This window comes from the organism of the source record quoted next, unplaced genomic scaffold (genome assembly GCF_019419815.1).
Source record: "Pyrus x bretschneideri cultivar Hongxiangsu unplaced genomic scaffold, Pyrus_bretschneideri_v1 Contig2, whole genome shotgun sequence".
In the NCBI taxonomy this organism is placed as follows: Eukaryota; Viridiplantae; Streptophyta; class Magnoliopsida; order Rosales; family Rosaceae; genus Pyrus; species Pyrus x bretschneideri.
In genome coordinates this window covers 1,414,375-1,466,524 of record NW_025999501.1, presented here as the reverse complement: position 1 = coordinate 1,466,524, position 52,150 = coordinate 1,414,375, and the positions used below count along the sequence as shown (strand labels likewise).

Genomic DNA, 52,150 nt, shown 5'->3' with positions numbered 1-52,150 from the left:
AGCGGGTGCCTAGGCGGTCTAGGCAGCCGTCTTAGTAGGTCTATGAGCCATTTCTTAATTTTCAAACGTTTAGGCATTAATCGGGGCGGCGCTAGGCAAGGGTTTTTAGAACAATGAAGGGAAGAGGGGGTAGAGAGAAAATTGGATGCTTATAGAAAGAGTTACATTATGAATAAAAAGTATAGCATCTAACATCATACCCTTTTTCGTCATTTAACATTGTCACTTCAAGTGTTATATAAAAGTTTACCAAACACTTAAATAGTGTTTTTTTTTTTTTTGTTAAAAGCACTTTTACAAAAAAAGTTACTAAACACTCTACTACTTTTTTTTTTACAGTTGTTAATTTTTACAGCAAAGTAGAAACAGTTTTTTAAAAAAGCACAGTAATACCAAACCAGCCCTAAGTTTGTAGCTTTGTGCTTCTGTGGATGTTTCTGTTTTTGTTGATGTGGTTGTCTCTGTTTTATAACTTGCTCTTTTAATGAAAGCAATTCTGTCTGTGCATAATGGTGCGAGTTCGATTTCTACTAATCTGTTCCCTTTAACAACTAATAATTTAACTTACTAACACATCGGATTGTCAAAATGAAAATACCAAAAGAAATATCCTAGACAACCAAATTACATTCAACCCATTTAAAATAACTACTGTTTGTCGAAAATGCCCATATGAGTTGTTCTCCAATTTTTAATGTCAAACTGCGATATTTTTTTTGCTTCAGGGCTTTTGTGTCCAAGTATATTCGGTAGAGATTGGAAAAATTATTTGTTTCAAACTACAAGTGAGGCTCTACTACATTGGTAGGAAGGAGAGTTACTCTTGCACCATAACGTGAGTTTAAACCCTATTGGCTTTATGATATAACAAGTAATCCAACAAATAAGATAAAATTAAAAATTAAAAAAAAAAACCCTAAGTGAAGATAACCCTGAAACGACAGAGTTTCGTTGGAGAGGTAAAACCCAACCCTCCAACTTAAACTTCAAAAACAGAAAAAGACAAGCCCATTACATTGCTCGGCCTCTTCTTTCTGTATCTTCGCGCGCCGCAGAACTGTGCTGCTGAGTGCTCCTCCTCCTCATCCATTTCCTTTGCTTTCTACTGGGCGGATTGTCATCTCATCATCGATTTCTTTCGTTCTGGAAATGGGAATCCTTCGGACTTCTTTGCTTCCCAGCAATCCCCTACTCGCGGAAGCTTCCCTCTCACAAATACCCAGCAGTTCTCACAAACCCAAGTTCAAATTTCAAGCTTCCACCGCCACTACCGTCGTTTCCGCCACCGCCACACTCTCAAACCTACCAAACCCGAAAGCCCATCTCCCCCTTCCGCCAAAAAGACCGCCAAAGTCAGCCACAACCCAGTAGCTGCTCAACCCAGTTCTGAGATTAGTCGCTGCCTTTCTTTGCTAAAAAGCAACCCCTTGTCCGACTGTAGACAAATTCATGCCCAAGTTCTGAAGTTGGAAGCGTTTGAGGATAATGGTTGGGTAAGAAACAAGCTCGCTATGCTTTACTCTAAGAATAATGAGTTTTTAGACTATGCACGTAAAATGTTCAATGATATTCCCAACAGAACTGTACCCACTTATGCGGCGTTGATAAGCGCGTATTGTCGGTCGGAGCGGTGGGAAGATTTGTTTTTGGTGTTTAAGTTGATGGTTGATGAGGGCGTGATGCCTGATAAATACGTTGTGCCTACGGTTCTGAAAGCGTGTGCTCTGGTGAGGATGTTGAGGATTGGTAAGATGATTCATGGGTTTGTGATAAGGAAGGCTTTGGATTCCGATGTTTACGTGGGGAATGCGCTTATTGATTTTTATGCCAATTGCGGGGACTTCAGATTTGCAATGAGTGTGTTTGATGCAATGAGGGAAAGAGATGTGGTTTCATGGACTGCCCTTGTTTCCGCTTTCATGAATGAAGGCATTTTTGAAGAGGCAATAGAGGTTTTTAAGTCCATGCAGCTGAATGGTGTCAAGCCTGACCTGATCTCTTGGAATGCGCTTGTATCGGGGTTTGCACGGAATGGAGAGACTGATTTAGCTCTTCAGTATTTGGAAGCGATGCAGGAAGAAGGGTTGAGGCCGAGGGTTGGTACTTGGAATGGGATAATTTCCGGTTTTGTTCAGAATAACTTTTTCGAGGATGCCTTGGAAGTGTTCTATAATATGATATGTTTCCCTGAGGATCCAAATTCTGTTACAATTGCAAGCATTTTACCAGCTTGTTCAGGCTTAAAAGATTTAAACTTAGGCAGGGCTGTTCATGGATTTGCTCTAAAGCGTCAGCTTTGTTGGAACATTCATGTGGAGGGTTCGTTAATTGATATGTATTCAAAAAGCAGGATGAAAGATTATGCAGAGAGAATTTTTTCCAAGGCTGAGAGCAAAAGCATTTCTATGTGGAATGAGATGATTGCAGCTTATGTAAATGAAGGAGAAGCAAACAAGGGGTTAGAGCTTCTTAGGGCGATGCATCATCATGGCTTAAAACCTGATGTGGTATCTTATAACACAATTTTGACCGGCCATGCAAGAAGCGGGCAAGTAAATGAGGCATATGAGTTGCTTTATGAGATGGTCCGGATGGATTTGAAGCCAAATATTATTTCTTTCAACATTTTAATTTCTGGTTTTCAACAATTTGGTCTTAGTTTTGAAGCTTTACAACTGTTCCAGACCATGCAATCCTCATCGAAGTGGTTGCTTTGCGAATGATGTGCTCCATGAGTCAATTCAACCGAACTCCATTACTATTACTGGTGCTCTTGCAGCTTGTGCTGATCTCAATGTACTATGCCAAGGGAAGGAAATCCATGGATACTCGTTGAAGACTGGCTTTGAGCATAATATCTATGTTTCAAGCGCATTGATCAACATGTATTCAAAATGTCTTGATATTGTTTCAGCGACTAAAGTATTTAGGAGAACTGAGGATAAAAACACAATCTGTTGGAATGCTTTGATTGCAGGCCATGTCAACAACAAGCAGCTGGACCGAGCTCTTGAGCTTTTCGGTGAAATGCTGGAAGAAGGTCTTGGACCAAGCTCTATTACGCTTATGATACTTCTCCTTACTTGTGGTGATATGGAATCTCTGAGATTTGGAAGAGAACTGCACGGCTATATCATAAAGAGTCATCTTGATCAGTCTAATTATAGCCTTGCAAGTGCCTTGATAGGCATGTATGCTAACTGTGGTAGTATCAAGGACGCCAAATCAGTCTTTGACTATGAAGTTAAAGGGGATGCTTCTGTATTGAACTCCATGCTTTCTGCTAATTCAACTAATGGAACAGCCAAGAAGGCCATTGCCTGGTTTGGGGAGATGCAGTTAGCGGGGGTTGAGCCTGAGTTATAACCTTTACTGTAGGCTTTGAGCTTGTGATCATGATAGCTTAGTGGAAGAAGGATGAAAATGTCACTAATGATTGAAGAACAAACTTCGTGCTGTTTGAGCTTCTCTTTCAGGCATATAGATGGTTAATTATTTCAGTAGCGCCAGTTTTGATTTCCCCATAATCAGGTTTTGGAAAACAAAAATTAGCAGATGGAAAAGTTTTCACATGCTAATCCTCCAATTTATATGTCTAAGAATTTGACATCTATCGACTGCCGCAGATCAGCCAAAGTTATATAAGATTGATGAGAGGGGAGATGATTATACTTCCATCACCATAAGAAGGCAAGATACCCAAGCTATAAGTTTTGGAAGTTACTTCCTGACAATGGTGACATCTGTGCTGGAGTCAAAAGAGCATACGAAAAACATTTGGGGAAGCATCAAAAGTTGGTGTCTTTCCAAATTGAGCTTCGATGTTGTTTGATCAAGGCAGAGTTCTTGTGCACAATTATCACAAGCATACAGAAAAGGCGTAGAAGGTTCCTGCACTGGTCATGCTCTAAGCTTACCGGCTGGAGGCTGCAAAAACAACAGAGTTATCTTCCTTGTTAAAGAGGTTTTGGCTATTTGTATTCCTACATTGCTGCGCATATGTGACCTTCCAAGTTTTCTCTTAAGAAGATATTTGTAAGTTAAGTGCAGATTTCCACTGGAGGAAGCACTCACCGTGACATTCTCCCAGGTGTTCATGTCCCATAAGAAGCAAGAACACAGGGAAGGTAGTATTCGTCTTTCATGTTTATTCGTTCATCTACTTTTATTTTGGGTGTATTTTTGCATATTAATAAACTTAGCCGATTACATTGTTAATATTAATTGTATTCTATAATTTAATTCAAATAGTTACCTTATCCTTTTACCGACTAATGCTTGGATCAATGTTTATGAAACCATGGTCTTAGTGAACTAACTAAACATTTTTGCCTCTCAGATCACATTGAAACTTCACTTACTAATCAGGGTGCACATGAACACAACACAAATCACAAGAATTATATTACTCACTGAGCATAAGTTGCATCCCTGTTCAGGTTGTGCTTCCCAGGACTATATACATTATGTCTTACAGCCAAGTACTATTTGCAGGGTTCAAGTATATTTATGCCCCCTGGCATTGGTACACATTCAGCTGATCAGAAGCTCCGAAGATTATGGCCAAGAACTAGTAATGTCGTGGATGGGTCCGCCAGGGTTCCTTTGCTTGGGATCAAAGTACCTTCCGACCTGTCTTTCAATGCTAGCCTTCAACACTTTTTTAGCACTCTCTATTGTTGTCTGGCTGCCCTTGTTTGACAACGTGCAAGGAGCACGGGCTTCAGTTGCTCAGATTTGAAAGCAAAGCCAGAAATCTGCATAACCCGACTTTCATGCTACCGATTATGAAATTTGAAGTCTCAAAACCACTTTTGGAGGCATAGAGATAGGGGTGTTTGGACATGTATGTATACATTGTCATTCATATCATTATTTGATAATTAAAAGTGAATGGAATCAATGTGGAAGAAGCGTCCTTTCTTTCCACTTGGATGTTTTAAATCAGAACAAAAAAAAAAAAAAAAAAAATGTATAGAATCTACTTAGCCAGTTGGTATCTCCATTCATTGAATCAAAGAATATCCCCAAGAGAATTTTTATGCCAATAGTTTGTATCTCCATGTTTTAAGCCTGGTCCATGGCGTGCCATGCAATAGTTGTTTGGAGTGTAGTAGTTTTGAACTGGATAATTCTCTAAATTCAAGCGAAAGTTGAGGAGAATAATTTTTTTTTATTTTTTGGAGAATATAGTTAAGACATGAAGAAAACTTCTTCCTTTAATTTCATTTTTTTGGGAGACTGAAATGAATAAATTTTCTTCATGATTAATCCACGTTCTGTCTCAAAGTTGGGGATAACTTTTTCGTTTCTTCCTCAAATCCTTTGTACCAATCAAGGCCTTTAGGTAATATCAATGATGAATTAGTCTCGTGACCTTTAGACTCTATTTTGTTGAAGGAGATTATGAATTCAAATCTCATGAATGATGGTCATTGGGTTAAAAACCCTATGACTCTTTCACAATTAAGAACCTCAAAACTCCATTTCATATTCAAAACATATTGTATTTCATTTTTTATTTAACCCTATTCCTTTTAAGTGGGAGATTTGAGCTAAAAAAACAACAAACTAACCATAATAACTAGGTTTCAAACTCGTAATTTTTGTAAGCAGGGCATGAGACTTCTTATTTGCAAATAAAAAGAAATACCAATAAATTGTAGTTCTGATAAACTTATTCAAAAACACCATTTTAAGGCAAAACTAAAAAGTACTTAAAAAAACTAGATGAAAATCATGGATCTAACATCATTGCATCCGACGTGAGACCCTTTTTCTTCCTCTGTAGTTTCATTCTTAAAGTGTTTTCCGGATTCCACAAACAAAACATTAACACTTGTTCTGAAGTCGAATTCAATTTGGATGTTCCCAACTCAAATCGAAATCGGAATTTTGAATCCAACCCTAAATCCTAAGCCCTAAACCCTTAAACCCTAAACCCCTAAATCCTAAACCCTAGACCCTAAAGAGTAATTTACCCTAAAGTTTGAGATTTGTTTAGTATTAATAGGAAAGGGATTAAGAGGGTAAATCCTAGATGGATCGAGATTTGTTTTAAAACAAGGATTAGGATTTATAGGCTAGCATATATAGTTTAAATAGGTTATTCTTTGACTTTGGCGTTTCGTTTTTTTATCAAGGGGTATTTCTCAGTTTTCCCTCTTACTATTTGATTGTAAAATCTTTCATCTAATTTTCCATTCTTTTTGTCTCATACAATTGTCGTGTGTTGTCTACGTGATCAAAATTGATGGAAAATTGGATGAAATTTTTAAAATCCAGCACCAAGGGGAGAATTGACTATTTATAAACGTTCAAGGAGCGTAATCGGCTAAAATTAAAGTTCAAGGGGAACTTGGCTAATTATAAAAGTCTCAGAGATAATCGGCTAAAATTAAAATTCAGGAAAAATTGACAAGTCTATACAAGTTTGGGGCAAATCGACAAATATACCTTTTATCAATATTATTTTAGATTTCAGATTAAGATTGTACAACGAGCCCAGCCTTATGCAATGAGACTAACTTTGTTCTTTATATACACATTACATGCAATATCACATTAACACTGGGTACAGTCAAACAAAACAAGGAGGAGCTGCATCATCAAGTTTCATAAAAATATAAAATTTAAAAGTATTTTTGAACGAAGTGGCTCATTACTAAAACATTTCATTCATATGTTACAGTGAATAAAAATGTAGTGAGAGTAATAAAGATCAAAGAGTAGTATGCATTGGCCGGAGCATTGGTGGACTCGCTCTATCTTTAGGAGTGTAGTTCTTGTGGAGATTTTTCCACAGCTTGTTCTGATTGTTGAAGGAAAGGAGGCCTTTTTCTTTTATCTTCCACTTGTAACGATGCATGCAGCGCCTTCATCCTTCTTGGCCATGTATGTGCTAAATGCAGCCTTGGTCCGTTTTCCGTCACGCTTTTGCCACTGCAAGTAGCAACACTAGAGAGTTATGCCCCATAAATTGTTGTGGAACGTAAAGTTGTAAGTGTCGTCAGGAGAGACTACATTATTGCCCAGGTTGTCGTTCTTGAACTTGCAGCGAAGTTCAAGAATACATGATTGACCAAGTCATCCTTCTTAGACTTGCAGTGAAGTTCGCCATCAACTATTGGCAGCTTGTTCTGTACGTCCACATGGATTCTCCCAATCAAGCTTGCAGAAACATATTAGACTAGGACAAGCACACCAAAAATAATTAATATAGTAGGGCTTCTTCGAGCCATTAGAGTATCTCCAACAGCTTCATTTGGCTATTAGAATGTAAAACACAAACAAATCGTAAGCAAAACAAAGAGCAAGATTGCACAAACTAGTCGTAAAACCAAGACACGAAACCGGACGTAAACCCTCCTCGCTACTTTTGCAAACGAAATCTACCATTGAAATAATTTAAAAATTGCTGACAAACTTGCGGGTGCAAACAGTAATTTACTCTAAAGTTTATGATTTATTAAGTAGTATTAATAGGAAAGAGATTAACTACGTAAATCTTTGTTGGATTGAAATTTCTTTTAAAACAAGGATTAGGATTTCTCGGCTAGCATACTCTTCTATAAATAGGTTATTCTTTTAACTTTGGCGTTTTGTTTTCTTATCAATATTATTTTAGATTCTATAAAATATTCCAGTTATATGTTAATAAAAATGCAATGAAACTAATAAAGATCAATGAGTAGAGGGTTCTGTCCCATAAATTGTTGTGGAACGTAAAGTTGTACGTGCCGCCAGGAGAGAGTACATGATTGCCCAAGTTGTCCTTGCACTTGCAGTGAAGTTCGACATCAACCTTTGGTAAGTTTGTTATGTACGTCCACATGGATTTTGCTAAATAAAATTGCAGAAATAGATTGGCCCAGGACAAACACAACAAAAATAATAAATATAGCAAAGGCCCCTTCTAGTCATTAGAGTATCTCAAACAACTTCGTTTGGCTATTAAAACTTAAAAACAAATAAATCATAAACAAAACAAGGAGCAAGATTGCACAAACTAGTCACAAAACTAAGACACGAAACCAGACAACAACCCTCCCCACTACTCCTACAAACTGAAATCTATTACCATCGGAATAATTAGAAAATTGTTGACAAACTTAAGGGTGCAAACAGTAATTTACCCTAAAGTTGGTGATTTATAAAGTAGTATTAATAGGAAATGGAATAAGTGGGTAAATCCCAGTTGCATTGAGATTTCTTTTAGAACAAGGATTAGGATTTCTAGGCTCACAACAAGCTCATGTGAGCCGACCCATTTATGATGAGCCCAAACTTGTGCAATGAGATTAACTTTTCTGTTTACATATATATTACATGCAATATCTTATTAACAATGAGTACAAATAGCCAAACAAAACAAAATAAATTTTTTTTTTAACTTGTAATATTGAAATTAAATGGATGCACACTATTCTTTCTACCAAATAAGTGAATAACTCCAAATGGCCCTTTCAATGTAATACCATTCAGCATTGGAACTTTTTATTAGAATAATGACCGGCGATTTGCATTTGAGATTTCTTCTATTTGATAATCATTTCGTTTTTAAATTTTATTTTTACTTTTTTTTAAAACAGAGAATTGAAATCATGTTTAGTAACTCTTTTTAGTTTTCAAAAAAATGAAAAGTGAAAACTACCTTCTATCATTTTCAAATTTTGCCATGAATTTTCACTTTTTGAAATTAAGTTTATACGTTTTTGAAAACTGAAAACTAAATGTAGTTACCAAATAAAATTTTAATTAAAAAAAAAATTGAAAAACAAGAACTGAAAGCCAAAGACAACATGAAATGGTTATGAAACGGCCCCGAAGCTTAACGAATGTATATAACATTATGCAGCACAATTTAGCATGTTGGAGATCAATGAGCTGCATTTTCATTCTGCTATCAAGAACCATGTGATTAATACAAAACATTCCCAGAATTACAAATAACGAGTGCTTTCTTATGAAACAAAAGTATAGCACCTGCAAATGTGTCAATTTAAATCGAACTTTCAAAAAATGAGCCTGGCTTCTTGTACATGCCAATTGTGACAATTTAATTTGAACTTTTATACCTCGGAAACTTTCGAAGAACCGTAGCCGTTGACAAAAAACTCCAGATTGGCCGATGAAAGCAGATCTATCCTAACTTCTAATTCAGCTTCCATGAGAAAGCTTATCATTTCTCCACTCCTGCAGTTGTTTTCTCGGTGGCCACAGGGGATTTCTTACTGCCAGGCCCTGATGAGACTTTAACCATTGCTGGTCTCAGAAGCCGACCTCCGAGTAAAAACCCGCGGCGGATTTCTTGAATTATAATCCCTTCCGTGAACTCTTGAGACTCTTCCCGTGCAATAGCTTCATGCAGCTGTAATAGAAAGTTGAAAACTTAGATTTGGCATCGGAAAGCTTATCAAGGTACGGATCAATTGGTGGCAGGGAGTAAAAGATTTTCACCACTCATCACTGAGGTACAAGAGTGAGAAAAATATTATATCTTCTACACATACCAAAGAAAATTTCGACCCATCGGAGCCTAAATCAATAAGAAGCAAAACACATAATAATGGTATGCGAAGTGGGAAATTAACCACTCTGCATAACCCTTAACATCAATAACAAATAGCTTTTAGTGAATTCAATAAAATGCTGTTGGCAGGAACAGGACAATCTCCTAACCAGGCAGATGTAAACAGTACACACACAAACGAGTAATTATCACTCAAGGTTCTGAAAATTTGATTCTTGATAAGCCCCTTGAGCAATAGTGGAGATTGGAAACTGCAAAAATCTTAGAGCATGTACTGGGGCCTTAGTGCACATTAAGGTTGTCCCAATCTTTTCCGGGTAAAAAAATTTGAATGCATAGGTCAAGATTTATACTGAGCCCATATACACAATAATTCCATCATAAGAATGTATCACCCCTAAGTAAGACAAATAATAATCTACGGAAAGCATGTTTGGAAGGGAGAAGGTAGGAAAAAGTACAAGGAAAGATAGCTTTTCCTTCAATTGGTAGAAGGAAGACAGTATAGAAATGCAAGGGACTTAACCAAAAATAATCTTACAAAATTTGCATAGGGAAAATGTTTTCATCCGTTCTTTTCCATATCATTCCCTTATCGACATCCTACCTCAAACACCGTTCCAATGTTCTAAACATGGAGTACTTTTTTTCCATCATTTGGACCCAAGAAAAGATATCATATTAAATCCTTAAAACGGTACACATAGTCAAGATTGAATTCTAAGATCACTTTAACTTTAAATATGGTTGACCAGAAAAACTAAGCAAACAGGCATAAATTAAGTTCACCAAAAAACAAGCATAATTTAATTTTGGTAGTATAAATTGAACTACGTAATTCTCAAAAGCTTTCACTTACTGAAGGATCAAAAGGCATTCCCACAGTTGGAACGACAGCTACACGCAAGCTCCTCATAATCTCAATGAATTGCTTGTAAATACCTTGGTAACTTACATCAATCTTTTCTTCCCTTTCAGTCTCAGGTTTAAGGTACTGTTTGGCTCTCTCAAAATTGTCAACCATGGGCAAAAGACTCTCAATCACTTCTCCTTGGGCGTCGGTCCTTACAGTAAGCCTCTCCTTCTCAAATCTTTTTCTACAATTATCAAAATCTGCTTGCAAGCGGATAAGTTTCTCCTTCCCAGATGTTATCTCTGCTGATGCAGAAGATACTTTCTTGACTAATTCATTCTTCTCGTTTTCTATTACTTCTATAATAGCCTCTACTTCGGAAACAGTTTTTCCATCTCCGTTAAAAATAGCCTCCTTGTAAATTTGAAGGAGGGTTTTCAAAGGGGGAAGATGCTCTTGATCTGCTCCGCTTTCAGAAGATCCTGCATTGCTCTTACTATTTTCCTTTCTGGAATTCAACTAACCATAAAAATATAAAGATAATAAGCAAGAATATAAATTATAAACAAAAAACAAATAGCACAACCATATAAAGTTATAAACAAGGATCAAAGCAAGACAAAAGAAGTACAAATAGTTAAAAGTCTGAAGAGTGTTGATTAATACAAAATGAGCGAATCATGTAAATATAAACATGGAAGATTTCGAAACCCTAACCCTAAGAGAAGTAGGGATTCATCACGAGTGTCTGATTCCATTAAAATGTGCATATCAGAATCTACGAAAAGCGAAATGCTGGATTGTTTTGTTAGACTGGAACCAAAAGTAACTAGAATTGCTGCTTCAGTTTGAACCAAAACATTCCAAAACGATGTTGCGATAATGCTAAGTAATCTCAAATGCTACCAAATCGAGAATTCAACTTATAACAGATAACAATTTAGCCAATTTCCACTAATTAGAGATGAATAACGCAAATAAACAGAAAGAAATTAAAAATTATAGAGAAAGCGAAGTTAGGAATAAGATAATGAAGAAAGCCTACTTACTGGGGTAACCGAGGCTTGAGGGGTGAGACGAGATTTGATGGAAGAGACACGCCTCCTACTGCCGCCACTGCTGCCACTGCTGTGATTAATAACGGAGGAGGAAGAGGTGGTGGTTAGAGAGAACCTGCTAAACCCTAGAAGACGAAGAGAAGGAGGACAAGGAAGAAGAGGTGGTTGGGGTTTGTTGGGTTTCGAGGAGACGGAAGCAGAGAGGGTACGAGGAGGCGGAGCTACCAAGGTGTGATTTGGAAGAAACAACGAATTCGCCATTAAAATTCAGACGGATAGTTGGTGAAGTAGAGATGCGGTGACCAACCGTTCGAGGCCTTTAAGCAGCCGCACGGCAGCTGAGGCAGGTTCAAGTTCTCGAGGCAAAGAGACGACGATGGAATGTGGCAAATGGCAGGTCTGAAATTTGCAGTTTTGGTTTCTTTTGGTTTTGCAGAGAACTGGATGAGATGGGCTTCAGGATCCATCAGTCTTTATCTTTTGGGCTCAAGGACCCACGACCTTTCTAGGCGATTCTATCACCCGGAAAACGATCTTGAGACACCCAGGACTGTTCCATGTCTTTCTTTTTTCTTCAAATGAACAACTTTTACTCTAAGATTAGGGGATGAGTATGTCAGTCCCTAATTAAATATCGAACTCAAAATAAATATTTACATTATCGTTATTTATATGAGTTAAATTTGATATCAACGTCAACAATAGAAATTAAATATGAAACTTCTCACTTATAGGTAAAGAAAAATATTATTATAACATATAAGTAGATTTTTTTAGGATAAAGTACAAAAAACTACCTTAATTATTGGGGTCACGACAGTTTTATACCTCATCTTTTAAAATTGACAATGTTATACCACATCTTACGAATTTGTGACAATGTCATACATCCGTCAATTTTTCTGTTAAATTCTGACGTGGCAAGAGACGGAGACCACTTTCTATTAAAAAATTAATAAAATATTATTAAAAACTAAAAAAATATTTAATATTTTTTAAATATTAAAATAATAAATAAAAGTAAAATTAAAAAAAAAACGGGTAAAGTACAAAAAACTATCTCAACTATTGGGATCACGACAATTTCATACCTCATCTTTTAAAATTGACAATGTCATACCGCATCTTACGAATTTGTGACAATGTCATACCTCCGTCAATTTTTCTGTCAGTTTTTCTGTTAAGTGCTAACGTGGCTTGATTCGGGACCTACTTTCTATTAAAAAATTATTAAAAACTAAAAAATAATTATTTAATATTTTTTAAATATTAAAATAATAATAAAAAGCAGAAGAAAAAAAACCCTCATTTCGCCCCTCCCCTCCCCCCTCCTCCCTCCTCTCTCCTCTCCCCATCTTCATCTTCTTCCCCCACCTGCAAATCCCAACAAAAGAAAAAAAAAAAAAATTCCAATTAGTCTTCCCCCCACGCCCACACTCAATTTCCCCACACCCACACTCTTCTCCCTCTTGCAACCCAAGAAAAAAAAAAAAAAAAAAAAAAACCCAGATCCTGTCGGCGGGAAGATGGGTGAGCAGAGAAGGTGGAGGATGGGTGCGGAAGAGGATGTGGAGAATGGATGAAAGTGGTGGATTTGGGGTTTGATGGGTTTTCAAAAATTTTTTTTTTTTTTCCTTCTTTTTTTTCTCTTCTTCTTCAGGGGAGTTGATGGTTTTAAAAAAAAAATAATAATTTTTTTCCTTCCTCCTTTTTTCTTCTTCTTCTTCTTCCTTCTCCTTCTCCTTCTCCTTCTTCTTCTTCCGCAGGGGGTGTTATGGGTTTTCAAATTTTTTTTTATTTTTTCTTCCTCTTCTTCTTCTTCCTCCTCCTTTTCTTCCTCTTCTTCTTCTTCTCCTTCTCCTTCTCCCTTCTTCTTATTCCGCGCCGACAGGGGGAATTTTTTTTTTTTTTTTTTTTTCCTTCCTCCTTTTTTTCCTCTTCTTCTTCTTCTTCTCCTCCTCCTCCTCCTCCTCCTTCTCCTTCTTGTTCTTCTGCAGGGGGGTTGTTGGGTTTTCAAAATTTTTTTATTTTTTTATTTTTTTGGGTTTGCAGGTGGGGGAAGAAAATGAAGATGGGGAGAAGAGAGAGGAGGGGGGAGGGGGAGGGGAGGGAGGAACTGATGGTTTTTTTTTTTCCTCTGTTTTTTATTATTATTTTAATATTTAAAAAATATTAAATAATTGTTTTTTAGTTTTTAATAATTTTTTAATAGAAAGTATGTCCCGAATCAAGCCACATGAGCACTTAACAGAAAAAATTGACGAAAGTACGACATTGTCACAAATTCGTAAGATGCGGTATGACATTGTCAATTTTAAAAAATGAGGTATGAAACTGTTGTGATCCCAATAGTTGAGGTAGTTTTTTGTACTTTACCCTTTTTTTTTTTAATTTTACTTTTATTTATTATTTTAATATTTAAAAAATATTAAATATTTTTTTTAAGTTTTTAATAATATTTTATTAATTTTTTAATAGAAAGTGGTCCCCGTCTCTTGCCATGTCACCATTTAACAGAAAAACTAACAGAAAAATTGACGGAGGTATGACATTGTCACAAATTCGTAAGATGCGGTATGACATTGTCAATTTTAAAAGATGAGGTATGAAACTGTCATGACCCCAATAGTTGAGGTAGTTTTTTGTACTTTACCCATTTTTTTAATGCAAACTATATTACTATTTTAATTTACACTTGAGGAAGAAAAAAGGGTTTAAACTCAAAATCACCATGACAACAAAGATTAAGGGTCTATTCAAAAAACCAAAAACCGAAAACCAAAAGAAAAAAAAAAGGCCCGAACACCAAACTGAAACCGAAAAAGGAAAAACCAAACCTTTTGGTTCAGTTTTGATTTTGGTGGTTCGGAAACCCAACTGAACCAAACCAAACCGAATCCTTTACACTTTATGGATGTATGCCTATAATGTTTATTTTGTGAAACTTTGTTGCCAAGTTTGAAACTAAGCCTAGGGCTTTTTCAAGGAGTGTACTTGGTTCAATTAGGAAGGATATTCCATTGGTTATAGAAGAAAGTTTTGGAAGGCTTCAGAACTTGAAAAAGCTTTTTTATTTGTTTGCTTTATGAAAGGATACAGTGATCATTTTTCTTTGCAATTGGAGGTTGTTGATAGAGTAAGATTGGTTTATATGATCTTGTATTTGTACAACTACCTTCCCACTTTTCCTATTTTCTTATAATTAGTCTACCGATACAAACCTCTTTTTAAAATTCCATATTGAAAGAAGAGCAAATTTTATAAAATTAAAAAAGAAGGGAAACCGAAAGGAACAAAATCAAACCAAAAAAAAAAAAAAAAACCATACAAAAAAAACACCGAAAGAAAATTGAATTGAACCGAGCCGAACCAAAGTTTTGGTTCGATTTCAATTTTGGTGAAAAACCAAACCGAATGAATCCGAACACATCCCTAACATAGATAACCAAAAAGGAAAATACCTTGCTTAACGGCAATTCGTACTGTGTCCGACAGTTATTGCAGTTAATGGGACAGGATAGGTCAAATTGTAATTTCAACAAACAATTCGTCATAAAGTCACATTGATATGATGACTCCAGCTAAATTCATAACCCTTTTCTGGCTGCTTCTTAATACGAAAACCATAATAGGATCCCATGAAGAACCATCACACTTGCATAACAATAATAAATAGAATTAACTCATCAAAGAAACAATGAACAGCAATGTCTCAACTCTGAAGCAATCAAAGGTCACAATCAAGCATTAACATCAATCTGGTTGGAACATGGAAAACCAAGTCCACAGAACGTTTTAACCGTCCAACACCACATACTAAACAAACCCCCCACACTACACACTTCACTACTTCAACGGTCAGACTAGTAGTCAGCTTCCTGCCGGCCTTGAGCACCTGCAAACAGATGCAGCAGAACGTGCATTAGGCAAAGCTCGGTTGTAAACAAATTCAGGTTGCACATACCATAACCACTAGAAACCGTTGGTTTTCAACAAATCATAACTATAGTCCCCACAGTATTTGGTCTTTTTCGATTTTATGTTTAATTACGAGTAATAAGCTCAAGCAAGCTATTTCTTGAAATCCCCAATTAACAAGATGTTCAAGTCAGTTCAGTTGGATAATATTTTGTTCCTTCAGAGAAGCTTAACTGACAGTTGCGGCTGGAGAATCAAATGCCAAAGGATACAAATGATGCACATAATGCTTAATTTACAGGCTCTACAAACTGTTGTGTTGTGTTGTGATACTCCGGTTGTGAAGGAGTATTTCCAATCTCGTATACTGTAATAAAAAATCTAACAAACCAGCAAAATCACTGAATAATAAAATAGCAAAGAACTTGATGATGAAAACGATTTCATCGTCGTAAACCCAAGAAAATGCAATTGAAGTATGGAAAGAGCACTGTTCGGTATGGTGGTGTTATATTTTAATAGCTTTAAGGTTACACAAAGAATGTATTATGTACATGAGGATGTGGTTGTTGAAGGGAGTGGCAAAACAGGATTTATGCATGCAAAGTCCAATAGAAGGAATAAAGATTCAAAACTCATGACTGTACGATTGAAGCATGCCAGATCCAAATCCAATCATAACTTACGTGTAGATTAGACATTTCAATGTGATTTAGTGAGAAGAGATTTTACCTGCACAGCAATTTATGGCACAGCAGCCACCAGCACAGTTCACAAACTACAAGAATCAACAGCTGAGGTTTTTTGACATTTAATATCAATCCTATCAAGAAGTTCGGTAAAATTAAGATCCAGTTGGTTGTGCCCTCCTTCTGCTACATTGTACTCTTTGTTGCCACTGTCCTCGGTGCAACCAACATCATCAGAACCACCTTCAGCAGACTGGTTTGTATGGATGATCTTACCAAACAGCTGAAAGGAACTTGTGCCAACCTTTGTCTGCAACCGGTTTCCATCAAGTTCCATCCCAAAGGATGGCACACTACTCTGGCTATCTGGTGACAATTCATCAGACTGTGAACTACCAATGTTCAACTCAGTACACACCCTCTTCAGCTTTGGCACCTCATTGTTGCCAAAGGAATTGTAAGTGCACGCCTGAGGAGTGTTTTCACTTAACAAGTGGGATAGATTAGATACAGAGAATGTATCTTGCCTGGCTCCCTGCATGCCCGCGGGAAAATTGTAGTTCAACAAGGATGCACTAAATGGCCCCATTGCTGAATTAGCTGCTCCTGCCATAGGAAAGAAGAATTCTTCCTCTGCATTGATCAACAGCCCATGACTCAAAGGAGCTCTGAATCTCTTTGTGGGGCAAAACGTTGTCTGAATTGTAGGTGTTGATCCAACAAATTCGACTTGCCACGGGCTCACCCTCTTAGCATTGTGCAGAGCTTCAGGTTCGTCCCATGTAACCTACAATACAGAGGTTATTAATTATTTTAATAGCTTGGCAAGAATTATAAAACTTAACATCAGTCAATAATGAAGAGAAAGAACAATAGTATCAGAATGTAACAAAATGTAGAAAATTGCAATATTGTGTGTATGTATTTTGGCTTAAAATTTAACCGTAAATAATAAACACCCCTCTCTCCGTGCGCATGTATGTACATGTGTATTAAATTTCATTTCTTGGGTTTGTATGTGAAACATTATACTTTGCTAAACTGCAAACTTAAACGGACCAGTGCCTCAACACAATAGATAACAGCCCACAACTCGAATCAGATTATCCTGACATGGAATTTCTTTTCTTAACGGTAAGTTTGGCAGCAACCTTTTCTCGGCAGCAAGAGAAATGTAAGTTTAGGAATTTTAACATAATTGATATCAAGTATTTGAACCAAAACCTACAGAAAAGTCAGTGTCATGCGATGCAATACCGAACTATCAACTGCTCTTTCTTGTCAACTTCTACTCCAAAATTAAAGCGCAACAAGAAGTGGGCTATTTGTTATAAGCCATTAACAAATGCCAGTAATTGAACAGGACTATAATCCAACAGCAAAATCAGCCAAACCGAGCCATAGTAGAATGCCGCCGTGGTAGCATCGACTGTTTCCTTTAAATTTAAATCCCATATCTGCTTCCTGATAGATATAAACTAGTACCATGATATGTTCCCTAATGGAAAGAGGGTGGATAACACTACTTACTAATACCCAATTCTTCCGTTCAAAATACAAAATGCGTTTCTTAATTTTGCATCAATTGAGAGATAATAACAGCTTAAAATCAACTAAGACTAAAAGCTGAAGAACCAATACCTGAAGCATGCGCCAGGGTGAGCCCTGCCAAGGTCCATTGTCCGGTACCGAAGCCGTCGACAGAGTGCCCTGAAACCAAGTCATCCGGGACGAGTCCTCCGTCTCCATAGCCAACTTCACTCTCATCCCAGCCGTCCAAAACACCTTCAATGCCTTCTCCACCACCTCAGACTTCACCACAAAGTCCCACCACCCCGCTTTTGGATAATACACCACCTCAAACGGCTTCCCCTCCGCCGCCATCTCCGCCACTTCGGCCACGGCCTCCGCGGACATTACCTTCCTTCCAGAACAGTCCTGATCCTCTGTCTTCAGCCTCATCGAGTTCGTCGGTCCGCCTCCAATGTGATAGTTCCACCTGGCGCAGTCAGAGCTGGCGCTGGGCCTGACTGCGCGACGGACGCCGATGAACATCTCTCCCCTCCCGTTCCTCATGAAGACGACGGAGTCACCGGCGACGAGCATCTTGTGGTTGACGAACTTGCTCCAGCCAGTGGTGAGCAAGTGCCGTCTCGGAGTACCCCTGTATATGTGCCGGAATTCCCAAACGACGCCGTGGAGGTCGGTGAGGAAGAGCGCCTGGACCGGCGGCTCGGCCTGGTAGTTAAGCGGAGGAAAGATGGAGTCCGCGCAGAACTTCGGAACAGAGAATCCACCGCCATTGTGAGCATCCGAAGGCGTCAGTATCTTCGCGAACGAAAAGACTCTGTCATCCTGTCGTTCCAAGCCCCCATTATCGTCGGCGTTGAGTTCGTCGCCATTGGGCGGCTTGACGTTGGGGAACTCATTTGGGATTGGGACGAGAAGCAGCTTGGCGAAGACCTCGTCGGTGGTGGGGTCAGGGAGGAAGTGGAGGTCGGAGATCCGGCAGAGAATGAGAGGCTTGGAGAGGAGGAGAGGGGAGAGGAGGATAGGCGCAGCGGAGGAGGGGGAGGATTGCTCGAGGTGGCCCTGAGGGAAGTAGTAAACCCTAGAGTTGAGGGTGGGGATTTGGACGGAGTTTCCGGCGCAGGCGCGCCAGATTTTGGGGTCGATCGAACGACGGTGAGGCGGAGGCATGTTGGATTATTTCGGCTAGGGATTTGGGAAGAGGAGAGAGAGAGAGAGAGAGAGAGGGAGTGTGTCTGATTTGGTGGTGGTTGCCTCAGAGTATGTGACAGGAGGAGAGAGGGAGAGAAATAGAGAGAGAGAGAAAGAGAGTGCCGTCTTCGTGTTGGGGTCGGAGAACGGGCACGCAACCAATACCCAAGGGCAATAGAATACTGGCGATATAAATTGTTTCGGGGCGAAATGGTCCTCACCATATTACAGTGTTGCCCTGCCCACAGAAATGCAACCGCCTCCTATTCCAACCAACTGCCATGTACTCTCTCTTTCTCTCTCCTCACTGTTTGTTACATCGTTTTTACCATTGCCCAATGAGCTCATTTTCTTAATTTACTGTCCCAATAATCGTAAAAGTTTGTTCTTATTTCGGTTACAGGGATTAATACCCGACTCCGAGTCATAAGCCAATAAAGGAATATGCCTTAAACATGCTATATTGTCAAATCGCTTTCATAAAATAAAAAATACATAATTTATTATGCGTATTGATTTATTTACACGTATGCGACACATTCAAACGTTACGTGTTGATATTAATGATTCTAACGTAAGTCTATGTTGCCAATGCAGTGAAAAAAAGAATAAAACTCCCAAATTTAGTGCTTCCGTGTCAAAATCGTATCATGTAAATTTACGAGACAGTTTTATGTTTAAATAGCACCATATCTGCATAGTCACGTGATGCAACAAACCAATTAGCGGGAGCGGACAAAAGTAAATCCAGTAGAGAATAGAGCATGCCATTGCAGTCTGCGCGAGATGATTGTTATTGTACTTGAAAATCCCAGAGGCAGCAGCATTTGGTGTGCCCTCACTCTCAGTCAATGAATGCCACACTGACACTGCCTCATTAAAGTCAACATATCAGGTTGTTACGATTTTATTCTCAATTTTTTTAGGATTCTTTTTTCAATTAAATTATGTTTTAACTGTCCTTATCACAAATAAAATTTATACAATTTCAGAAATATAATAAAAATGAAGGATTAGCTTCCACAGTTTAATCGCTTCTGGTGTTTGTCATGTTTTATGAAATGTTAAAATATTGGCGCATAAATTAGCATTAATTCTATTTTTTTTTGTTGATTCGAAGAGCTTCATAATTTTTTTTTTTGTCAAACAAAATATTTGTTAGATTAGATGTTATAATAAAAAGTTGATGGGATTATAATTCATGTCGTAATATAAGAATAATATTCTTTTGCACTACTATGGTAGAAGGCCTTGCAGCCACATAATACTATACGGGTAACAGGACGCCCTCTTAAACACGACGTCGTTTCTTTTCTTTAAAAAATGATAAGCTGACGTTAGGGTAGCGATGGCACGGACCGGGTTTTAATCGTAGCTGTTGTGTTGCCTGTAGACAAGGGACTCTCGGCATCATCAAAATTCCATAATTATAAACGCAGTTAAGTTTTAATTAATTATTACTTCTATTTATTTTGTTATTTAAACGTTTTCAATTTTCTACGTTTATGAGCTAATTTTCTGTCGTAATAAGATAAGCATGGCAATCAGATAAGTTAAGGTTTTGAATTCTGTTTTTACACGTTTTGTAATGATAAGGTACAAAAATATTTCTTCAATACTAATATTTGAGTCCATCTTAAACTTTTATTTGCAGTAATTTCAATATTTTCATGATATTCAAATTTGAAGTTTATTCATGATAGACAATGATTTTCAAAACAATTATCATGCTCTCTCGACTTATGTTTATTATATTATTTTCATAAAGAAGGTTTTACTAAATCACCTTTTTCAAAATTTCAAAAATTAAGTACATAAAAACTTCCAACCTTTTATTGTCATTCCGGGTTAGTTTTAACATTTTCAAATACTTCAAAAAAGTATCCAATTTACTAGAAAAGTCAAATTCGTTAAGTCTTAGTTAAAAAATTTAAGTGAAATTGTACGTGTGGTGACGATGGTCCCAACTTATAAGCTTATGTGGACAACAAAATTATAAAATAAAACAGGTTATAAAAGGAAGATTAAAATAATCCAAATAAACCAAATAAATAAATAAAACAGGTTAAAAAAGGAAGATTCTGCTCAAGCGAATTCTGTATTTGTCGATTCTCAGCTAGTAGAGCCTTTAGATTTTCATCAAACATTAAGCACTTGGTTCCCCCATGCTCATAATAATTATGGTTGCACTGTTGCAGTGCATGGTTGATACCATGTCCAAGACCTTCTTCTCAATGTTGATAGCTTGAGTTGTAGGGTGGAGACGATGGTGGTGCGTTGGGTTTAGAAGTGATGTGGGTGTTGGTGACTGTTGATGGGTGGACAGCGGCAAGAAGAGGTTGTGGGGTTGAGTGGGTTTTTTCTTTCATTCTAATTTTTACAAAAGAATACCTTAATTGAAAATTTTGATTATTTTGGGGAAAATTAAGCCCAAACGTGGGAGCATCATTGCCGTCACTTAACCAAAAAATTTAACTAGCGTAACAAATTTGACTTTTTAAAAGATTGAATATCTATTTTGAACGTTTGAAAAGATTACGATCAATTTATAATGATACTAAAATGTTAGGAAGATTTACGTACGTAAAACAAATTTTAATATACATCAATTCTTTTCGTAAAAGAAGGACTTTATCAATTTTTTTATGAAATCAAAACCAACGATATTCTAATATGAGATGAGAAAAATTAAAACTAGGTCATACAATAAATCAATCATAATAATTAAAAATTAAACTCGTTATTTATACGAATTAAACTTAAAAATTCGTACTAAAAAAGAAACCATGATGAAAAAAAGTAGGATGCTCTTCCTTTTTATTCCTATCTCCTTTCGTCCCTCATTTCACACTTTATTTTTTATCTTATTATCTATATAAAAAATATATATATATATATATATAATTTTTTACGTGATTTTACTGTAACTCTTCAAATAAAAACAAAATTAGAATGAGAGAATACTTCCCTGACGAAATGTGAGAACAAAATACCTTGTCTATGACGTGGACACGATTTTTATCTATTTGGTAATAGAATAAAAATAAATTGTTTAAAAATGGGCACATAAAACCTGAATCCGGGGTTGGTCAGTTTAATAATTACTAAGCTTGAATATATATTATTTTTCTGACTTGGGACACGCGTGTCACGTGTCATATCAGACCGACAAGACTGCCATTTTGTTGTCCTTGTTTTGTCATGTACAATGACATAGACGTGACTCGTGTCATTGTTGTCATCTTGTACTTGAAGTCAAAAGTTTTGGAAAAAAAATGTGAAGTGGATTAAGTTTAAAAAGCACATTCATTAAACTTTGTTTTGAAAAATTTGGGTGTAGAATGAGAGAATTTTGAGTGTTAATAATAATTCCCATAAAAATATATGTAAAGAATTTTTGCCAAAATGAACTTATATCATCTCAAAATACGTTAATTTTCGAGCACGGGGATATTCAATCCTAACATTGTATTAAAGGATATAATTGAATTGAACATAACTGCTCTTCTAAGGTTCTTATTTTGAGAATATTTGAGGTTCGTTTTCATATGACTCATCAGATTAATCTTATGATAGATTAAACTATCAACATAAATAATAATTGTTACATCGAAACACAATAATTCTACAAAGTGAATAAATTAAAAAAACAATCTCACATAAAATCTTAAGTCTTCTTCCCCTACTGTCTCTCTCCATCTTTATCTCTCTCCATCGTTTATTCCCCTTCTCTTATCCTAAGTTATTTTTAATATCCTTTTCGCGTATGAAAAAGGAAGAGGATTATGTTTCATATTTTTCATCGGCGGGTGCAATCAAGAAGAAGGAGATCTCAATTTTTGAAGCCACACAATCTCAAGTTTTTTTGTGCTATGTAACTAACTGGGTTTGAATATTATTTGATAAAAGACTAGATGAAATTGGATGTGTAAAATTATTAGGGTTTTATGCAATTGGATTTGCTGGATTTAATTATTCGGTGACGAGACTAGGTTTTACAGATGAATGTGGTTCGACATGACATGAAATCTTCTTTTTTATTGACGGGGTTTGAACACACGCTGTCATGCGTGAAATCTTCTTTTATCTTCTTATTTTTTGTTTTATCAATTAGTATTTTATTTTCTTGTAACAAGAATTAATTAGGTTAGCATAATCTAAAGTAAGAGTAATTTGAAGGTTTATGTAAAAAAATGACCCCACAGATCCTAAAATAAGGACCATAGAAGAGCAGCTCTCTTGAATTGAATGCCAATCACGACAGAAGGGAAGAGTTTGGTTAGAATTGATCAAAGATGATTTTGTCATGAGAACAGTAAACGAATCCAATAGCAAATGGAAGAAAATAAATCATTCAAAGGTATTATTTTCGTTTTGTCAATTAAACTCCTTGTTATGTAATTACATTGTTAATCTGGAATACTTAGTTTTAGGCAGTTTTAAGCGTTCTTTATCGCTTTTAATACAGTTTTGGACTGTCTTTGGTACGATCTTACGGTATTTTGAATAAAACATCTTATTCCAACACAAAAAATTTTGGAAAGTAATTACCGCATGCTCATCATCTTCCTCAGCACACCCTTTTTATTGTCTTCCCCAAATTTTTCTGGACCCAATTATTATCGGCCCATGGGCTAGCGGTTATTATTGGCCCATGGGCTCAGCAATTCATGAAACGTATGATTGTGTGGGATACAAGAAGCCTTCGATGAAATTATATTACAGTAAAAGTTGTCTTACGTCAGACAGTTAGAACAAATTAATCAGTGTTACCTTCTACAACCTTAAGGTCTCTTTTGGTGTCTACAGAACTCTTTTCCGTGTCATAACTGAAAGTAGAAGATAGATTAACCAAGAAAAAAACTTATCCCTCTGATCCTTTTTAAATTGTGGTGATTGGAAGGTATAGGTTTCTTGGTTAATATTCATCTTCTATTTTCAACCATGACAAATTCAAAAATACATCGGATCTAGAGCGTTATCAAATCCACTCAAATCTCAAATCCTTAACACCAAACGAGGCCCAAGTGAAAGCCAGAATAACCGCGTGTGTTTTGCAAGCGTCAATATAACATTTCTCTAAACATGATCTCTACACGTACGTTGTATCATTGGCACAGGAAGTAGTAGTGTACAAGTCCCGCGAAAATCATCAAATCAAGAGAAAAACAAAGTAAAATGAAATCAAAACCCAAAAGGTCAACATGAAAAGACATAATTAGGGCAAATGCATAACAAAACCAATGTCACTTACAATAGTTGGTCAAACAGACACCACCACCACCAAATGACTCGCACTCGACGTTAAAACCAAAGACAACAACAGCGCAGCCGAGGGGTGAACAGAAGGCCTGAAAAGCCAGAAGAGCCATCCACCATTATTTCCAGATACAATGACAAGCATAAGCAAACAAAGAAACAGCACAATGACGTTTAAAATAACGATCGAGAAATGCCCGTCACTCTTGCTCTGACTCCGACTCGGCGCTCTGGAGCCATTCGATAAACGGCTTGGAGTTCTTCCAAATAGGGGAGCTCTTCTTGTTCCCAGCTAAGCCCTGTTGGTACCACTTCATAATGTATTCCTCCTCCAGAATGTCAACATCATACAATGATTTCAGAACCAGAGCCACTTCCTTTGCGGCATCAGGGTTTGCCTTCCCACTGAAGGACTCGATAGCTTGCAATAGAACCGTCTGAGATCCCTCTGTCTGGGTGGCTGCAGCGAGGTAGTTTTTCTTCTTGGAAACCTCTTTAGAGAACCCCTTTCCAACACCTTCAAAGAGAGCCTCGAGTAGGGCGTCCATAACTTCTTGGGGTGTGCCAGAAAGAGTCCCCAAATAGGATTTAAGCCGAGCTGCAGAAGTCCCCTTTTGCAAGGATTGTTTGATCTCACTAACAAGTCTTTCATGGGTATTATTATCAGCACCGTTCTGATGACTCTTCGTCTCAGGCTTCTTCACTTCATGATCGGGAGACTTCTTTGGTGACCTTTTCTCCTCTTCAACAGTAGAAAGCATCACCATATCAGCAGTAACAGCACTCAACTGCTCCTGGATTCGCTTCTTAGCTGCCTCCAAGGAAGTGTCCGTCTGCCACTGGACATCGTCATCATCGTCCTCCTCAGCAGCTTGGTCATTCTCATCTCCCTGGCTGTGAGTAGGGGAGCGATCCTCATCGGAACCAGTGTTTTTCTTCTTGCTTGATACTTTTGAACCAGAAGTTCCTTTCTTCTTTGCTGCCTCCTTCTTAAGCTTCTTTTGCTCCTCGTCAGCGGCCTCCCCTTCCTTAAGTTGTTCTTTGTCAGCCCTCCTCAAGGCTTTCTTTTCTTTAGCTGTCTTCTTCTGCTCTGGAGGATTCTTGAGGATAAAAGTCGTAAGCTTGTCCCTCATATCAACATCAGATACAAACCCACATGCAGCACATTTCAGATTTAGCATCTGCGTCTTGGTTATAATAATTTCAGTTTCTGGATTCCCGCAACCATAGCACTGCACATATTTCTTAATGAAGTTCTCCAGAAGTCCAGCAAGCTTTGCAGTGTCATGAGCACCATTCACATGGGAAGTTCCAGTCTTCTCATCAAATTTTGATTGGGCTCCAAGCTCACAGCCAAAATACTTCGTGGTGTATGAAGCAGGTCTAGCCAAGGCCTTTGCAATATCGACCATATTAACCACATTAGTCTTGATGCCATTTCCTCTGCCTTCAATCTTCGTTATCATCCTTGGCATCTTATACCTGTAGAAGGCATCATCACGGTTCGAAGCACCAATGTTTTGTAGAGCCATGGTGTGAGAGATGATAGATTATATCAGAAGGGTGTTGCCTCTTGACACTAGAAATCCTCCTTTACCACAGGGTTGCATAAATTGGCAACCAAGAAACTCTGTGTTATTCCCCTCTAATAAACCAAGATGTATGCATTCAACTTCAACAGAAGCAGCTCTGCTCTTTTTTCTAGATGTAGGACTATATTCACCGAGTAATCCAATTGACGATAAAAAAAGAGTGGCCCGTTCAGACATAAAATAAGTTCTAGACGTCACACGCTCCACTTTGACAAATTGCAGATACAGCAGACTGAACTGACAATTTCCTACAATAACATAATATAGCTGTTTAGAAAACTAGTTAGAGTAAGATAATAATATAAAATCAAGAAAAACAGACCAAAACAAAATTATTCATACTCCCAACTCATACTTTTCTTCTAACAGCAGCAGGAAAACGAAAAGATAATCCCGATACCAGACCTAACAAAAGAATCGTTCATGCAGGCAAGTTCCTTGGAACAATTCCAAAATAGTCCCCATGAGCCTAGAAATGTACTACATCCCAGATAAAATACAACTTAATTTTACCTTCATGTCCAGCAATTATTAACTTTCCAGCACAAAAAATAAGCGCAGTGATTACATTGTTATGAGCTAACCTGAAGTAAAACGACACATATATGTTCAACCTATGCTAGTACAACAAAATCGCAATCCACAAATTTCGAAGTCCAAACAATCAAGCAAAATTGTGATCCGAGAAGAAACCTGGACAAGGTTTACAACACAAGCACGAACACGAATCTAAACATATTATTCTTTTGTAACTAAGCAATTCAAAAAATATAAGAGGCAAGGAATTATATATCCATAGACACAGTTTTAGCAGCATATATAAACACACAATACGACTTTCCCTATCAAGGAAATCAAACATATTATAAGAACCAAACGTATTCACTTGTTTAGGCAATATACTAAGCATATACATACATACATACATACATACATTATACATATATATCGTAACGATTCAGAGGAATAGGTCAATAACAATTAAATATATCACAAAAGTGGAAGAAAAATCCAAATCCAAGCAGCACGGAATAAATCCATCATATATCCTACTCAAATTAAACAAATTAATACAAAAAATAAACCCTAAAATCCACAGATCTGTACAGATTTACAAACACAAAACTCGATCAAGAAACGTAAAAACTTCAGCTCGGGTCGAACAACACAAACTCTCACGCAATCAAAAACAATAATCACAGATAAAATAGTTCACGAAATCGAAAATCAAAGAGCAGAGAGATTGTGGGGGAGATATTATACCTTGTTCTCCTGGATGGGAAACGAAGAGAGATGAAAGAAGAACCTAGAGAGAGAAAAAAAGAGGGTATGCGGCGATGCCTTTGCGTCTGATGGGTGAGGGGAATGGACAAAGAGGGGAATTTATATGCGGTGTGCTGGGGGCGAGAAGGCACGCGTAGGGCAACTCACCACCTTTGATTTATTATTTTGTTATTATCATTATTATTATTGATTTCTCGCTACCAACCGGGTGGTGTTTTTGGGTCACAATAATGATAGGTACCGTTACTCTGTTTATTTAGCTTTGTAACTAAGTTTATTGGTTCATGACAGGATTTTTGAGGTATGCGTATTACTCCGGTTCTGAAAAATTATATTCTCACATCATACTACAACCCCATTTGGAAATGCTTTGAGGTTGTCCGGGTGCATATAATAACATCCCATTTTGAGAGTGATAAAAGTAGAAAAGTTCAAATGGAAAAGTTACTAGCATTCCTTAGATTAAACGTGGATAGATATTAGAAACTATTTTTTTATTTTGTTTTGCTATGTTTTTGTTTTGAAGAGAATTTGATAAATTTATATTACAAATTAAACTAACAAACATAGAGATATTAGCAACAACCAAACTGCTAAGTGAAAATATAAATTGGATAGATGATCACGTGAATAATTCGCCTATTAAAGGAGTGCAGGTTGGACTGGTCGGTTCAACCCCAATCTGCCCAAAAACTTTAATCTAAAATTATTGGACCGGATTAGAGGAAACATGTGTTCAGTTGGGCTGGCAAACGGAACACAATTAGGTTGAACTAAGTTAGGGCAATATCTTTAAAACATTTCAATTTCATACATTTACTTATCATTTTATTTCAATTTCATACATCCATTAAGTAATGACGTGTCAAATATAAGATCTACATTAATGCTGACATGGTTGCTAAATTTATGCCATATAGCAAAAAAATAAATTTTTATGCATTTAAAAGATAATAATTTACCCTATTTAAAAATTAAAAAAATAAAACCTTAAAACCCATCTCCTCCAACCCACCTTCTCCCTCTCCTCCACTCTCTTCACCTACCCTCCCATCATCATTGTCATCCTCATAGCCACACTCGTGGCCTCAATTTGCCTCTGTCTCATCCTCCGCCACCACAACCGTCAATGCATTCGTCGCCTTGTGCCCTCCCTCGCCGTCTCATCCTCCGATTCTCGCCGTCAATCTGGTGACCTTGCCCACCCTCCCTCTCTTCACCTTCTCCTCCATCACTCGCCGATCATCCACCACCATATCCGCCGACAGCGTTGTTTGCCTGTTGAAATTCGAGCCGAGTGATAAGCTCTGTCTCCTCTCGCTCTACTGCCACGCCTTCCACACCATCTGAATTGACACGTGGCTCTAGTCGTAGCAGACTTGCCTGTTAAAACTAAAGGGAATGGCAGTAAGCTTTGCAAAGTTTGAGTGCACGAAAGCTGGGAGAATGTTATTTAGCTAAACAACAATTGTGGCTATTAAATAGCCTTACACCAAGATAAGAATGAAGATAACTACACACGACTTTACAGGTCTTATAATCATGGGCATGACTACGTTGAACAGAAAAGAAACAAACTGGTTCCTCAAGTTAAGGAGGAATTATTCAACATAACAGAAGTAAACCCTAAAGACAAGGAACCCTAACCCTAACGGCTAGGAAGCTCCAACAATTTCATCATCCTCCCTTAAACTGGATGCCATTGTCATTCAGTTTATACTTGGGTATTCACACACACCCAATAAGCTCCGCATCTTCAGAAACATATCAAGCTTTAAAGGCTTTGTTAGAACATCTGCAATTTGTTCTTGTGTAGAGCAATGAGTTAACTCCAGAATTCCATCCTTGACAAGATCGCGAAGGAAATGAAATCTTATATCTACGTGTTTGCTGCGACCATGCATCACAGGGTTCCTTGAGAACTTTATTGCTGAGATGTTATCACAAAACACCACGGTTGAACAACTTTGCTCTTGATTTAGAACTTTCAAAATTCTTCTAATCCACACGACCTGGCATGCACTAGATGCTGCTGCTATGAACTCAGCTTCGATGGTAGAGAGAGTGACCACGAGTTGCTTCTTTGAGGACCAGGAGATGGCTCCCGAGCTTAGTAGAAAAGCATAGTCTGAAGTGCTTTTCCTGTCATCTTGATCGCCAGCATAATCACTGTCTGTGCCTTTCACATACCTCAAGACCCTTTTTGCTGCTAGTAGGTGAGACTCAGTAGGACGCTCCATGTACCTACTGATCAGGCTGACGATAAACATCAAATCGGGGCGTCTGGCAGTTAAGTACATGAGGCTTCCCACCATCTGCTTGTAGACCGTGCTGTCAACTTCAGTTTCTCCTTCATCTTTTGTGAGTTTAAAGCCAGGAACCACTGGATTATGTACTGAGTTGCACTGATCCATATTGAACCTTTCCAGAACCTTTTGAGCGTACTTCCATTGACTGATAAAGATACCATCTGTCCTTTGTAATACTTCAATACCAAGAAAATACCTCATTCTTCCAAGATCAGTCATGTCAAACTCGATCATCATTGATTTTTTAAATTTTTCGAACATCAATTCATCATTCCGAGTAAATATAAGGTCATCGACATACAAACACACAATTAAAATATTACCTCCACCAGTAGTTTTAGTGAATAGAGTGTGTTCATAAGGACATTTGATGAAACCTTCTCTGATGAAATATGCCTCAATGCGACTGTACCAGGCTCGGGGAGCCTGTTTGAGTCCATACAAGGCCTTCTTGAGTCGATAAACCTTAGATTTATGCCCCTTCTGTTCATAACCTGGAGGCTGATCGACGTAGACTTCTTCATTAATTTCGCCATGCAGAAAGGCCGACTTAACGTCAAGTTGATAGACTGCCCAAGTTTTCTGAGCAGCAAGGGCTAAGACAATTCGAATGGTGTCCATGCGAGCCACAGGTGTGAATACTTCAGCGTAATCAATTCCATACTGCTGACAATATCCCTTGGCAACTAGTCGATCCTTGTATTTGTCTACTTCTTCGTTTTCGTTGAACTTAGTCTTAAAGACCCACTTAACTCCTATGGTTTTCCCTCCTGATGGCAGCACTGTTAATTCCCATATGTCGTTTTTCTCAATAGCTTGTATTTCTTGATCCATGGCTGTCCTCCATTTATCGGACTTCACGGCTTCTTCGAATGTGAGGGGATCCCCATCAGTGAACAAGGCTAGATGTGCCAAGTTTACATTTTCTTCATCAGAGAGACCTTGTCCAGTTTCATAATCTCTCATCCATACTGGTGGTATTCGGGCACGCATTTCTCGAGACGAGGTTTCATCATTTGAAGTATTACCTTCGACAGTCTCAGTTTCTCTACTCGATTCTTCATTGGCTTCAGACTCTTCTTCATCCTCCTCTTCCGCCACTTCTGCTTCTCTTTCAGTCTCCCACTCGAGATCAGCTTGCTTTTGACCTTCATCCCAATTCCAATGTTGATCTTCTTCGAATACCACATCTCGACTAACAATTATCTTATTTGAAAGAGGATCAAATAATCTGTAGGCCTTAGATTCCTCACTTACCCCAAGTAATATGCATTTGAAACTCTTGGCATCGAGCTTTACTCGTCTGTTGTCAGGTACATGCACATGAGAAATGCATCCAAAAACACGAAAGTGGTCCACTGATGGTTTGTGTCCACTCCATGCCTCCTCAGGTGTTTTGTTCTTCACAGCAAGAGTTGGACACCGATTTAGAAAATGCACCGTCCAATTCACTGCTTCAGGCCAGAAGGTCTTGGGAATTTGCTTTGCTAACAACATGTTTCGCACCGTATTCATAATAGTGCGATTTTTCCTTTCCGCGACACCATTTTGTTGAGGTGTATAACCAGCCGTCAACTGTCTATGAATTCCATTCTCATTGCAGAAGTTGATGAAATCATGTGATGTGAATTCTCCCCCACGATCTGTTCTCAGGCTCAGTACGTATGTCCCAGTTTCCTTCTCAACTTTTGCTTTGTAGGTTTTGAACGTGGCAAATGCTTCTGACTTCTCTGCCAAGAAATAAACCCATGTTTTTCTACTGAAATCATCAATGAAAGTGATGAGATACCTCTTTTTGCTATTTGAAACCGGGTTGATTGGTCCATAAATATTTGCATGCACCAATTGAAGAATATTGGTGGCTCTCCACATGCTCTCCTTTGGAAAAGGGTCACGGTGCTGCTTTCCCACCAGGCAGTCTTCACACACCTTTGGAGAAGTTTAAAACCGAGGCAACCTTGTCACCATGTTCTTTTGTTGAAGCACTTTGAGTCCATTCTAGTTAAGATGTCCATATCGATGGTGCCAAAGATCTGCTTGATTTGTGGTCAGTGTGGAGAAGCATTGTTGTTTCTTTGGTGCGAAGCGAGCACGTACTGCAAACATCCTGTTATGTGTCATCCCAGTTTCCATGATTAAACCTTTCTCACAGTGAAAGATTTTACATTTCCCATGTTTGATAAGTACTGCCAGCCCCTTTTCTTGCAACTGACCGATACTCAACAGGTTGTTTTTCAGGTCTGGCACGTAGAAGACTTCTGTGATTGCATGCACAAGTCCAGTAACCTCTATGCGAATCTTACCCTTCCCTTGTACAGTAAGACTTGAGTTGTTCCCAAGCTTCACTGATTCTCAAAAGCTGCTGTCGAGATCACAAAACATGTCTTTGTTCCCACACATGTGGTTGCTACACCCAGAGTCAAGATACCAAATGTGCTCCACTGTATCCTCTTTGGAGTTCACAAGAGCCATCAATAGTATCTCCTCCTTTGTATCTGCATAATTTGCTTTTTGTTCCGTGGCTCGCTTAGGGCATTCCCATTGAAAGTGCCCTAGTTCATGACAATGGTAACACTCCAGGGTGGATTTGTCGAACCCAAACCTACCCCTTCCTCTTCCTCTTCCTCGATAGGTACCTCGTCCTCCACCTTTTCCTCCTTGCTGGGGTCCATGAGTGATTTGTAGTGCTTGTTCTTCGTCCACATGTCGGCTGATACGTTGTTCATGTACCAAGAGGCTGCTTTGTAGCTCGTCTATGGACATCATATCCAGATCGTTGGATTCTTTAATGGAGCAAACAACATAATCATATTTTCTAGTCATAGATCTGAGAATCTTTTCAATAATTACCACATCATGCATTTTCTCCCCATGCGTTCTCATCTTACTAGCTATGGTGAGAGTTCTGCCAAAGTAGAGTCATTAACAGACTCACCAGACTTCATGTGTAGCACTTCAAACTCCCTGCGAAGGGCCTGTAATTAAGCTCGCTTGACACACGCTGTTCCCTGATATTTCTGCTTCAAGGAATCCTAGATATCTTTTGCCGTATCTTTCTTCAACATGGTCTCTAATGTCGAACGATCTATGGCTTGGAGCAGGTAGTTCTTAGCCTTGAGATCCTTCAACCTCTGATCCTCATAGGTCTTCTTCTGTGTCTCACTCAGATCCGATCCTTCTGCTGCTGCAGTGATCCCCGTCTCTACCAAGTTCCAATACTCCTTGGAACGCAGAAAGTTCTTCATCAGCATACTCCAATGGTCATAGTGACCATCAAACTTTGGAATGGCAGGTTGCACAAAACTACTCTCGGATGCCATATCTTTGTTTCTTCACTCTAGTACCGGACTTACAAGTCTTTTGATCAGGCCCCGTGATGGGGCTCTGATACCAGACGTTAAAACTAAAGAGAATGGCAGTAAGCTCTGCAAAGTTTGAGTGCACGAAAGCTGGGAGAATGTTATTTAGCTAAACAACAATTGTGGCTATTAAATAGCCTTACACCAAGATAAGAATGAAGATAACTACCCACGACTTTACAGGTCCTATAATCATGGGCATGACTACGTTGAACAGAAAAGAAACAAACTGGTTCCTCAAGTTAAGGAGGAATTATTCAACATAACAGAAGTAAACCCTAAAGACAAGGAACCCTAACCCTAACGGCTAGGAAGCTCCAACAGTTTCATCATTGCCCACTCTGTCGGTCCTCAATCGTCGCTTCCGACGCCGAGCTCATTTCTGTTCGGCCTCTATCTTTTAATTTTTAATTTTTTTTTTAAATTTTTTTGGGGATTGGGGTTGGGTGCGTTGATCTGGAGAGGGGAGGTGAAGAGAGTAGAGGAGAGGGAGAAGGTGGGTCGGGGAGGTGAAGAGGGATGAGTAGGTCCCTGGGGAGAGAGAAGGAAGGGGAGGTGAAGAGAGTGGAGGAGAGGGAGACGGTGGGTTGGGGAAGATTGGTTTTAGGGTTTTTTTTTTTTAAATTTTTTTTAATAGGGTAAATTATTACCTTTTTAAATGCATAAAAAATTATTTTTTTGCTACGTGGCACAAATTTGGCAATCATGTCAACACAAATGTGGATCTCATATTTATCACGTCATCACTTAACGAATTTCCTAATGGACGTATGAAATTGAAATAAAATGATAATTAAATGTATGAAATTGAAATATTTTAAAAATGTTGTATGAGGTTGCAATCGACCCTAAACCTAATCTAGCTGTTTCATGAATCTCATAAGTTATATTTATACAATGATTCAATAATATATAGATTACAGTCTTAAAAAAAATGATACATAGATTATAATGTGTCGGTGATGTTCATACTGCCAGAAAATGGCATTTTCTCGACAAAAGTTTGGCCAACGAATCAAATTTCTTTTGGCAAAGTAACTTTACTCAACGAAAGATAAAATTTGGTGGCAAAAGAAGAAATTTTTTAAACACAAGATGCAAAGATGTAAAGATGGGAAGAATGACTTACATGACACAAATACACTATCACAATTACATTCCGTGCTAATAAAATAAAGACATATATAAGACTTTAGCACAAGATGTAAGGCTAGGACCTCACAAATTAAAGAACCTTTGGTTTCCACCCCGGCTTGGTTCTCACATAAAATAGTTGCAAGTAAACGAGGGTTTTAAAGCTCAAGCAAACGCCACCACCCCAAAACCGGAACAATTTTTTGGAACGAAGTGAACTTATTCCAGTACATGACCCCGAGTTGCAGAAAAACATAAACTGAATGTGTCACGACCAAGTCTTTTAATGTAATCAACGTTAACCTTCACATCTTCACATCGTCGGGTTGCGAATAAGGGAGGAAAAATTGTATTTTGAATAGACACTACTTTAGTTTTAACAAATTAACCAAGACTGGTATCACATTACAAACATTTACAAAGGTCAAGAAGTCTTCCATATTACCTATGGAGTTGCAAATTGAACCGTATTTACTATTCATTTTCCTGTCTCCTTGGTCCAAATGCTTGAGGAAGTTTAAATGATACATGCACGGCCAATTTTCTCACTTGCGAAATCCAGGTTCCAAGGAAAATGGTACCGCTGGTAGATCACTACTTACTCCGGGTGAGCAGTCCAATAAATTAGCCCACTACAAGAAACCGAACGTCAGTTAAACTAGCTCGTAAAAGCATGATATGCAGAACAGTATGGGTTACATGAAACTAAATTTAAAGTATCAAAATCAGTGTCCGGCCAGCATAACTTGTTCACACTCAGGTTCATGTCTCAGTGTGTATCCCATTAGAGGAATGTTGCTCTAGATCTAGGGTGCCCCAAGACAGAAATATGCTTATATTCGTCAAAAACTTATTTTGTTCTGACAAACCCCAATTATTCAATAGCTGAAACCAAAGTTATCGAGATGCATAAAAGCAACAGTAATCCGAGGAGAAATTACTTCTGCAGGTAGATTATTTATGCATCACTTACATATATATCCACGAAGGATATACATATACACATGAATAGAGCAAATACACACAACATGCTTGTCAATATCAACAACTAGCGCCCTCATTTATAGATGTCAAAGACAAATGGGGGTTTCGTGCAGACGATTTTACCTGATCAACACAAAAACTGCTTGCAACACACCAGCAGTTCCAGTCCACACTGAAGGGCCAGTTTTCACTAAAGAATCTTGTATTAACAGACCCACCGATGCAGCTAGAGATACAAATGCAACAACATAAGCAATGAACAGCCAAAGCTTCAATCTGTTGCAAATTCACAGAAGAATTAGAACCAATTCAGGACCACGCAAAAGGGCAATAAAATCCATTCTCATAACCCAGAGGATTGATCAAATGGAAGAGACCCTACTCAATTCACCTAATTCAACCTCACAAATTGAAATAACAACACATTTACATATCCAATGTATCAACATTCCCACATTAAATAATCTAAACTTAAAATAATTGTCCATATTAAGACAGCAAGAATACCAATTACATAAACAATCAAATTGAAACTTAAAAAAAAAACCCATGTTAAATTTGGCCCTAATTCTGAGCTGTGCATTCGATTGCTCACCTCCACTCGCCTTCTTCATAAGGGGAGTAATCAATGTCCTCCTTTTTGACGCAATTGAACATCAGCGCCGCTATCGACGCAAATATGCCTGCAAAAAATCACATTTGCACACACAAATCAGAAACCCTAGAAATCTAAAGAAATGCAGAAACAAAATTTGGTTCGGATCGGGTCGGACCAGGGAGGTAGTGGAGGAAGGCGACCTTGACAGAACTGCAAACGACAGCGTCAACCCAGAACCACCAGCCGGCCCCGAACACGGCTCCGGCAACGCCAGGACCGAAGATCCCCCAGAGCTCCGACAAATCCATTTAAAACAATACGACTTTCCCTGACATAAAAGGCAATTTCAGGTATAGGTCAATAACATTCACAAAGTGAAAGAATAATCCAAATCCAAGCAACACAGATAAACCCTGAAATCCACAGATCTGTACCGATTTCCAATACAAACACAAAACTCGATCCAGAAACGTAAAAGCTTCAGCTCGGATCGAACAACACAAACTCTCACGCAATCAAAAACAATAATCGCAGATAAACTAGTTCACGAAATCGAAAATCAAAGCGCACAGAGATTATCGGGAGAGATTATACCTTGGTATCCTGGAAAACGACGAGGGAGGGAGAGATGGAAGAAGAACCCTAGAGAGAGAAAGTGAGGGTACGGGGCGATGCTTCGCGTCGGACGACTCTGCGTGAGGGGAATTAGGATAATACTTGCTCACTAATGAGCAAATCCACTCGCTTTTTACATTTAGCCCGACACCACTTTAAGTTAAGCCCTTTAGGTAACCTAAAGGGATTTTCATATTTACTTTTACAAATAGCGAAAAGTTGTGGTATTCACTTTATAGCGATGAAATTTCGATGTTTATTAAAGAACAAAATGTTCATCAATTTTTTTGAACTCAATTAGATGCTTCAAATATTTTTGATTTGACTAATATTTTGTAAGGGTGATCTATGACGTGCAACTTAAAAAATAGAAGGTTCAAATTAATGAAAACTAATGAAAATGGTTTGATAACTTTGAGTTTTAACGAAAATGACAAAATAAAGGGTAAAGTCAATAGTACCAGGATTGACTTTTTAGTGTAAAAATATGGTTTTTTGTTAACATGAACAGTACTGAGAGCTTTTCGTTAAAGTTTTCTGCAAATTAGGGTTGGGCAAATGGGTATAGGAATAGCAGGTCGGGACGGGTACGGGTCGGTTCTAATTTTTTAATAAGAGAAACGGGTCAGGGCTTTGAAATTTTAAGGGCGGGTCGATTCTAGATGTATAGGAAAACGAGGCCACGGACTGGCCCTTTTTGTAATTGCAATGGATGGACGAGATTGAACCCTAACCTACCATCTAATCTTAACCGTTAGTTTTAGCTTAGGTTCTCTCTCGTCGAGTCCTCAACTCTGTCACTGGACTGAACTCGAAGCTCGAACTTGATTCTCTCTCACCGACATCACCATCAGTCATCTCCTCCACCACCCCGACATCATCGCCATCGCGAGTCTAGGCTCTAGCGACCACCATGATGGCCCAACAACCTCGATTGTCTTCCTTAAGTCCTCGACGACATCCCAGACATAGAGAACCCAGGCACCTGCAACACCCATCTTCTTGATTCTCCTTCTCCTCTCCTTGATGACATCACCGTGTCGCGACCACCAACACTCCATCGCAAAAGCCAGTCAGGTGAATTCTTTAACCTCTGATGTTAATTGATGCTTAAAGCCTTAAACTTGCCAAATCTAAACCTAGTCATTCCCATATTTTGCATAATTTCTTTTGCTAATTTTTATCTAGGATGTATGTAGGTTGATCTATTGGGTTTTTGTAATACCCTAAAAGATTTAAGTATATGAGTTGATATTCATAATTATGAATATGTGCAGAAAATCGAAAATAAATCGATTTATGGTAATGAAAATTTTAATTGAGAAAATTTAAAATTTTATTACCGGAATACGTCCTAAAATGTATTGATAAGTGAAAAAGATGAAAATGGCCCTGGTTAATTTAACATAATTATATTAGGACGTATTTTATCCTTATATATTTTATCATATTTCTTGGCATAGTAGGATAGAGCTCGATCTCACGAACGCGTAAGCGCAAACCATTTGTGAAATGGAGTTATAACGAATGAGTTATTAACGAACGAAGTTAGAGGTAAAAATGGTAATTTAATTATTAATCTGGAAAGCTGCAGATTTGTTGGAGTGTGGATATGGTGCCACGTGTGTGGCTGAGATTGAGGGGAAGACGAATCAGAACCGGGGGAGGGGGAAGGGGAGGATGATGGCCAATGAAGGAGGGGGAATAGGAGGGAAATGAGATAATGAAAAAGGGAGGGGAACGGGTGTCCTACCCGACCTGACCCGATGGCGGCACAAGGTTTTTCGACGGACCTGGAAAAATCTCCCTAGCCTTCCCTAATCCATTTTCACCCAAAATTAGAAGGAATTTGGTGGTGGTTTTGGGGGAAAACGGACGGTGGTCTGTGTAGGTGTACAGCGGCGATCCGCAAATCGTGAAACTAACTTAGCCAATGACCACCAACAATAGGCTCCCCTAAACCCCAGGAAGAAAGCCCAAGTAGTGGTGGAGGCATCAGAGTGAGTATGAAGGTCGAATCAAAGCACACCGAATTCTAGGGTTTCGGCGGTTCGAGGATGATTTGAGGTGTTTCCCGGCCGAATTAGACTTCGGCCTAGGTATGAAAGTTGTTCCTTTCATTGAACTCTACTCGCCTGTAAATTTTGATAATTTTTAGAATAGTCAGAAATTGGGTTTCCGTTCGCTGGAAACCGCCACGTGCGGAAACACATGGCTTGTGACAACCCGTCCCTAATTGTAAGTTTTATAAATTTTAAAATAGTGATTTTATGAAAATGCCCTTAGAGGCGAGGATGCTTGACTTTCGTTGACTGTTCTAAGTCACAATTAATGTTTCTAAATAGATCTTCAAGCTACGAACGCATAGGCGAAAGCCGTTTACAAGTCTGAATTATAACGGTATAGTTACGGACATTTGAAATTGTTTACTCAAATTTTAGTTTATAAACTAATTAAACTCCCACCATGTGGGAATTGTAACCAATCAAATTAAAGGGGGAATGACCAATTAGAAATTAGAGGAGAGAAAGATAGCCAATTAGGAGAGGGGAGAGAAAACTCCTAGCCTTCCCTTTCCGTTGACCTGTCTGTGCACCCACCCGAACAAATTCGGACAGTTTCCGACATTTTTCCAGTCGAACCACCATCATCCAACACCTGCTGCAATCTCTTCCACAACCTCTCTTCTTCCGTTAAGCAAATTGCATTCATAATTTATGAAATCACAACTAGAGGTAATCAATTCATATTACATTTATGTTCATGGTTTTGAATCCATCTCTAACTAAAAAGAAATTAGTTCCTCATGTTCGCACTTAACAAAGATAACTTAAATTAAACATTGAAAGCAAAAGATAGAATACACCTAGGATGTTCCAGCAATCCAAACTTGAATTTGATGGCACAGCTAAAGCTTTACTCTCCTTCCTCCTTGCAAAGCTGCGGCACAAAAGGGATTTGTGTGATTGATGGTTGTGTGGTGTGAATTGTGGTGAATGATGGGTAGAGGGTGGTGTTTTGATTTGCGCGGCATAATGTAGTATTTATAGGCTAGGGTTTTGCACAATTTTTGAAGGGAAAAGGATTGCACAATCATAGGGGAAAAGGACTAGCTATATGGCATAAACCAAAGAGGAAAAGGAGAGAAAGGTGCGGCAGGTTCTTAGGGCTTCTAGAAAGGGGTTTTGTGACAGGTTTCTAGAAGGACAAAGGATAAGATATGTGGCACAACTTAGGGCACGAAAATAAGGCTTCTAGAACCTGATATTTAGGTGATTTAATGTGAAAATGAGTCCTCTTTGTAGCAGGAATTAAGGTGGAATGAGATTAGGTTAGGATAAGATAAGATAAAGTTGGATAAGGTTTGGATAAGATAAGGTTGTTTGGATAATGTCCCTTCTTTATAGCTGATTCCTTATCTTCAATGCTTCCAAATTTGTTTCTCCAGATATTAAGCACATTCCTAGCCTTTCTTGATCTTCAAATTCGTCCATCCACCTTGCTCCATATGCAAGCTATCCATTCCATGCCCAAAACTGCTCCAAATAACTCCAAAATGCACTTGCTTGCCAACTTTGCCATTAGGACCTACAAACACACGAATATAGCTTAAAACACTATAATAAATGGAAACTAACTATGTAAATGAAAGAAAACAAGCTAACTAAGTCGCATTTATATGCTCTTATCAAATTCTCTCACACTTAGCTTTTGCTAGTCCCCGAGCAAAACAAAGAAAACAAAACACAACCTAAACCTTCCAACAATTGCCTCAGGGATTTTCAATGCAACATGATATGTTAAAAATCACTACTCCCACATATTTTAGTTATCCCTACCCTTGGGCATACACTTAACAGTAGTCACCACTCACTAACTCGCATTTAATCAATTAAAACAATATTTTGAATGTAGTAACATACCTTAGAGAATTCACTCAATTCCTCACTGGATATACTCTCTTAGAGAATTCACTCAATTCCTCACTAGATATACTCTTTATTTTCACACAGATTTTCTGATTACACTCCCTACACTAGGTATATGTGAGAAGATTGATGTAAACATGTAGACTAGCACTCACATATGTATAATGAAAGAAGGCACTTTCTAGAATTATTAACATGTATATGATTATGATCTCATGAATGGAATGACACCACTTAGATGCGAGAACCAGGGATACCATATGCTCATACCAATTTTAAACTCCACATATTGAAACACATAACAATCAAGATAGAAGTCAAAGGGTTGTAATGGGGCTAAGGTATTGGCTAACAAAGAAAGGTTAGGATAAACAAAAGTTCTTAAAGCAATAGTAAAAAAGTAATGAAATAAACACTTGGAATTCACTTTTGAATGCAGAAAGTCAACTTTAAACATCCATGGGAAATTCACACATCACTTAGGGCCAAATTCAAACTTTTGGACCCTTTCTTCAACAACCAATACTTGTGAGTTCATTCTCACTTATTTTCAACTCTTTTTCTTTCTTTTCTACAACTTTTTCTTTCTTTTTCACGTTTTTTTTTTTTTTTTTTTGTGCCCTTTTCTTTCTTCTTTGGCACATAAATCATACACCTTCCCCACACTATACTTTAAAAACAAGGGTATGGATAGTCCTATTCTAGGCTAGGTAAGGATAATGTGGTTAACAAAGAAAATAGGCTGAATAAGGCTCAAAAGGGTTAAACCTACAATACATATGCAAAGGGTAAGGCTTTTTGGCTTTGATTTAACTAAACAACTTCATCTTGTTTTATGTTATGCACTCAATTTTATGCTTTGAATGAAATGAGCATGAGTTCTAGTATTTGGAACTATAGTGATGAAACGTATTCTAAATAGCAACCAAGCAAAGAAATAATGAGATCATGCAACGACTTTAGAAAACAAAAACATCAAGATTAATAACTCTCCAAATAAAGTATAGGCTCAAGTCTCTCAGGGTTGTAGCGTTAGTTTAAGTTCCTTCCTTCAAGCATGTTCCAAAAACTGATTCTTTTTTTTTTTTTTTTTTTTTTTGGGTGATTACATGTGAATTCATAAATGACAACTACAACTAAGCATAAACCAAAGAACATATCAAACTTCCATCCATGTTTGTAACTTTCTTTAACAGTCATGCAATTAAAAACCAAATCATCATCATTATGTTGGAAGATATCCTAAGACACAACACACAAAAAAAAACCACATCTAAAAACAACTTTTTTTGGGTTTTTCAAACACTCTTTTTCGATTTTTTTTTTCTTCAAATTTTCAGATTTTCTATTATAGGACACATTGAAACACCTAAAAACACACTAAAAACACTTAAAAACAGTGAGTAACAACTTTAGAAGTGATAGGTGATAAAATCTAACGAAATTCAATGCAAAATCATTTGTTTACCCTACCCCCACACTTAAACCAAACGTTGTCCTCAATGTTTTAAACATAAACTCACAAACAAACAATCAAACACAATACTAACAAACATGACAATTATGGCAAAGTAAAAGCAATAAAGAGTAGGGTAAAAGAAAGCAAATCTGGTGGTAGGAGCAGATTCCTAGGTCTTCTTTATTTGAATACATGGGTTGCCTCCCAAGAAGCGCTTGCTTTAATGTCTTCCAGCCGGACGATACCTCCTTTTAAGATCGCCTAGGTCCCATGCCATGGAATTGATATTTGAATGGGAGGTGATACTTGAAATGATCCGGTAATGGTTTAAATTCTAGAGTGGGTACCTGAATCATTAACAATATATTAGTATAAAACAAAATTGAAATTCAGGGAGACAACTTACATGTGTGCTCCAACATGAACTCAAGAATAAACACTCTTTCGAAAGTTGTAGGACTAGAAAATTCAACCAGATTTGGTGTTTTGAGAGTTATGACTTGTCCCGTGTCATAAAATCCAACATTTTTGGGAATTGTTGTCTCAAGTATATCCTCTTTGATGAATTCTAGACATTCCCCAGCCACTTCTTGCTCTTGATTCTTTGGAAAGGTTTCGAATATGCTTTTCTCACCCTCTTCTTCGTTGGATTGCATGATCCTGCAAGGAATAGGGACATTTGGTGGAACGGGGTCAAGATGAATTGAATTTGGGCTTACCTTGGTTGTAGTGGACGGCATAGAGGGCATATGGGGCTGCGACAAAGGTGTTGGGGTTAGGATAGGTTGCAGTAAGGGTGGTTCTTCCCTTGTCGTGGCCTTGTTAGCCTCCTCTTCTTCGAGCTACAACTGTTCATCCATGTTTTGGATTGGTTTGGACAACTTGGGTTCATTTCCAACCTCCATGCCACTTCTCAATGTAATGGCCTTAGCGGTTTCAAAGCCTCCCCTTGGATTCACAACAGTTGAACTAGGAAGTTTGCCTTGTTCTCTAAACTGCCCAAGGAACTCTGAGATCTGCCTTATTTGCTTCTTTATGCCACTCATCTTCTTGTCTTGGTTCGCTATTCTATTATTTTGATTTTGTAATTCCTGCGATACAGAAGTTAGTAATTGAATAGCTTGATCATTATCAAATAGCGAACCTAAGTTTGGTTGAGCAGTTTGTGATTGAGGTTGAGATTATGCGAATGGCCTTTGATATATCCCGAGGGTGGCTGTCGAAATCCTCCTTGTTGAGCCTCATTGGCTTGATTTTGTGAGCCCTAGCCAAAGAAATTAATTCATTAAGAATTTGAGCACAATCTATTGACGAACCTGAGTTGGGTTGGGCATATTGTATATGAGGTTGTGGTGGCTACGCAGGTCTTGAATAGAACTCCTCATATGGTTGCTAATATCCTTTGTGTTGAACTTGTTGAGATTCCCACCACATAGAGTTTGAATGATCACTCTAATCTAAATTGTACATGTTGGAGAACAAATTGTTCCCTGATTGATTATGATCTTGATAACCCTAAGTATTGACATTCTCCCAACCTCTTTGTGGACGTTGACTTGCTTGATATTCTTGCCTATAAGAAGCACCAAATGTAGGGACACTTTGCATTGTGGACCCTTCGGCATATTGTGACAACTGAGAAGTACGATTCGCCATTTGAGCTTAAAGATTAGCAATTGCCATGTCTTGCTTCTCTAGTACCTAAAATAAAAGAAATAAAACTAAATCAAATATCAAAAGAAAAATAAACAAACAACAAACAGAGGGATTAGCAATTTTACTAATCCCCGCAACGGCGCCAAAATTTGATGTGATATATTCTAACACACAAATTAAACCCTATAATTATAGTATATGAGAGTAAGGATCGTTTTAGGCCGGGGATTAGAAGGGATGCTAATCTACTCAAATTAAACTCTAAAACACTAAACTAGACTCAAAAACAGAAAACTAGATTCTAACAACTCAAAATAAGCTAAATTGACTCAAAACACACAAACTAAGTTAAATTGACTTGAAACAGACTCTAAGAAGTTATTTGGACAAATTTTAGACTAGTAAGACTCAAAACACTAAATTGGACAGATTTGAACATGTTTCTAACTAATCTAAGACACTTAATTAAAGAAGAGATTGATTTGGACGAAATTAAAGTAAAAACAAACAAATTTAAAGACTCTAAACAATTTGGACGAAATTGGGTGAAATATGGGTGAATGGCTAACTAGAGGGTCCTTCTCTACACATGGCACACTTGCATACAAATTGATTTCCGGTTGCTTTTCCAATAAACCATGAACCTTAACACCCTAGATTAACCGTAAACAGCACTAATTAACCCTCAGATTTTCCTTAAGTCATTGAATTGGATGGAATACGCATCGGCAATCAAATTATTCTTCAATAGTTCCCTACATGAACAACATAATAGAGATACAATCAAAGATCAATAAGCTTTGTGAAAATCATAAGCATTGACAAGGCATTTGTAACTATAAACAACATGATACTCCCACCAAGAATTTACTTAACACGATTGTGACTAGCAACCTCCACTACTTATGAATATAAGTTCATAATGATTAGGTGAAATTCCCTTATATTTTAGCATCAAATTCATGCATGCAGACTAATTAGGCCTCCTTAATCAAGATACAAGAATAAGTTATCAATCAAGTAGTTAAACAAATTGCATTCACAATTTATGAAATCACAACTGGAGGTAATCAATTCATATTACATATATGTTCATGGCTTTGAATCCACCTCTAACTAAAAAGAAATTAGTTCCTTATGTTTGCACTTAAACAAAGATAACTTAAATTAAACATTGAAAGCAAAAGATAGAATACACCTAGGACGTTCGAGCAATCCAAACTTAAATGTGATGGCACGGCTAAGACTCTTCACTCCTTCCTTCTTGCAGAGCTGTGACACAAAAGGGATTTGTGTGATTGATGGTTGTGTGGTGTGAATTGTGGTGAATGATGGGTAGAGGGTGGTGTTTTGATTTGTGCGACATAATGTAGTATTTATAGGCTAGGGTTTTGCACAATTTCTGAAGGGAAAAGGATTGCACAATCATAGGGAAAAGGACTAGCTATATGGTAGAAATCAAAGCGGAAAAGGAGAGAGAGGTGCAACAGGTTCTTAGGGCTTCTAGAAAGGGGTTTTGTGACAGGTTTCTAGAAGGACAAATGATAAGATATGTGGCACAACTTAGGGCACGAAAATAGAGCTTCTAGAACCTGATATTTAGGTGATTTAATGTGAAAATGAGTCATCTTTGCAGCAGGAATTAAGGTGGAATAAGATTAGGTTAGGATAAGATAAGATAAAGTTGGATAAGGCTTGGATAAAATAAGGTTGTTTGGATAATGTTCCTTCTTTGTATCATCACAAAACTTTAATATGTTATATGAATTGACGATCCGACAGTTGGATCATCACAAAACTTTAATACGTTATAATACATAATATTTGAGAATATTAGAAACTTACGGATCGGGAATCTGACGTATGGATCTTTGTAAGTTCGTAAAATCAAACGTTTATTGCCACTTGAATTTGCAATTAACGGAGTTTCGACTGTTGGATAGTAATGAAATTTTAGAATGATGTTCTAAAAGCATAATGTGGATCTTTGGAAGTTATGGATCAGAAATCTAAGGTGTGGATCTTCCGGATCGAATTACGTAGATTTGTGAACCCTACTGTCGACCTTTGATCGACGATTGACTTTTGGTCAATGGGTTTCAAATCATTTTAGAACGTCCTTAGGGATGTGTTTTATGTAAGTTACGTGTTCTATCGATAAGAATTTTGAGACATGACTTAATAATTGTTCTAGGCGACGATCGTTCGAGATGCCTCGATATTCGTGCAAGGGAGTTGTAGCGCAGACCTCAGGTAAGTGGGTATTTTCCTTTTTATAGTATGTATATATAAACTTTATAATTTCCACAAATGATTTTAAATTGGTTTATGCATATTATGCCATGATTTATTTGGTTTTAAAAATGTTGTTACGTGGTTGAGATTTATATACTGCCATGGCATATGCATACGCATTTCACCTGCTCATAAATATTGTACTGTTGTGAAATGCTAAAGTATCCCTATGGGATGCGCATGTAAGTTCAGGTAAGTTTATTATGTGGATTGGAATTATTGCATCATTATGGCATGCTCATATTCATATAGCTCACTCATCATTGCTACACTTTGGTGTTAGTGCTCCCGCCCCGGGCCAGGCTAGTCCTTCACGTGTATGTTCACCTCCCACACCGTACGCTCGCCTTAGATCCAAGTAGGTGCTAGCTTGTTGTACTAGTCGCATTAGGTGACTCCAACTTGTACGTAACCGCGCATAACACTAGCTTCATGTGATCGTAGCACTAGAGTGTATATTATTACACCCAGCCTGTCGAACAGGTCGCATTAGGCAATTTCGACTCGTGTGCTAGCATAGATTGATGAGCCATAGGTGCAATCGTACAGGTCCATTAGGTGACTCCGACTTGCGTGCTAGTATAGATTGTTGAGCACATGATTATATTCATATTGCCGTTGAGATATTCTGCTATCGCATATTTTTGGATTTATTGTTGGCATGTATTTGATTTCACACTTATATGTAGTTTGAATTTTGGGAAACTGTACTTGTTTTACGGTGAGGCGTTATAACTTTTTCAAAAGGTTTTTATTAAAACTTTATTTTCAGGTTCACCCACCCTTATTTTTTTCCCCCTCTAGGTTTTAGTAGCTGAACTTTCGTATAGAGGAAGGTTCTTGGCAAGTCTTGGTGTAGATGATTACCTTCAATGCTATAATTCCTTACCCTATTTACTGTACTGTACTTATGCTCTGTCATCACGTGTAAAATGGGCTCATTCCCGCTCACCAGCGCACTCTTATACTTAGGCACTTTTAGGTTTAATTTATTCACATTTTCCACATCACTACACTTTATGGCTTCGTCACCTTCTAGGTGTCGACCAGAACAGCTTGACTCGGAGTCCTAGTGGACATTCCGGGTCGGGATGTGTCAGTTTGATATCAAAGCATAATTGGGCAATATTGCGTTCATTACATGCATGTTGTAAGCATTCTAGGTTCTTGAGCCTAACGTTCGAATCTTGCCACCTCGTTGAATACGAAAAATGTGTTAACTTTTTCTCTAAGTTTTGAGTGACTTAGACGACTTATCGACATTCTAGAAAATCGTTTTGGCGACTGCCCTTAGATAATAAACGACAAACCTCATTGCCAAGGAAAATTCCATTTTGGAAATGAGTTGTTAGCCCCGCAGCCAGGCTAATATATCGATAGTTGTGCATGACAGGGGATTTACCCACCAATTCCACTACCATCTAGTCATTTCTACCAACCGTTTCGAGAATGGAAGCTAAGAATAGTTTTGATCCCTTAGCAGTACCAGTTAGTATATCACCTATTGGAAATTCCAATGAAGTTTTCCTTTTCGTTGAAATTTCCAGAAATGTCTCGTGTGACAATATGGTGCTAAAGTGGTAGCACTTAACAGAGGAACATCTTGGGACAATCACTTTTGGTCCATGATAGCACTAATCTTTCCAAATGCACTAATGATCATTCTGGATCTTCAGGAGGAAGATTGACTTAGGTTTAAGTCCGTTCTAAAGTAAACTATCAGTAAAATTCTATTTTTGGCTTTAGATCATTCCAACTAATACTAGTTTCCAGAAATTCTTTTGGTGTTGTATTCGTCAATTCAAAGAGTATAGGCACGAGAGTACAAGTTGTTACCTCTACAATTAGTACAAATCCCCGAAGTAGTAAGTAGTTTCCCTAGAACCAACGAAACCACCTCACAAGACCAGTTCTTTACCAATTATTCGAGACCATCTACCTGAGCGGGCTCTAATCTGTAATCAGCTTATGGTGGCGTTACGAATTGACGATAATGTTTGATACTCGAAAGTTGTCAACCAGTATTCAGGCGGTATGATTTCTGATACCGAACACAGGTACTAGTATCTGGGAGTGATACCTATATGCCATAATGCCATTTCATGGTTTCAGGGTAGCGAACAATATCAAAAAAATATCATATGTACGTTAATTAGCTGCGCGACTAATAAGCTGAGTAATAGTTACTACCTGAGCCAAAGAAACTTAGGTTCAAGGTTTGTATTAGGACAATAAACGAATGGTTGTTTATACCTTATCACCTATCTAGTTAAACAGAACCTTTCCAACTAATCACCTTTTCGATCACTTCCACAGGTAGACAGTATAATCAAAGTATGAGTTAATTCCTCACTGTTAGGGTGAATTGAGTATCAAGAAAGCTGTGAAGACCTATTAGTTCGTGGTGTGGTGAAAGGAAGTAGTATGGTACGTTTAGAGGATGTACATTTGGGTGTCATATTCCAAAATCTTACCTGGGATATCATCAAATGGTGAAATGAAGTGCACCATCAATCCACTTTCTCGTATTACATCAGTTTTCCTTGCGCTTTTCGAACAAGTCCTAGTTCATTGCAAGAACTTAGCTACTAACGTTTACCGATTAGGAATTTATCCAACCAGACCCCTTATCTAGGGAACCTCAAACCTATCCGCGAAGGCCAAAGATCAAACTTTAGGTTTGTACCTAGATTTTAACAACTTCCTCGAGTGACGATTAAAACCGTTAATACCTATATTTCAAATTAATGGTTTAGCCGACCAACCTTTGTAACTCAAGTTTTCTTCCATAGCCTGACGAATTCAAAGTGGTTTTATCAATGACTTTCTCATCTACCTCGGCAGTGAGACCAAATTCTCTATACCTAGACAATCAGCTTTATACCCAATTTCTCAAACGTTAGTTTTGTTTACATTGGTACTTTTCTCAGGAGACGTGATATCCACAGACGATATTCTTTTCTTTTTCCAAAAAGATTGTAGCGGAAGAAAGTGAAAATTTTCACAAAGTATTGTGAATTTCTAGATATCTTTGGTCTTGTCGATTGTATAGACAATTGGTTAGCGATTTTTCGGCTATATTGTTTTTCCTCACTCACAACAGAGGAAAGTTAGTTTAGTTATGATGTTAGTTATTAATAAAGTTTCTGACAACTGAATTGTTGTCTCAACCTACCTTTGTGTTACACCTTTCGATGACATTGATATTTTGGAAATCCTTGATGACGTGTTTTTCGGATGTTTTGATTGTGCTAAGGTAGCATAATGGAGAGTCGCTTATACTTTCCAATGGTTAGAACCATTCAAAATGAACTATCTTATTCATGACCTAGAGTCAACAGTTGTCACCTTCATCGAAAACCGGATGACACTTCTCTATGGAGAAATGTGTCCAAAATCTTTATCAACCTTAGACCTCTCAAGTACATATTCATTTGAAAAGAGTTAGATTTCTAATAATGGTGACAAAGGAACGAAATCAACATCTATGATTGCACCATTGTGTATCACCCCAATCATGCATACGTAGTTATGCTTCACTACGACGAAAAAAATATTTACACTTGAACATTTCCAACCTTCCCTGTCCCATTCTAGCTGGAGTTCACAAGCATCGATTTGATGTTATTTCTAAATTATTAAGAAATCGTTCGAGTGGTTATAATTATTGCCTGTAAATGAATGGAGTTGGGAAATATCACCATAAGTTCATGGTACGCGGTATCTTGTGCATGTGGAGATTATGATGATGTTTCGATGATTATAGATCGACTTGACAAGTCAACTAATTTCCGTTGGTCCAGATGGACAACATTTTAGATTTTTTGGCAAATTGCTCATTCTTGAATTTATCGGGTTTTATGGCGTTTTGATCAACATTTACTTTGACCATGATGCCATAATCACCTCTTTGTGCTATAAAACATTCTAGTCAACTTTGGGTACGTGTCTGCTCTACTGCAATTCATACTATTTCGAAGGTAGGTAGAATGTTCAGAAGAATTGCTCGGATATTGAAATCTAGTTGTGATCTGATCATAAATTCTTCAATCACCCGACAAATACTCCGTCGAATGGATTGTTACTGTTAGTGATTGAATTTTCTGGAAGTTGCTTTTGTAGTGTGATGGCATGCAATCAACCTAGATATCTTGAACTCTAAATTTGATGGACTTGTTTTGACCCTCAAATTTCTTTTAGCCTTTGACATAGTTCTTTGCTAAATCCAAGAAGAATTCTACATGAATCGGCTCACTATGACTTTGTGAACTGCATTGTTCGGCTATATGGTGTGTGTGTCACTACTATATCTCACCATGACACGTGTTTTACTTCCAAGTCTTTGGCAGTCCTCTTGAAGGCCATGTGTACTAAGGTTATGCTAGTATCACATTTTTACCCTTAAGCTAACGATTAGTCTGAAACGAACTACTCAGACCTTAGCGGACGTGTTGCAATTTGTCCGTTCTACAATTAGCATGGTTGTAAAATGTAGTTATCTTTATTTTAGAGGCATGTAACTACAGTTACAAATTTTGATTATGAGTATGGCACTATTTGAAACGTTGCATGGAGACTTTATGCACGTTATATGATTGACAGAAGAGTATTGTAAACAGGTATTTGAATAATCGAAGTAAAAATATATAAAATTTTATGATATTGACGATGTTGCTCGAAATGGGTAGTGCGTGAATATGATTGCGGCTTTGATCAGACGTTGTATGTGTATTTCCCAATGGGGGGCATGATGTTAATATTGCACCCTTGGGAATTTGTTACTTGCTTATCGAGACATTGTGAGTTGTTAGTATTGCAGGCTGCAGACCGTAATATTGAGAACTTATTTGTAGGATTCTTTAAACAAGTGGACATCTAGGTCTGTCTATGTTAGTATTTTATTTATTTATTGTTTGGTCTTGACCTAAGGTTACTACTCGCTTACCTTCGGAATACGTGACGCAACGAGTGCGTAGGCGAAAAAAATAATCTATGTTTAGTTTTGATTCTAGTACAACTATTTTAAATGGCACGTTATATGATATATGTATTTTGATGATATGTTACTGTATATCTATTTTTGGCATGATGTTTTCATAAAGGATTTTATACTGTAGTATTATATTTTAGTATTATGCTAAAGGAGAAGGAATGTACGAGTTTGAGGGCATGAAAGAGGAATCACTGCACTCCGATCGCGACGGAATTGCATTCTCTTTTATGCAACGCTCTAACTTGATATCTTCTTTACATAACTGTTTTTCTATTGTCTTTTCACTATTCTTGTATAATAAATTATTTTAAATTTCAAGGACCAAATTTTTTTAAGGTGGGTAGACTGTGACAACCCATCCCTAATTTTAGGTTTTATAAATTTTAAAATAATGATTTTACAAAAATGCCCTTAAAGGATGTTTGACTTTCGTTGACCGTTCGAAGTTACAATTAATGTTTCCGAATAGATCTTGAAGCTACGAACGCATAGGCAAAAACCGTTTGCAAGTCCGGATTATAACGGTATAGTTACAGACATTTGAAATTGTTTACTCAAATTTTAGTTTATAAACTAACTAAACTCCCACCATGTGGGAATTGTAACCAATCAAATTAAAGGGGGAAAGACCAATCAGAAATTAGAGGAGAGAGAGATAGCCAATTAGGAGAAAGGGGAGAAAGGGGAGAAAGCTCTCAGCCTTCCCTTTCCATCGACCCATCCGTGCACCCACTCGACCAAATTCAGACAATTTCCACCATTTTTCCCATCAAACCACCATCATCCAACACCTGCAATCTCTTCTACAACCTCTCCTCTACCATCTCGACCTAAATTCGAAGGTTTTTAGGTCCACAACCGTGTAGAACCTCAACGGAGGACTGGAGGTGCTCGACAACTATTCCTCCATTCCAGCGAGTTTCACCACCCACCACCACCCTTAATCAACTCCCCTTGGACCCAGGAACAAGACCCAACCAGCGATAGGGGCGTTGGAACACCGGAGAAGTCAAATCAATGAACACCCATCTAGGGTTTCTAACGGGTTCGTGGCGATTTGAGGCTTTTCCGGCCAAATTGGACTTGGCCATAGGTATAAAACTTGCTTTACTAATTGAGATCTTCATTTTTGTGAAATTTGAGAATTTTTAGAAATAGTTGATTTTTCCGGCGAGTTAGGGCAGCCAATTGCCGTATGCGGCGGCGCGTGGGCCGAGGCACCCCCTCACCTTCCTAAGCTAAATTTGATACCCCAATTCCATAGGTGAAGTCCGATTGATGAAATCTCATCGTTTGAACATAGTTTTGATAGAAACCGCTACTTGATCCTTATATGATTGACGATCCGACTGTTGGATCGCCACCAAACTTTAATACATTATAGTACGTAATATTTGAGGATATTAGAAACTTATGGATTGGGAATCCGTTGTACAGATCTTCTCGAATTGGATTTGTAAGTTTGTAAAGTCAAACATTGACCGCCACTTGAATTTGCAACTGGTGGAGATTCAACCCTGGATCGTAATGAAATTTTAGTATGATGTTCTAGAAGCATAATGTGGATCTTTCGAAGTTACGGATCGGAAATCCGAGTTTTGGAACTTTCGGATCGAATTACGTATGGTTGTGGATCCTACCATATAGTTCGCTCATCATTGCTACACCCTGGTGTTAGTGCTCCCACCTCGGGCCAGTGCCAGTCCTTCATGTGTATATTCACCTCCAGCACCGCGCGCTCTCCTTGGATCCAAGTAAGTGCTAGCCTGTTGTACAGGTTGCATTAGGCAACTCCAACTCGTCTACTAGCATAGATTGATGAGCAATAGGTGCAGTCGTACAGGTCACATTAGGTGACTCTGACTTGCGTGCTAGTATAGATTGTTGAGCACATGATTATATTCATATTGCCT

The 52,150-nt window shown here is 37.9% G+C and overlaps 4 protein-coding genes and 1 pseudogene across 5 annotated transcripts; 1 reads left to right on the top strand and 4 right to left on the bottom strand.

Annotated features, from left to right (window-relative positions):
• The first annotated feature begins 913 nt into the window (after positions 1 to 913).
• On the top strand, positions 914 to 4,929 carry LOC103936132 (annotated as a pseudogene).
• A 3,940-nt stretch (positions 4,930 to 8,869) lies between these two features.
• LOC103936133 (protein GrpE-like) lies at positions 8,870 to 11,900 on the bottom strand. The gene is made up of 3 exons (XM_009345977.3): positions 11,435 to 11,900; positions 10,392 to 10,904; positions 8,870 to 9,370 (listed from the first exon to the last, which is right to left on the bottom strand). The coding sequence occupies exons 1-3, from the start codon at positions 11,702 to 11,704 to the stop codon at positions 9,182 to 9,184; spliced, it is 972 nt and encodes a 323-aa protein (XP_009344252.1). The 5' UTR covers positions 11,705 to 11,900; the 3' UTR covers positions 8,870 to 9,181.
• Positions 11,901 to 15,098: 3,198 nt separating this feature from the next.
• LOC103956717 (auxin response factor 17-like) lies at positions 15,099 to 18,831 on the bottom strand. The gene is made up of 3 exons (XM_009368745.3): positions 17,692 to 18,831; positions 16,094 to 16,837; positions 15,099 to 15,338 (listed from the first exon to the last, which is right to left on the bottom strand). Exons 1-2 carry the CDS (start codon positions 18,748 to 18,750, stop codon positions 16,133 to 16,135), a joined length of 1,764 nt encoding a protein of 587 aa, XP_009367020.2. The 5' UTR covers positions 18,751 to 18,831; the 3' UTR covers positions 15,099 to 15,338; positions 16,094 to 16,132.
• Positions 18,832 to 23,970: 5,139 nt separating this feature from the next.
• LOC103936135 (probable eukaryotic translation initiation factor 5-1) lies at positions 23,971 to 27,042 on the bottom strand. Of its 2 annotated transcripts, none has more exons than XM_009345979.3 (2): positions 26,886 to 27,042; positions 23,971 to 25,870 (listed from the first exon to the last, which is right to left on the bottom strand). In XM_009345979.3, the coding sequence occupies exon 2, from the start codon at positions 25,560 to 25,562 to the stop codon at positions 24,231 to 24,233; it is 1,332 nt and encodes a 443-aa protein (XP_009344254.2). In that variant the 5' UTR covers positions 25,563 to 25,870; positions 26,886 to 27,042; the 3' UTR covers positions 23,971 to 24,230. The 2 variants fall into 2 exon arrangements, with proteins under 2 accessions (XP_009344254.2, XP_048439023.1); XM_048583066.1 differs by having other exon boundaries at positions 23,971 to 25,889; positions 26,886 to 27,013.
• Positions 27,043 to 34,034: 6,992 nt separating this feature from the next.
• On the bottom strand, positions 34,035 to 36,046 carry LOC103956715 (transmembrane protein 50A). Its single transcript, XM_009368743.3, has 5 exons — positions 35,885 to 36,046; positions 35,466 to 35,618; positions 35,288 to 35,375; positions 34,816 to 34,968; positions 34,035 to 34,340 (listed from the first exon to the last, which is right to left on the bottom strand). Exons 2-5 carry the CDS (start codon positions 35,596 to 35,598, stop codon positions 34,307 to 34,309), a joined length of 408 nt encoding a protein of 135 aa, XP_009367018.1. The 5' UTR covers positions 35,599 to 35,618; positions 35,885 to 36,046; the 3' UTR covers positions 34,035 to 34,306.
• Between the last annotated feature and the right edge of the window lie 16,104 nt (positions 36,047 to 52,150).

Coding starts and splice junctions, on each gene's coding strand:
- LOC103936133 (XM_009345977.3), bottom strand. CDS start 11,704: ATGGCGAATTCGTTGTTTCTTCCAAATCACACCTTGGTAGCTCCGCCT. Junction 10,905..11,434: donor CTCAAGCCTCGGTTACCCCA/GTAAGTAGGCTT, acceptor TTTTATGGTTAG/TTGAATTCCAGAAAGGAAAA. Junction 9,371..10,391: donor GAATGCCTTTTGATCCTTCA/GTAAGTGAAAGC, acceptor TTTCTATTACAG/CTGCATGAAGCTATTGCACG.
- LOC103956717 (XM_009368745.3), bottom strand. CDS start 18,750: ATGCCTCCGCCTCACCGTCGTTCGATCGACCCCAAAATCTGGCGCGCC. Junction 16,838..17,691: donor CACCCTGGCGCATGCTTCAG/GTATTGGTTCTT, acceptor TCTGTATTGTAG/GTTACATGGGACGAACCTGA.
- LOC103936135 (XM_009345979.3), bottom strand. CDS start 25,562: ATGGCTCTACAAAACATTGGTGCTTCGAACCGTGATGATGCCTTCTAC.
- LOC103956715 (XM_009368743.3), bottom strand. CDS start 35,598: ATGGATTTGTCGGAGCTCTGGGGGATCTTCGGTCCTGGCGTTGCCGGA. Junction 34,969..35,287: donor TATGAAGAAGGCGAGTGGAG/GTGAGCAATCGA, acceptor AATTTGCAACAG/ATTGAAGCTTTGGCTGTTCA. Junction 34,341..34,815: donor GCAGTTTTTGTGTTGATCAG/GTAAAATCGTCT, acceptor GGTTTCTTGTAG/TGGGCTAATTTATTGGACTG.